General features: G+C 33.1%; 1 protein-coding gene across 1 annotated transcript; it reads right to left on the bottom strand.

The window, feature by feature from the left end:
* Positions 1 to 41,738: 41,738 nt before the first annotated feature.
* LOC141668477 (uncharacterized) lies at positions 41,739 to 47,126 on the bottom strand. Its single transcript, XM_074475374.1, has 7 exons — positions 46,985 to 47,126; positions 44,707 to 44,769; positions 44,533 to 44,612; positions 43,782 to 43,890; positions 43,528 to 43,687; positions 42,443 to 42,606; positions 41,739 to 42,360 (listed from the first exon to the last, which is right to left on the bottom strand). The coding sequence occupies exons 1-7, from the start codon at positions 46,985 to 46,987 to the stop codon at positions 42,031 to 42,033; spliced, it is 909 nt and encodes a 302-aa protein (XP_074331475.1). The 5' UTR covers positions 46,988 to 47,126; the 3' UTR covers positions 41,739 to 42,030.
* Positions 47,127 to 66,444: the final 19,318 nt, after the last annotated feature.

Below are 66,444 nucleotides of genomic sequence, written 5' to 3'. Positions count from 1 at the left end.
GGATGCAAAGGTAAGGCATTTAGTGCCATTGATAATGTCATGTCAAACAGGGTAATTCACTGCAAGACTACAAAGGAGATATGAGATGCTTTGGAGACAAGATGCCAGGGAACTGATATAATCAAGAAAAACAGGAGGACTATACTCACTCAAGAGTATGAGCACTTTGACTCAAAAAGTGATGAGTCATTAACTGACTTATATGACAGGTTTGTCAAACTCTTGAATGATCTGTCATTGGTGGACAAGGAATATGATCTTGATGATTCAAATCTAAAATTCCTTTTAGCTCTTCCTGAAAGTTGGGATTTGAAGGCTACTATTATAAGAGACAACTATGCTCTTGATGAAACTACTCTTGATGAAATTTATGGTATGCTCAAGACTTATGAACTTGAGATGGATCAAAGAAGATGGAGACACGGGAGAAAGTCAAGGACAGTTGCTCTTAAGGCTGAGCAGAAATTCCCCAAAGTGGTTGTCTCAAAGAAAGGCAAAAGAAAAGTTCTCATCACAAAGTCTGATTCAGAATCATCAAGTTCTGATGATGATGATTCAGAAACTGAAAGTTTACCTGAAACAGATGCTGATGAAGAGATGATGAAATTGTGTGCTCTTATGGTGAACGGTATCACAAAGATAGCCTACAGGAAATTCAGAAGGGGAAAGAAGTTTTTCAAGAAAGTTGGAAGTACTGATAAGAAAGGTTTCAGAAAATCTGAAGGCAAAGGTGCAAAGTCTGACAGATGAGACAACTCCAAAGTCAAATGCTACAATTGTGGTGAAAGAGGCCACATATCTCCAGACTGCAAGAAAGGAAAGAGTGACAAAGGCAAGGCACTTGTCACAAAGAAGAAAAGCTGGACAGACTCTTCAGATTCTGAAGATGAGGAGAACTATGCCTTGATGGCAAATGCGGATGGCAGCCCTGAAACTGCTGAATTAAAGGTACCTCAAACAACTTATGTCTTTCATACTGATGATATTACTGAGTTGAGATTATATCTTAAAACCATGTTTATTAGCTACAGAGATCAAACTTTAACATGTGAAAGATTAACTTCTGAAAATCTTGCTTATAAGATAAGGAATGATTATTTAGAAAAAGAGTTAGTTATGTTCCATCAAACTTAGAAAGAGAGAGATGATGCTTTTTATGTTAGAGATGAATTGCTAAAATTGAATAAATCTCTCAAAACTGAGTTAGAAAAAGAAAAAGAGATTATCAGGACTTGGACTAACTCTGGCAGAACAACTCAGAATTTATTAAGTAGTGGAAACTGGAAAGAGGGCTTAGGTTATGGAGATGACAAAAGTGAAAAAGGAACTGAACAAATTGAGCCAATTGTTGTTAAACAAACTGTTAAGCCAAAGGTAAATCCTGTTAAGTTTGTAGCTAAAACTGTAAAGTCTGATTCTGAAAAGGTGAAAGAATATGTGACAGAAGTTAAGGAGAAGTCAACTTCTGACAAATTAGAACAGGATAAACCAGCTGAAGTCAACATAGGCTTAATGACAAAGAAGCAGCTTAAGCATAAGCTGCAAGAAATAAGGAATGCCAACAAGGTTAAGACATCTAGGAAAAATAGGAATGGAAGGGAAGGTGTGAATAAAAGCAATAACTATATGCCTGTTCCTAATGCTCCTAGAAAGAAATGTTATAACTGTGGAAATTCTAACCATCTTGCTTCTTTTTGCAGGAAGAATAAGAATATAAACTCTTTACCTCCTAAGTCAGGAGTTAAGAGTCAGTCTGTTAGGTTTAAGCCACAAAATCCTTATTTTCATTGTGGTAGTTTATGGCATTCCATTTATACTTGTAAGAAATATCATAGTTTATACTATGATTATTATCAAATAAAACTTTCTTTGAAGAAAGTTGCTTTAATTCCTTCTAGTGTAAAGTCTGATGCAAAGTCTGATATAAGTTCTGATAAATAGCATGTTAGCATAAACTCTGATATTAAATCCGCTACAAATGCTAACAAACTTAAAAAGGCCAAAGGATCCAAGCAAGTCTGGGTCCTTAAAACTAACCATTAGTGGTCTTTGTGATTGCAGGGCAACATGATAAACATCCTAGTACTGGACAGTGGATGTTCAGGACATATGACTGGAAATAAAGCTCTTCTCTCAGACTTTGTGGAGAAAGCTGGCCTAGAAGTTTCTTATGGAGATGGCAACATGGGAAAAACTCTGGGATATGGCAATATTAATCTTGGGAATGTCATCATTGAAACAGTAGCTCTTGTCTCAGGACTTAAACACAATCTGCTGAGTGTGAGTCAAATCTGTGACAGAGGTTATCATATGGATTTCTTTGAAGAATACTGTGAAGTTGTAAGCAATTCTACAGGCAAAGTAGTTCTGAAAGGTTACAGGCATGGTAATATTTATGAAGCCATACTTTCAACAAGTTCTGATGGTTCTGCAATCTGTCTGTTGAGTAGAGCATCAATTGAAGAAAGCTGGAATTGGCAAAAAAGACTCTCTCATTTAAACTTCAACAACATAAATGAGCTTGTAAAGAAAGATCTTGTGAGAGAATTGCCAAAATCAGTATTTCCTCCTGATGGCCTTTTTGATTCATGTCAAAAGGCAAAAAAAGAAAATCTTCTTTCAAGAGCAAAACTGAGTCATTAATTCTTGAGACTTATCACCTACTGCATGTTGATCTATTTGGTCCAGTCAATGTCATGTCTATTGCATAGAAAAAATATGCTATGGTCATAGTGGATGAGTTCATTGGGTGTACTTCTTGCACAAGAAGAATGAAACTACATTTACTCTAACTGATCATGTCAGACAGCTAGATAAGTTGGTCAAAGATTTTGTTAAAATTATAAGAAGTGATAATGACACTGAGTTCAAGAATTCAATCATGGAAGAGTTCTGCAAAGAGCATGGAATCAAACAGGAATTTTCTGCACCTGGAACTCCACAGCAAAATGGAGTTGTAGAAAGAAAGAACATGACTCTCATTGAAGCTGCACGAACTCTGCTTGATGAAGCAAAGCTACCAACCTACTTTTGGGCTGAAGCTGTGCAGACTGCTTGTTTTACACAGATTGCAACACCCATAAACAAGCATGGAAAAACACCATATGAGATGGTGAAGAAAAAGAAGCCAAATCTGAAATACTTTCATGTATTTGGTTGCTAGTTTTTTGTTCGTAAGACTCAACCTGAACAGCTGTCAAAATTTGATCTAAAAGTTGATGAAAATTTTTTGTTGGATATCCACTTTCCACAAAAGCTTTCAGAGTTTACAATTTAAGAACAAGAGTTGTCATGAAATCTATCAATGTATCTTTTGATGACAAGAAGATTACTGGACTTGGAGGTTTCAATGATCACGATCAGCTGAGATTTGAAAATGAAGACCTAAATTCCGATTCTGTAAATTCTGATGACTTAAACTCTGAACCTGTAAGTAATGGTGTCATTGAATCTGTGGTAACAACTTCAAAGAAAAATGCACCTGTCCAGGGGGAGCAAGCTGAATATCCTACCACATCTCAAGACTCTCAAGAAGCATCAAGTGTTGATTCTTCTAGTTCTGATGAGCCAAATTCTGATAATTCTGGAAGCTCTGATACTTCAAATCCTGAAGGATCCAAGTCAAACTCTGAAGTCTCAGAGAGCATAACTACAGGGGGAGCATCAGAAAATGCTGATGAGGACAACATTGATCATGGGGGAGGATCCAGTTCTAGAAGTCAACTTCAATCTGCAAGGAAGTGGACCAAACCACATACACCTGACTTAATTATTGGAGATCCTGAAGCAGGTGTCAGAATTAGAACTGCAACATCAAATGAATGTATCTATCATTCTTTTCTATCTCAGACTGAACCAAAGAAAGTGGAAGAAGCTCTTCAAGATGCTGATTGGGTGCAAGCAATGCATGAAGAGTTAAATGAATTTGAAAGAAATAAAGTCTGGAACCCAGTGCCAAGACCAAAGAACATATCAGTTGTTGGCACAAAATGGGTGTTCAGAAACAAAACTGATAGTGATGGCATAATTACAAGGAATAAAGAAAGGATGGTTGCTAAAGGCTACTCTCAACAGGAGGGTATTGATTATGATGAAACATTTGCACCAGTTGCTAGATTAGAAGCCATGAGGATCTTTTTGCTAGATTAGAAGCCATGAGGTTTTTAAATGGATGTGAAAAGTGCTTTTCTTAATGGAGAATTGGAAGAAGAGGTCTATGTTGAACAACCTCCAGGCTTTGTAGATTCAAAATTTCCAAATCATGTCTACATGCTTGACAAAGCACTTTATGGCCTTAAGCAAGCTCCTAGAGCATGGTATGAGACTTTAGCTCAATTCCTTCTGAAAAGTGGATTTCACAGAGGTACAATTGATAAAACACTATTCTACCTCAACCATGGAAAGGACTTACTTTTGGTATAAATATAAGTTGATGATATCATATTTGGTTCTACAAATGCCAAACTCTGTGAGAGGTTTGCAAAGCTAATGCAGTCAAGGTATCAAATGAGTATGATGGAAGAACTCAACTATTTTCTGGGACTTCAAGTCAAGCAAAATGAAGAAGGTACTTTCATCTATCAATCCAAGTACACCAGAAACTTACTGAAGAAGTTTGGAATGCAAGATAGTTCAACAGCATCCACTCTCATGGCCACTGCAACCAAGTTAGATAAAGATAGTGGTTCATCAGTAGACATTACTAACTACAGAGGTATGATTGGCTCTTTACTCTATTTAACTGTAAGTAGACCTGATATCATGTATGATACTTGTCTTTGTGCAAGATTTCAGGCTGATCCAAGAGAACCTCACTTAATAGATGTGAAAAGAATTTTCAAGTACCTTAAAGGTACAACTGATCTGGGATTGTGGTATCCTAAAGAATCAGACTTTAAGCTAATAGGTTACTCAGATGCAGATTTTGCAGGATGCAAAGTAGACAGGAAAAGCACTAGTGGAAGCTGCCAATTTCTTGAAGGCTGATTGGTTTCTTGGTTTAGCAAGAAACAGAAGTCAATTTTCACATCAACTGCAGAAGCATAATATATTGCTGTAGGAAGCTGTTATGCACAGATTCTTTGGATGAAGAATCAGTTACTGGATTATGGGTTAGAATTCTCTAAAATCCCTATTTACTGTGATACTCAAAGTGCTATTGCTATGACAGGTAATCCAGTTCAACACTCAATGACAAAGCATATCAGCATTAGGTACCATTTCATAAGGGAACATGTGATGGAAGGTACAGTGGAATTGCATTTTGTTCCAACAGATCAACAACTAGAATATATCTTCGCAAAACCACTATGTGAAGCTATTTTTACAAGACTGGTAAATGAACTTGGAATGGTTTCAGGTTCTTTCTCTAAATCTGCTTAGTTTTTGTTCTAATGTATCAGACTTTATGATCAGTGTTTACAGATTGTTTTATCTTCATAAAATATGTTCTTTAATAGAAATTCATTAAATACTGATTGTTATCTGATGTGGATCTTTAAACTCTGATAGTGTTTTGAATGTTCTGTGACTATTCAATCCAATGAGGATAACTATGCTAGATGCTGACCTAGTAGTCTTTAACATACTAGAAATCCCATGTTCGAATTAGTTGTTTATGTGGAAACTCATTAACACAAGCAAATTCTGATTTTGAGCTTAGTCAAGTTTACTTTGTGTATCTTATTACTAAGTCACAAACTAGATTATTGCTTCTTATCTGTTAGATTCTGATGTCAGTAAATCTTAAGGATGAACTAAATGCTGTTAAGCCTCACTTATCAAAAGAAAAGAAAAGAAAAGAAAAGTCAGGTACTCCTTTGAGATCTAGAGTAAATATTTGGAAGGGAAGACCCAAGTGCATTGCTGGTATTAAGTAATATGCATTAGAAAAGCAAATAAATTTTCTTGGTGACTTTTCACATTCTCTGATTACTGGAGAAATACTTTGACAACAACATAAATTCTGATAAGCAGTCATGACTCACTTACATTGAGAAGCCACTGTAAAAAGGAATTTCAAAAGATGCATAAAATGAACACAAGCAGTTGAGGTGGACTCTTGCATAAATTTGTTCTATAGTAGACTTCATGATTGATGACAGATTTTAAGCACTTTTCTGAGTTATGCCTTATTTCTAAGATGTTCTGAAGTTTATCAGAATTTAATCTTTATTTGATATTCTGCTGAATGCACACACTTTCACTCCATATGAATGATGAAAATTACTGTGGTGATTAAGTTGTTTTTGACAAACAGTTAAGTGTCATTTGCATAATTTCTGAGGACAAGTTCTGATGGAAGTTCTGATGATTAAACTCTGAAGAATCAAGTCAGTATTTGTATGAAGAATCACAGAAAAAGATATTCACTTTTTGAGTACAGAAGCCATATTCTGATGACTGTTAAAATCTGATATAAGTTAAGTTCTGATATTAAATCCTGATGGAATCCTTGATGCTTATGTGGCATTTTTCATTACTTAACTTATTTGTGGTAAAATCTGAAACAGTCATATTTAAATCAAAATATATTTGGGTAAGATTAAAACAGTCATAATCATTATGTGTTAGTGGTTAACGTGTTTGTCCTGAAAAACTGCATGTGCACGGTAATTATTGCTTATTTTACGTGCCAATTAACTCATGTCTTAACTGTTTCTTGACTGTTCACATGTTACCAGGTGTAAAGTGTATCCCATGCTTCAAAAATATAACTGTTGTGTGGAGAGAGTATATATATGGGAGTTAAAAGATTTTCTAATCTTTTACTTACTTTTCTATTCTTAATCCCTTTTATTCTCTCTCTCTCTCTCTCTAATATTCTCTGAAGCGTTTTGTTTCAGGACTTTTATCAAACACCTTGCAAACACTATCTTTATTTCTTAATTTCTACAGAGATGGCACCAAAAGACTTAATTTTTAATGACGCTAAGTTTTTTCCTAATAACTACTCGTCTATTCTTAGCAAGACTAAAGCTTCATCGAAACTTCACTTTATTCAGGACATTCTTGCTAATTTTGATATTGGGTACGCTCTGACCCAACCTGACGCGATCTCTGGAATCCAAGTACTGGAGTTTTAGAGAAGTGGAATCTATGATGATGGAGGTGCTCAAGGGTCCCCAAGTATTATCTTTACAACATGGGAGGATGAGCATGTCGTAACATTGGCCATGGTTCGACAAGCACTGTAGTTGCCTGAGAACTGCGTTTATTCAACTGTTGAGGAGCCAGTTCTTCAAAATATGATGGCCAGCCTGGGGTATGAAAAGACATTGGCTAAGGTGGGTCAATTGAAGAGATCAAACATAAGGAGGGAATGGAGTTTCTTCTTTGATTGCATTACAAAGACCTTCGCCAACAAATGTTCGAATTTCGATGCAATCCCCATACTTAGTCAACAAATCGGGTATGCTCTCATTAATCAAACTGATTTTGATTATGCAAGTGTTGTTTTAGGTTTTATTGGGGATAGGATGACAGAAGATAGGAATACTATCTATTTTGCTAGATTCTGTCAGCTTATTTATAGTTTTTGTTGTGATGATAAGCCCCAATCTGCTAGTGAATCAATTCCATCATTTAGTCTAGCAAAAAGAGCTTTTAATGACTTATTATCTACTGATAATAAGAAGGTTGTGTTAAGACCCCTCCGAGTTCCTTTATCTGTCAAATAGGCATTAATAACCTATGATCCAGTTACATATACTGCATTATATCATGATGTCCAACCATCCGAACCTCAACCATCAGCACCTACCACCACTACCAAAACACCTCAAACTTCTCAACCACAACCAAAATCTACCATTATGACATATGTCAAACCATCAACTCAATCATCTCAACCTGAATCATCAGCACATACCATCAGATCTTCATCTTCCAGGCCAAAGAGGACAATGTATGTTCCTCAACCTGATAGTGATAGTGATGAGGAAACAATTGAAGCATGGGTTCATGCATCAGCACTTGTGATAGTTGGAGCTGAGAATGTTACTTCTCAGAAAAAAACTGCAGCTCAAAGTTCTGATACTTTGAAGAAGAAATCTGTAAGTTCTGAAGCTGCTAAAGCAACTCCTTCATTGGCAAGGAGATTAAAGAAAATGAAGGCTAGGAGGCATTTGGCTAAGGCTCCATCAGAAGATACTGAAGAAGCTAAGGAAAGGGAAGCCCTTCCAGCTCAAGCCAAAGAAACTGCTACTGATACAGTTGTAACCCCTCCCGTCTCACCTATTAAAGCTATAGATGATGCTAAAGAACACACTGAAAATTCTGAAATAGATATTCATAATTTGAATATACCAAATGTTCTTTATCTGGAAGCTCCATCTACAGAAGCTCATCAATTTTCTACTCATTTTCCAATTTTAAATGTTGAGATACCATCTACATCAACCACACCAGCTCTGGAGATAAATTCTGATGTTCAGAATTTAAATGAAGCTGTTCCTGAATCTCCAGTTGCTTCAAACACTGTTGTACTGTCAGAACATGATGAGTCTTCCTCAAGTTCTGAAGACAATATTTCTACTGAGACTCCAGTTCCTATACTAGGAAAGGAAGAATTGGTGAAGAAATTTGTTGAAAAGGAAGCACATATTCCTTGGGAGGATACTCACAGAGGTGTGGAGTGGACCAAGAAGTGGAATGACACTGATTTCATTCCAAGTTCTAACATTCTGACAGAGCATATTGCTAAAGCTGATGAGTTGCTCACAAATGCTGATTTAAAGACACAACTCAAGATCACTGCTCTATCTACCAAACATCTTCAAGGTCTACATTCTTCTACTCTTGAGAAGGTTGATACACTAAAGGAACATGCTAATAAGCTAGATCTATAGCTTAAGCTTGACAAGAACAGATATATCAGACCTACTCTTGAGAAAATTGAAGCCATTCAGAAGATTCAAGAGAAGCAACATGCCCAAATTGATGAGGTCCTGGCTAATCAAGTTTCTCAGAAAGCTCAATTGGAAGAAATCCAATCTTCAATTGAACTTCTTCTTTCTCTCTTACTTCCTGATGATGCCAAAAAGGGGGAGAAGGTAGTTAAGTCCAAATGCTCACCTACTGAAATACTGAAGAAAAATGATGATAAAGGTGATGACCAGGGAAACTCTGATAAGAGTAGAGGTCAAGGAAAAGTTCAAGGAAAATCTTCTACACAGAACAAGTCAAGTTCTAATGTTGTGAATGCTAAAAGACTGAAGTCAAGTTCTAATAAACAAAGTCTGATGACAAGTTTTGATATTCTGATTCAGTCAGGATCTAAGACTTTCAGAAGTTGTTACAAAATCTGAAGCTAATGGGGAAGCAGACTACTGTTTATTACAAAAATCCTAAAATCCAGACACTTGATGAGGAGATAGCTAGAAGATTATTTCTGAAACAAAATCCAGGGATGGATTTGGAAACTCTCAAGGAGGAAGAAGCTAGATTTGCTGCTGAGAAGACAAATCTTAAGTCTAAAGCTTCTGATAAAAAGAAACCTTCAAGGACTAAGGAAAAAGGTATTGTGATCAGGGAAAAGTCAAATTCTGAGACTTCAAAGTCCAAGACTAGATCACAAACTGAGATTAATCCTAAGTCAAAAGGGAAAGAAAAGGTTGGCGAACCTTTAAAGAATGAGAAAAAGATAAGTTCTTCCATTCCAGTCTATCAAACTACATTGCATGATGATGATTTGATAGAAGATGAAACTGTTCAAATTCTGAAAAGAAGAAAGGTAATTGAAGAATCTAAAACAACCTCTGACACTGCTCAAGTTGTTCAGAATGAAGAACAGCAAGCTACAGAAGAAATAACAAATTCTGATCAAGTTAATTTGGAAAAGATGACAATTGCTGATAAGAAGAAGCTATTATGGAAGAAAGCTACTCCAGTTGAACCAATATCCAATCTCTTGATGAATCAACTCGCAACATTTGGGTTGAGATCCAAGCAACCTAGAGATAAAGCTGGATTAGGTTCTGATGAAGAGAAAATACAAACATTAGTAGAAGTTACTTTAAGAGATCCTTTCATGTTGATAAATAAATCATATGAACAAATCAAACAAAAGCACCTTGACAAGGTGTTGTCTGCTCAAATCGTGATAGATGCTCATGATAAGGAAAATCTAAAGGAGAAATTGATTTTATTTCTCTATGATGGATTAACTTACAGACTAGCTGATACTGATGTGCTAAAGAAGTCTGTCAGAGAACTTTAACATATTCACTATCTTCTAGAAGTAAAATCTGATGTTACAAGAAGATGGTCAGAATACATTTTGAAGGTTATAAGAGATCTATTCAGAATCTCTGGTACAAAGACTTCTCAGTATATACCAATGATTACTTAAGGTGATGGAAGAAAAATTCCTATGCTGAAGAATTCTGCTAAGGTGGAAGTTATTCTGAAAGGAAAATGTTTATGTTATAATGAAAACTCTTCACATCCTAGAGTTATCAGACTTGGTGATGGACTTGAAAGAACATCAATTCAAGCTCTCAGAACAGCCATTTAGTTTTCAGATCTTAACAAACAGGAAATATCAGTACTTACCGGAATCAGTACTTACTGGAAGTCAGAACTTAAGGATATCAGTACTTAGATTATCAGAAGATAATATCAGAAGATGGATATCAGAACTTAAGTACTGGAGGACTAATAATTAAGGAAAAAAGCTGATTTACAGGAAAGAAGTTCGAGACTAATACAAAAAGAAGATATGCATGGAAAGAGCTAGAAGGCTTAAAGAATTATATAAGATATCTGATTGATATATTTTAGGAGACAGAATTATATTCCATATCAATTAGAAGTTATCTTGTAACTGTGTACTATATAAACATAGACATAGGTTTACACTATATGTGTTATCATTATCGAGAAGATCATACATTGTAACCTAGCAGCTCTCATGATATTTGTTCATCACTGAGAGAGAACAGTTCCATTTTAACAGAGTTTATTATATTGAATATATCTGTTTACTGTTACTTGTGTTTGAAATCGATTTGATTGTGTTGTGTATATGTTGTGTACTTGATGATTTTATTAACAAAACACCTTGGTAGATTTTACTTAGTGAAAAATGTAGCACTCGACGGATAAGGATTATAGTCCCGATAGATGACTCAATATAGTCCCGACGGATGATGATTTATTATCCATCGAGTGAGTAGCTTATGTAACAATAAGTCTGTAGCACATTTCTGCATACACATTGTTTAGATTCTGTAAATAGTACTCAAGTCATGTTGACTTTAACTAGATATGCAGAATAGGTTGATTAATTGTACATAGATGATGTCTTGTAATCCTGCATAAATGAAATGAAGTCAAGTGTCAGATTGCTACCCGACGGATAAACAACAATGCCATTCGACGGATGATCAACAAGACAACCCGACGGATGACCATGAACTCGACGGATGATCATGAACCCGACGGATAAAGAATTCAAGCATCTGTTGACAGTGACAACACACTCACATGCGTCAAGTGTATGCAAATGGAATGTGGAAGCCTATTCAACTGGGTTTTAGATAACAAAGAAGCATTGCCATTTCCATGCTATTATGAAGATATTCAAAGATGCTGGAATAGAGTAATAAAGTAGCATAGTATTAGACTTGATAGTTTTTATTTTATTATCTTGTCTTATTGCTTTGTAATCTTGGTGATATATAAACCAAGAAGCAGCAAATAGAATAACTAACTAAGCAACCAATAGAGAAACATTTGTAAGTTGTATTCTCAGTATTTCTCTGTATTCTTAGTTGTTCATTTGTAAGCAGCTGTGAGCTAATTGCTACACAGAGTTCTCTTGATATATTATATATCTCTGGTGGATACATTCAAATCCACCAGAAAGTTTTTAAAGACTTGTCTTTTTAATTACTTGTGTTTTGATTCATTTCAAGTTATTATTCCGCACTCTGCAAATCAATTCACACTGATATATATATTTAAGTTAGAACAATTTTATTTGTGAAAAAGTTTCAAGAATTCCATTCAACCCCCCTTCTGTAATTCTTGTTGCATTGTTAAGGGACTAACAATTGGTATCAGAGCAAGCTCTTGATAAACAAAGAGTTTAAAGATCAACAAAACAGCAAGATGAACAAGAAGGATGTTAGAGTCAAGATTCCTTTTCTGGATAAAGATAATTACCATCACTGGAAGGTAAAGATGCATCTTCATTTACTTTCTCAAGATGAGGCCTATGTAGATTGCATAGAAAGAGGCCCTCATGTACCAATGAGAGCTGCAACTGGAAATGAGCCATCTGTCCCCAAGCCAAGGCATGAATGGTCTGATCCTGACATTGAACAAGTCAGGAAAGATAAGAAGGCCATGAATATCCTGTTCAATGGAGTTGATGGTGATATATTTGACAACATCATCAATTGCAAAACTGCCAAGGATGTTTGGGATACAATAAAGATTATCTGTGATGGCACTGAGCAAGTTAGAGAAAACAAGATGCAGCTATTGATTCAGCAATATGAGCATTTTCATAGTGAAGAAAGTGAGTCTCTCACTGACATCTTTAGTAGGTTTCAAAAACTACTAAATGCTCTGAAGCTGCATGGAAGGGTCTATCAGACAAAAGACTCCAATCTGAAATTCCTTAGATCTCTTCCAAAGGAATAGAAACCAATGACAGTCTCATTAAGAAACTCTCAAGATTATAAGGAGTTTACTTTGGAGAGACTGTATGGAATCCTGAAGACTTATGAGCTTGAAATAGAGCAAGATGAGAGGATGGAGAGAGGAAAGAAGAAAGGAGGATCCATTGCATCAGTTGCTGAGTTAGAAAAAGAGAAGGAGATGAAGAGGGAAGCTGTTGAATCAACTTCAAAGGTCTGTGAAAACAAGGGCAAGGGGCTGGTAGCAGAAAATGAAGATTCTTTGAGCCAAGATGACATGGAGGATATTGATGAACATCTAGCATTTCTTTCCAGAAGATTTGCCAAGCTCAAGTTCAAGAAGAACTTTGGAGCAACCAAGCTAAATAAAACATGGTGGATAAATCAAAATTTAAGTGTTTCAAATGTGGCTTGGCAGGGCACTTTGCCAGTGAGTGTAAAAAGTCATATTACAACAAAAAGAAGTTTGAGTCTGTGGATTATAAACAGAAATACTTTGAGTTGCTCAAACAAAAGGAAAGGGCTTTCATTATACAGGAAAATGACTGGGCAGCAGATGGTCTGGATGAAGATGAAGATGTTAGCTATGTCAATCTAGCCCTAATGGCCAAGTCTGATGAAACAGAGACAAGTTCTTCAAGTAATCAAGTAATCACCACTAACCTTGCACATCTATCTAAAGCTGAGTGTAATGATGCTATAAATGACATGTCTACAAAATTATACCACTTGCGTGTTACACTTAAGTCTCTCACTAAAGAAAATGCTAAAATCAAAGAAAACAATTTGTTTTTAAGTGAGAGGAATAATGTGCTAGAGTCTCAGTTCATTGAATTTGAAAAATTAAGAATTGAGTGTAAAATTGCTAAGGATGAATTAACTGAGTCCTTGAAGAAAGAATAGATCTTGAAGAAGCAGCTTGAACGTGAACAAGAGGTGATTAAGGCATGGAAAACATCTAGGGATGTTCATGTTCTAATCACCAAAGTTCAAGGGATTGAGTCCTTTTGTGATGCAGCCTGGAAAAAGAACAAGGAGAAGCTGGAATCCAATCTGGAGGAAGGATTGCTAACAGATGTAGACTCGACGGATGATGAGGGTCATCCGTCGGATAGCAAAAAGGGTTATCCGTCGAGTGACATAAATCCTCATCCTTCGACTGTGAGCAAGCCTATGAGTAAAGCCAAGCTTGTCAAGTTAAATGAGAGATATGGATCAGTTTCCAAGAATTTTGTTCCAGGAGAATCTAGTCAAGTGAAGAAGGAAAAGAAGGCTAATGTTGGTCATATGACTGTCAAGCAATTGAGTGACAGACTTGAAAAGATTGAGGTTAAAACAGAGGCTAAAAAGAAAAATAATAGAAATGGTAAAGTAGGGATTAACAAACACAATAACTACACACCTGATAAATATGCTCCTAGAAAAATCTGTCAAGTGTGGTAGTGTAAATCATTTGTCTGTTAATTGCAAATCTGCCATGCCTACTTCCATATATGTGTCACCTCACTTTCCCAACATGAATGTCATGCCTCCTATGCCTATGAATGCTATGTCTACACATAATATGAATGCACAGTTTGCTAACATGCCATTTGCACCTAATCCTTATTATGCTGCATTTAGTATGCCACAAATGCCATTTTGCATGCCTTACTGGAATAACATGTTCACTAATAGCATCCCATTCCCTGTTAATCATAATATGCATGATAATTCTGTTGTAATGAATGGTTTCAAAGGTTGAACTCAAATGACTAAGGGTGAATCTGATATCCCCAAGTCAAATGAGATCAAACCTAAGAAACAGAAAAAGAAAGCTAACAAGGCAGGATCTAAGGAAACTTGGGTACCAAAATCAACTTGATTTGATTTTGATGTGTGCAGGGAAACAGAAAGAATCTATGGTACTTGGATAGTGGTTGTTCAAGACACATGACTGGTGATTCTACCCTGCTCACAGAGTTCAAGGAGAGAGCTGGCCCTAGTATTACTTTTGGAGATGACAGCAAGGGTTATACTGTGGGATATGACTTGATTTCAAAAGATAATGTCATCATTGAGGAACTCGCCTTAGTGGATGGTCTCAAGCATAATTTGCTGAGTATCAGCCAGCTTTGTGATAAAGGCAATTCAGTAACCTTCAACTCAGAAGCCTGTGTTATGACTAACAAGAGGAGCAACAAAGTGGTTCTCACTGGTGTGAGAAAAGGAAATGTGTACCTAGCTGACTTCAACTCATCAAATGCAGAATCTGTTACTTGTCTTCTCAGCAAAGCAAGTCAGGATGAAAGTTGGTTATGGCACAAGAAGCTATCCCATATAAACTTTAAGACCATGAATGAACTAGTAAAGAAAGAACTGGTTAGAGGCATTCCTCAAGTGGAGTTTTCTAAGGATGGATTGTGTGATGCTTGTCAAAAAGGAAATCATATCAAAGCATCATTCCGGAAGAAGCTTGACTCAATAATTGAAGAACCTTTGCAACTGTTACACATGGATTTGTTTGGACCAGTCAATGTGTTGTCCATTTCAAGGAAAAGATATTGCCTAGTAATTGTAGATGATTTCTAAAAGTTCTCTTGGACATATTTCCTAAAGTCTAAAGATGAGGCTAGTGAAATCATCATCAATCACACAAGGCAAGTCAATAATCATCCTGATTTCAAAGTGAGAAGAATCAGGAGTGATAATGGAACTGAGTTCAAGAATTCTGTCATGAGAGCATTTTGTGAAGAAAATGGAATTTTGCATGAATTTTCAGCAGCAAGAACTCCACAACAAAATGGAGTAGTGGAAAGGAAGAACATATCACTTATTGAAGCTGTCAGGACAATACTTGAAGAATCTAAATTGCCAACATATTTCTGGGCCGAAGCTGTAAATACTATATGCTACACTCTGAATATTTCTCTGATCAATCAAGCAAAATGCATGACTCCCTATCAATTGTTCAAGAATAAGAAGCCAACTCTAAATTTTCTTCATGTTTTTGGCTGCAAATGTTATATCTTGAGAAATCAAACTGATCAGAATAGGAAGTTTGATGTTAAAGCAGATGAAGGAATTTTTGTTGGATATGCTGTTGGTAAAGCATATAGAGTCTACAATCTAAGAACCAACATTATTGTGGAATCAATACATGTTGTGTTTGATGATAAAAATATTGAAGGACTGCAAGATGGAGACTACCATGAGAGCCTCAAATTTGACAATATGGAGATGGTTAGTGATGACAGTGATAATGAAAGTGATCAAGAAACAGTATCAAAGGATCATGCAAAAAAATCTACTACCAATGAAGCACAAAATTCAACATCTGTCGAGTTGCAAAATGCTTCATCCGTCGGGAGACAATCTGCCTTATCCGTCGGAAGGCAACCTACTTCATTCGTCGGTACTCAAAATTCACCATTCGTCGGGTTATCAAAAGGAGCAGGGAGTCAGGATAGATCACTTACAGAAAGCTCCCTTTTCTCAAATCAAAGATCCACTAACTCAGGGGGAGTTTCTAACAATCAAAACTCAATCACACATCAAGACAACAATGAGGCCTTTTCATCTAGAGCTAATCTACCTTAACAAATAAAATGGACAAAAGATCACCCCTTTGAGCTCATAATTGGCGATGTATCTTCTAGAGTTCAAACAAGGAGAGCAACTCAAGAAGAATGTCTGTACAACAGATTTCTTTCTAAGGAAGAACCAAAGAAGGTAGAAGAAGTTTTGTTGGATCCTGATTGGATCTTAGCTATGCAGGAGGAGCTAAACCAATTTGAGAGGAATAAGGTATGGAAGCTGGTGCCCAAGCCTAGAGGAAAGAATCCAATTGACACCAAATGGGTATTCAGATCAAGATAGATGAACATGGTATAGTAGTCAGGAACAAAGCTAGATTGGTTGCTAAGGGCTATTGTCAACAAGAAGGAATAGATTTTGATGAAACATTTGCTCCTGGTGCAAGACTTTAAGCCATCCGAATCTTCTTAGCCTATGCAGCCCATGCCAACTTCAAGGTCTATCAAATGGATGTTAAAAGTGCCTTTTCTGAATGGAGACTTGGGGGAGGAAGTCTATATTAGTCAGCCTCCTGGTTTTGAAGACCCAAATTTTCCAGAACATGTCTACTATCTTTTGAAAGCACTTTATGGACTGAAGCAAGCACCTAGAGCCTGGTATGACACTTTGTCAAAATTCCTTTTAGAAAATTACTTCACAAGAGGTACTGTAGATAAAACTTTATTCTTTAGAAAGGTTAATGGCTCTAGTATACTTGTTCAAATTTATGTAGATGACATTATTTTTGGCTCTACAGATGAAAAAATTTGCAAAAAGTTTTCCAAATTGATGCAGAGTAAGTATGAAATGAGTATGATGGGAGAACTAACTTACTTTCTTGATTTGCAAGTTAAGCAAGTTAGTGATGGAATATTTATTAGTCAATCTAAATACATTTATGATCTCTTAAAGAAGTTTGATCTAATGGATTGCACATCTGCAAAAACTCCCATGGCCACTACAACTAAGCTTGAATTAAACACTACTGAAAAGTATGTGGATATTTCAAGTTATAGGGGCATGGTTGGCTCACTTCTGTACTTAACAGCTAGTAGGCCAGATATAATGTATTCTACATGTTTATGTTCTAGATTTCAGGCTGATCCTAGAGAATCTCACTTAGTAGCTATTAAAAGAATTTTCAGATATCTCAAGGGAACACCAAAACTTGGCATTTGGTACCCTAAAGATTTTAGTTTTGATCTAACTGGTTATTCAGATGCAGATTATGCAGGTTGTAGAATTGATAAAAAAAGTATAACAGGAACTTGTCAATTTCTAGGAAATAAGCTTGTGTCCTGGTTCAGTAAAAAGCAAAATTCAGTTTCTACCTCTACAGCTGAAGCTGAATATATTGCTGCTGGCAGTTGCTGTGCACAGATTTTGTGGATGAAAAATCAATTGCTAGATTATGGTCTGCAAGTTGAGAGGATTCCTATTTTCTGTGATAACACAAGTGCAATTGCCATCACTGAAAATCCAGTATAACATTCAAGGACAAAGCACATAGACATCAAGTACCACTTTATAAGGGAACATGTAATGAATGATACCGTGGAACTACATTTTGTTCCAAGTGAAAAGCAGCTTACAGATATTTTTACCAAGCCACTGGATGAATCCACCTTCTCAAGGTTGGTAAGTGAGTTAGGTATGCTTAATTATTCTTAAATCCTTATGAGATAATTTGCAAGTTGTAATGCAGCCAGAAATTTAAATTGATTTTTCAGTCATGGATGAAATTTTGGCTAAGTTTAAATTTACATCTCGACGGATGATCTTTATCCATCGAGTTTGATCATCCGTCGGAATACTATTTGCTAATAAAAATCAATTATTTTTCTGGAATATTTTATAACTCGACGGATAACAGTTTATCCTCATCCGTCGAATTGTCTTAATCTTAGCCGTTAATTTCCTGAACATTATCCATCGAGTATACTTACAGTTTGTAAGCATAACACGACGGATAATTGATGGAATTTTTACAGTTTATTTTTAAACGGCTATTTTTGACAATTTTAATTGGCTACTTTATTTTACTTTATTATTTTTGGCAGTTATTTTTGAGATAGTATAAAAGCTTATTTCATTTCCATTGCTTTTCTTTTATCATTCTCAAATTATCTGTTCCAATTTTTTTCTCTTTCAAAGCACTTACTCTCTCTCTACAAGCTCTTATTCTCTAACAATGGCGCCTGTTGTCAAGATTATGTCTCAAACTGGGTTCATTTATGAGAAGAATAACTTCACAGCCTTAGTGAACAAGGGGATTCAGCATTCTGGTGACTACCACAAAATGATGGATTTTATGAAGAACTGCAAGCTTAGCTATGCCATGCTGGAATCACCCACCATCTTTTGTGAAGTTATTGAAGAGATGTGGACCACTGCTACATACAACTCAACTGATAAGACCATCACACTCACTATCAAAGGTAATGAATTATGTATTAATAGTGATGTTATTAAAGCATATTTCAAGATTCTTGATAATACTGTGACCTCACCACACACAGACACTGATATAGTTAATATGCTTAATTCCATTAACTATGCTCTTTCTACTTCTAAGTTGAGTGACATTAGGAGATTGGGTCTTAGGAACGAATGGAGTTTCATGTGTGATATAGTGACCAAGGTCTTTTCTGGTAAAATCAGTAATTTTGACTCTGTCAATATTTCCATGCTTAACATGCTCTACATGCTAGTTACAGATAAGTACTTTAATTTTAGTGACCTTGTTTTGTTCGAGTTGGGTTTTAAATTAGGAGAGTTAAATAAGAGGGGTAAAAGTATTTATTATGCTAGATTTTTCATGATGTTAGCTAACCACCTCTCTGAGGAAATTGTGCTTGAGAACTCAAATAACAAATTAGATTGTTGGGTTCAACAGAGAAGGATTATTGCAGATTTAAACAGGGCAAATCATCACAAGGAGGTGACACTCTTCTATTTCCCTGTAATGGAAGCACCTCAAGTAAGTGAGGTAAGTCCATATATCCCTACTATTCCAACCTCACAAATTTCTTTGAATACTACTGTAGAAATGGCAACTGTGTCAATGACCCAACAATTGCCTACCCGAGCTACCAAACCAACAAAGATTTCAAAATCCAAATCAAAGAAAGCCCCCTCTGGTATCTCTCAAAAGATGCCAGTTGCAAAATCCACCAAAACCAAAGAGGGGAGTGTGAAGGTGGGAAAGGTAGGTGAGGGACAGGGTGAACATAAAAGAAACCCTAAGGATAAGGATGGAAAGTTGAGTGGTTCCCAGTCTAGCCACACTGCAGTTTCCCAACAAACTGCAGTGCTTAAAAAGGATAAAAGCTCATTTCTAGTTGCATCCTCCCAAAAGGATGTAAATATTGAACAAAGCTCTCAACCAAGATCACAGGCCAAGAGGGTAAGGGATACTAGCTCACCCCAAACTTATGCCAGAAAGAAGAAATCCAAAACCCTTGGGGATGCACAAGGTACACACACTGTGCAAACTGGTGATAAAGAAACAGTCACTGCACCTTCACAAATTCAGCTTGATGTGGCTCCAATAAATGTGGAGTCACAGCCAAAATCTCTAGTGATAGAAGCACCTCAAACACCAAATTCTCCTACAAATTCTCTGGATGTGGATATGATCAACACATCAATTCCTAATTCCCCTTCTTTAACTTTGTTGGGGAAGCTAAAATATAATGCAAGTGAGCATCATCTTTTAGATAATTTGTTGGCTCACTTGTCAATTCTTTCAGGAACTGTTGAATCATCTGTGCCCAAAATATCATCAATCAGCACAGAGTCCACAATAGTTTCTATTCCAAGTTCATTCATTTCTACTCTCGATGGATATTGCTCATCCGTCGAGTAGTGATTGTATCCCGACGGATAAGCTTAACAGCAGTTATCCGTCGGATAGCAAAATCACTGACCCGATGACTACTACTCATTCGTCGAGTGTCTCTGCACAGTTTCAAACTTCATTTATTTCAAGTGCAGAAGACTTAGTGGTTGTACAGTCACTCTTAGGATTTAGGGAAGTGAGTGTTATGAGTGATAGTATGGGTTGCTCCCAGGAAAAAGGAGAGGAAAAGAGTAAAACTATGAAATCCATTTCTTCAGGATTGGCAAAAGAGAGTGAGAGGAGTCCCACCTTAGATGGTGAAGGTGAGGGTGTGAGGGTGGGGAGCCAGGGTGAGACCCTGATGCAACAAAAGAGAGAACAAGAGAGAAATGCAGGTACAGGAGCTATAAGGATGGATGTCATTGCTAGTGAGTTAATGAATGTCCAGGATGCAGACAAGGAGGGACTATCTCAGCAACCTCAAGCTGTTATAGATTCCACCTCCCTTGATGCTGAGGCATTTACTCACCCTATTCCAGCTTATCAACTTTTAGTTGAACAGGGCAATGACAATGCAGAAAGGATGCTCAATTTGGTGCACACCACACAATCTATGCTAAGAGTTAAGGATGTTATCACAGCTTTGCCCTCTACAGCTGGTGAGGTTGATTATGAGACTGGTGGTTCAGCAGATTTCTTTGAAGATGAAGGTGGAGATAGTGAAGAAGAGGCATTGGACATAGGGGGAGAAGTAGGTTCAAGTTCAAGATCAGGAATGCCATCATGGGCATTTTCAAAGCACTGTGATGAGCACTACTTCAAGACAATCCTGATTCAACTAATCAATCACACAAATACTGCTCTTCAAACCACTACAAATGCCAACATCAAGAAAATCCTTCAAGCGCATCTTGCTTCTCTGCAACTAAAACAGATTCAAGGCTATTAGGTCTCAATATGTTTGTAGAAGGGGGGTTGAATACAAACAATACCGTTTAATCGAATAAAATGCGGAATAAAAAAGTGAAACAAAATTTAAGTTAAATAAAACTATTATTAAACTTGAAAGGTGTTACAACAACAGTATCGTTTACAAGGGATTAATCTCAAATAAATTATTCCAAATCTAGAATAAATTTGACATGAACTTTTTCTATTTTTGTAATAAAAAGGATCAAATGCTAAATGCAATTTGAGATTAAGTTCTAGGGATTTTGATCCGCTAGATAGTTACACAAGAACAAGAAAAGGATTTCTAGTGGATTAGATTTAACAATAAATACTAGAAATAAATGATCAGTGAATTTGCAATAAGTTCTCTGCTGTTTTTTCTCTGTTCTGTGTTCTTCTGTGTTTTATATTCAATGCACTTCTTCTGTTGAAAATCAGCTTCAGTTTTTTTATATTAAATCAATCCTTGATTTAACTGGCAAGACAATCCTTTTAGCTTAGCATGACAATCCTTTTAACTGGTAGGACTTTTGGTAGGACTATCCATTGAACTGATAGAACTTTCGGCAAGACAATCTAAATGAACTAGCATGACTTTCGGTATGACTATTGATTGTTATACCGATTGTCTTGCTAATACAAAAGATAGTCTTGCTGGATTAAAACAGATTTTAATCAAATTATAATTATAAATTAATTAATCAATTAATTCAATTAATCAATAAATTAATCTTTGCAGATTTAATTTATTCTCTTAATTAAATTATATGACTTAATTAATTAATAGAGAATTAATACTAATCTTGAGCAGCAACCATTCTTCTGAAAATCAGTGTCAATTATAAATCAATTCCACCACTTCAATGCTGACACTCGATGTACTGTCTGGTTCACGAGTGACTAACTTTTGTGACATTTCTTCATGCCTTGACTTTGATACTCTTGATTTTCTTCAGACTAAATCCTTGTAATTAATTGATACCCTGACGAGATCTCTGTCACTTGATTAAATCCACAATCTTGATTTATATCACTGAGGCTTGATCAATTTCTTGAGCTTCTTCCAGTGAATTAAGTCCTCAAGTCTGTAGATGAACAATGTTACTTAATCCTTTGACATATGTTACTATGAGAGAGATCTCTGACGATAGAACCACTATTTACTTGTTACATCCTTATTTGAGTTGAGTTAAATCCTCGAATAAAGAAATAGGCTATGACATATGCCTTTCAATCTCCCCCTATTTGTTTGTTAGACAATAACAACAAATACCTAGAGGATAACTCAACTAACAAATAAGAAAAAGATATAAACAGTAATGCAAAGTAAATAGCAGAAAAGTTCTGGATTATATTTAACATTTTCCAGATTCCAAAAGAAATTTACAAGTGAATACAAGATAGATGTTCATCTAGACTGAACATATAACTCCATTAGTCTATCTTGATTCATAAAGCCCTAATCATATTACATTAAGTTTTGAGCTAATTGAATTTAGTTGTCTTCCCTTCCAAATTCACCTTCTTCCAAATCTTGAAACAATTCCTTGTCAAAGACACGATCCTTTTCAGAAGTGAAACTGGCTGGTCTGACTGGTTGAACTCCAACTGACTTTAGCTTATTCTTGAACTGATTGTACCTTTTAATATTCTTTTCACAATAAGCTTGAATCAGATCAGCTGCTTGAGTTTTCAACATGGATGAATATCCAGCAGTTCTTAAGTGATGTTCCATCCAGACAAGATGCTTAGTTGAGTAGTCTTTAAGAGATTGTGAATCGAGCTGGCAGATTTGAAGACAGTCAGACTTAAAGAATCTTACATGATGAGGATTGTTGACCACTTGAGGACTAACCCTGCTGGCAAACTCTTTGAGCCTTTCTCGAAGAACTTCATTCAATTCTGAGCTTCTTTTGACTTTGTTGAGAAGAACCCAAATCTCTGATAAAGAACGATTCTCAAATAGATGAAGTGATACCTTGAAAGATCCTTCGCTCTGACAATATACAAATATGCTCATTTTATTTAGAGATCTGTCAAAGGCAGCTGTGATCCTTGAGACTTCAGTCTTTATAGCATTCATGTACACGTCATTGTTTGGATTAGAGATCTCCAGCTTGTCCAGAAGATGTAGAAACTGCCTATCATTGTTTGTGCTCAGCTGAGGCATATCAAGTACTCTCCTAGCTTCATCCCATTTTTCACCAATCTTCAGTCTGACATCTCTTCTCCTTTCTTTAGCTTTAATGTCATGAAGATGTTTTTCAGGAGTTTCTGTTCGTTCAATGTTTTTCCTCATATCAATGATCTGGGATATCTTTTTGAGTTCAGCTTCTTTTCTTTTCAACTCTGACTGCTGCTGCTGAAACTCTTTCTTAAAAACAGGATCCACTGGAGCTTCCTCTTCCCATTCTCCAAAATCACTTTCCTCCTCAGCTTCAAAGAAACCATCTTTATCTTCCAAGACTGGTTCAGTGGGAACGTCAAAAATATCAAAGTCATCATGTTCTCCACTATAGTAGACATCATCAGCCTTCCCTGTGCCTCCAGCAGACGAATCTTTTTCTTTTCCCTTTTCACTTCTCCCTTTCTTCTCCCCCTTAGTTGAGGAATCCTCTACAGACTTTCCCTTAGACCCTCCATGACCTCCATCACCTCCAGAGCCTGAGCCTCCACCAGACGGCCCTTCAAAGAAAGTTCTTTATTCTTCATTAGGGCAGTGAGAATTTTTGAAATATCTTCAGCTGATAACGTTGGAGATGCCTGAATTGAGTTAAGCTTTGGTACAACAGAGGTCTTCAAATCTGATATTTCAGTCCTGATGAGAGTCAGCTGATTATTGACAGAGGTGGAAGAAGAAGACCGTTCAGCCACTTGTGCTTTGAATGATTGAGCCTCAGCCTGACTTTTTGCAAGTTGTTCTTTCAGTTCAGCAATTTGAGCTAACAGATTTTCAGTGTTTGTGTATGTGTGTGCGCTCATCTGAATATCTCTCCTGTTTGATTCACTCAACTCACGTGCTTGTGTATCTCTCAATATTATTGCTCGTGAGGAGTCTTCCTGATGCTGATCGTCTGTACCTGCAATTGAAATCACCCTAGTCTCTTCAAGAGAGGTCAGTGGTGGTGCAATGGGAATTCGCGAGTCCCGATCCTCAGTCAAACCTATCTTTTCATGTGAAATAGATGTCTGAATTACTTCAGGGATAGATTGACCGAGTTGCCCTCCACTTTCTCCAGATAAATCTGCGAGTGGAGAATCCCGTGAGGGAGCCAGAGGTGTTGGATCTGGGAGGGGAGAAAATGACTCTATTAAAGGTGGCTGAGAGTCAGATTTTCCCTCAGAAGCATGTGACTGCTCTTCTGCCGTAACTATGGCAGGCACTGTAACTGACTCAATGTGCACTTCTCGCTTCGTGTCCTGAGTATCATCTATTGGTCTGTATGATTCCATTGTGAGTAATGGTAGTGTGCTTGACTCAGTACAGGATGCCATGACCCTATGGGGAATTTCAATAGATTCATCATGTTGATAGAATGTCTCTAGTAACGGTTCACTGGCCATATCAAAGTCCATGTCCTGTTGGGAGGACAAGGATGGGCTTTCAGATGCCTCAGTAAATGTTCTTCTTTTCTTGGGAGGAGGCAGAGCTGAGGGTTCATTCACATCCACCAACATACTACTTCCTACTAACCTTCTAGGCAATATTTTAGACAGTGGGAGAGAGGTTGAGATAGGTTGTAACTCTGTGTTTGGCTCTATGACCTGGGATTGAAGCTGTGGTTCTACAACTTCATGGTCAGTCCTATCAACCACTAGGGGTCTTTCAACAGAAGTAGAAATAGTTTGAGTTTGAGGAATTATTACCTGCAGAGGAAGAGCATCTGATGTTTGAGCCTGGGTGGTTTGAACCACTGGAGGTTGAGCTTGCTGTTCATGACCGGGAAGATTGAAGATAGGTAAAGGAATGTAAGTGGCCATGAAAGCAGATACAAGTACTGGAACTTGCATAAATTTGAAGGTTGTGTCTTGGCGTGTGTAAATCTTTTTGCTTACTGGAGGGGGTTCAGTTACTGAAGAGTTAGCAAAAAGAGCTTTATGCTCAGGTGAGAGAAGATGTTCGGCTATGAGCATGAGAAAACGAGCGTAGTAGCACGAAACCCTACGATTTGTAGAATGATCACGTAAAGCAGTAGTGAGACGTCTCAGAAGAATGGATAAAAGTAGTTTGCCAAAATTGATCCTTTAATTGAAAACAACCGCAAGACCAATATACTGCAGAGTGGAAGTGATGTTGTGAAAGTTGGATTTAGTGTAGTTGGCAAACACTTTGGAAAGTGTATCGAAGAAAATATCCCATTCTAAAACCAAATTGGATTTAGACAAATTGGTTAAATTAATCACCCCCTGATAGTGAATAGCATGGAAAAAGTTTGAAATATCATTTTCAGAGGGTAAATTACAGAAATTGTCTATTGGAAAATTTAACGCTCGATTGACGACTGTTTCATCAACTACATATTGTGTGTTTGCCACGGTGAATGAAAAAGATTTAAAATCATCGGCCACAGTAGAGGTTGTATAAATCAGTCTGAGCAGATCGACATTTAAAAGCACATTTGATTTAATAGCAGAGCTAACAATCGAATGGTCATTTAAAAATCTAATACACGGCTTAAATTTTTACACATCACATTTTTCTGGATTAAAATAACCAACAAGATTATGCGAGACAATTTGGAAATTGAGAGTCATTTTAAAAAACAAATACAACAATACACACACTGTCAGAATTTTAAGAATTAAATTAAGAAAATTTGAATTAAAAATTAATTAATAATTTGAATTAATTCAATTATATCCAAAAAAAACTTAGAAACAAATGTGTCTTGACCACCAAAATCAGATATGCAACCAGATAGGTCAAACACACAACAGAACAGCAAATGAAATGAAAGATTGGATTTTGAAAAATATTTTTTTTAAAAAAAATGGCAGCACTTCTCTATGTATATACGCGTATGTATATATCTCAGAAGTGGAGTTTTGTGAAGCTGAGTAAACACTCGAGCAATGAAGTATCAATGGAGGTTTGTGATCGAATTGAGAGAGAGAAACAAAAGAGAGAAAAAACTGTTAGAATTTGAAAACTGAACTGAATTGATTTTACAAAACAAAACAAAAAATCGTTAAGTAGAACAACTGGTATGACAATCGAGGAAAGTCATACCGATTGTCTTCCCGATTGTCATACCAAGCAATTGAGAAAACAAAAATACTAATAATATAACTGGTATGACAATCTGATAGTCATATCGATTGTCATACCAGTACAAAATAAAAACAAATATTATCTGATATAAATTTTATTACCGGCAAGACTATTGATAGTCATACCGATTGTCTTGCCAGTTATAAAATTAAACTGAATTAAAATTAGACACATATATGTACTGGAATGACTTTCAGCAAGATAATTTCAATTATCTTGCCGATTGTCATTCTAGTATAAAATAAACTTATACACATAATTAATACTTACAGTTTCAGAATAAATTTACAAAAACAAAAGCAATATTTCATAAATAATTATATTTTATTCAAAAAATAGATTTCTGTTGAATTTTAGCAAATAAAATTCATAGAAAAATATTTTTAGAGAAAATAAAATATTCTGGGATATTAAAATTAACAAGTAGAATAAATAAATAAGATAAGATAATAAAACTTACATAGAAATAAGCAAGAAATTAGGGAAAATATGATAAAATAAATTTGCAAATGAATTTTTTTCATTTATGAAAAATTCATTTGTAAATTCATTCAAGAACAGATTTCAGATATGCACAAGTTTAATCACTAAAGCTATTCAACATACCCAATTTACCAACTAATTTGGTAAATGTGGATTCATCAAGAGGTTTAGAGAAAATATCTACTATTTGTTCTTCTCTTGGAACAAAAAATAGTTCAACAGTACTATTCATGACGTGCTCTCTAATAAAATGATACCTGATGTCAATGTGCTTGGTCCTTGTATGCTGCACCGGGTTGTTGGTGATGGATATTACACTTGTATTGTCATATAAAATAGGTATTATGTTCAATACAGAGCCATAGTCCCCGTAGCTGATTCCTAATCCACAAGATCTGAGCACAGCAGCTTCCAGCAGCAATATATTCAGCCTCGACGGTTGAATTGGAAACTGTTTGTTGTTTCTTGTTGTACCATGAGACTAGTCTGCTACCTAGGAATTGACAACACCCTGAGGTGCTTTTTCTATCAACAACACTTCCCGCGTAATCTGAATCTGTATATCCAACAAGGTTAAAACTAGATTCTTTAGGGTACCAAATACCTAGATTTGGTGTTCCCTTAAGATATCTCAAGATTCGTTTAACAGCAACGAGATGAATATCTCTAGGATCCGCTTGGAACCTTGCACATAAGCATGTAGCATACATAATATCTGGTCTACTTGCAGTAAGATAGAGTAACGAGCCAATCATACCTCTGTAGCTTGTGACATCTACCTTAATGGAGTTTTCACATGGTCCAAGCTTGACAGCTGTAGTTGACGGAGTCCTTGCTGATGCAGAATCCTCTAGATTGTACTTTTTGAGGAGTTCCTTGAGATACTTGGATTGAAAAATAAAAGTTCCATCTAACCTTTGATTTACTTGTAATCCAAGAAAGAACTTCAGCTCTCCCATCATGCTCATTTCAAATTTGCTGTGCATTAACTTAGCAAATCTCTTACAGAGATTATCATTAGTAGACCCAAATATTATATCATCCACATAGACTTGGACTAATATAGTATCATTCTTATGCTTTTTAGAAAAGAGAGTTTTGTCTATGACACCTCTAATAAAGCTATTTTCAATAAGAAATTCAGAGAGAGTGTCATACCATTTTCTCGGAGACTGTTTGAGTCCATAGATAGCCTTGAAAAGAAAGTAGACAAAATCAAAATGATCTGGATCTTCAAAACCAGGAGGTTGCTCTACATACACCTCTTCATCCAGCTTTCCATTCAGAAAGGCACTCTTGACATCCATTTGATAAACTTTAAAGTTAGAGAATGCTGCGAATGCCAGAAATATCCTGATGGCCTCTAGTCTAGCCACTGGAGCATAGGTTTCATCATAATCAATGCCTTCAGCTTGAGAGTACCCTTTAGCTACCAGTCTTGCTTTGTTTCTTGTAACCACACCATCTTCATCTAGTTTATTCCTGAATACCCACCGAGTACCAACAGCTTTCTTGTGTGTAGGTCTAGGTACCAGTTTCCAGACTTGTTGATGTTCAAACTGATTGAGTTCATCTTGCATAGCAATCACCCAATCTGGATCAGTCAGTGCTTCTTCAATCTTCTTAGGTTCCATCTCAGAAAGAAATCCTGAGAATAGACATTCATTTTGAGTAGCACGTCTAGTTCTAACTCCAACATCTGGATCACCAATAATCAACTCAAAAGGATGAGCTTTATTCCAGACAGTCTGTCTTGGAAGATTTGATCTTGATGATTCACCTCGAAACTCATTGGGATGTTGTGTCCTACTAGTTGATCCTTCAGCATCTCCCCCTGAGTTGTTGTCAGGTTGACTTGATGATTCTTCGTCAGTAGTAGTGGTATCTCCATTGTTGCCAATGTTTCCATCACCATTACCTTGAGTATCATCATGATTAACAGGTTCTTCACCAGCAACAACCTCAGGTTCTTGATCATGTTCTGATTCTGAATCTGACATATCATCAAACTTCAGTTTCTCAGAAGGATCTTCAGTTTGGATACTAGGGAGTTTAGTGTCATCAAATGTAATATTTAAACTTTCAGTTACTTTGTGTTGATCAATGATATACACCCTGTATGATCTTCTTCCATATCCAACAAAAATACCCTCATATGCCTTTGCCTCGAATTTACCACGACGATCATCTCCATCCTTGAACACGAAGCATCTGGCACCAAATACATGAAAGTATTTGATAGAAGGTTTCTGTTCATTCATAATCTCATAAGGAGTTTTCATGAAGTCTTTGTTGATTAGAGTTCGATTCTGAGTATAACATGCAGTATTGACAGCTTCAGCCCAAAAGTACATTGGAAGACCTGATTCACTTAACATCGTTCTTGCAGCTTCAATCAATGTACGATTCTTCCTTTCTACCACTCCATTTTACTGAGGGGTTCTAGGAGCTGAAAATTGTCTGGTAATCCCTTTGTCTGTACAGAATCCATTGAGAAGTGAATTCTTGAATTCTGTTCCATTATCTGACCTTATTGCTCTAACAGGGACATTAGAATCTAACTCGATCAACTTGATATGATCAATCACAACTTGTGGTGTTTCATCCTTAGAGTGAAGGAATAAAACCCACGTATACTGGGAATAGTCATCAACTATCACAAGACAGTAACACATCTTTGACATCGAAAGAACATTAACTGGTCCAAATAAATCCATGTGCAATAATTGCAGAACACCAGTTATGGAGGATGTGTCAGTGCCTTTGTGACTTGCTTTCTTTGACTTTCCTTTCTGGCAAGCCTCACACAGTCCTTCTGGGGAGAATTCCAGCTGAGGCAGACCTCTGACCAATTCTCTTTTGACAAGAGAATTCATTGTTTTGAAATTGAGATGGGAAAGTCTCTTGTGCCATAGCCAACTCTCATCTGACGATGCCTTTGAATAGAAACAATTGACTTCAGGATTGCTTCCAGAGTTCATGTCAGCTACGAACAGATTTCCTTTCCGGATTCCCATCAAGGAGGGTTTTTCATTTTTCTTATACAGAATCTGACACTTCGGCTTGTCGAATAAAACATTATAGCCGTTGTCACAGAACTGACTAATGCTAAGCAGATTGTGTTCAAGTCCTTGCACATCATACACATTTTCAATGATAACATTTCCAGCTAGCAAACAGCCATATCCCTCAGTTAAACCTTTGCTGTTATCTCCAAAGGTAACCACTGGGCCAGCTTTCTCAACCACATTTGATAGCAGGGCTCTATCTCCGGTCATATGTCTTGATGATCCGCTGTCAAGAATCCACACTATCGGTTGTACCTGTTTAATGCCCTGCAATACAAATGGATTAGACCTTCTTCGGAACCCAAGCTTGGTTGGGTCCGGCATACTTGTAAAATTGGCCTTTATCAGGCAAAACAACATTCTTAACTTTAATGTTCTCAACTTTCTCAATGACTGGACATTTGACCTTGTAAACAGCCTTGACAAATTTCTATTTAGGCTTAGGCACAAATGTCTCCTTTCTAGCTTTAGGAGGACTAGCAGTCTTAGACCTATCATGCTTCCTATTATTCATATGCTGACGAGGAGTAGTCTTAACATTAGAAACATGCTTACCATTAAAATAAGCATACATCAAATTAAAAGCACAAGACATACAATCAGGAACACCACATGCTTTATGAGAGGGATTAATAACAGGCAACTTATGCATGGTAAACATGGCATTTTTGTTATCCAACTCATATGTGTCTGAGTTAGTCTCAGTTGCTTTCACAACTTTGACTGGAACCTTTGACACACTTGACTTGGAAACAACTTTCTCATTAGCAAGATCTTCAGCACGGATTTCTTCTTGAATAATAAATGAGGTCTCATCAAATGGTTCAGCAATTGATTTTTTATAGAGGGGTTCATCAACACCCTTAAGCACATGTGGTACTTCCCTACCTTTAGCACAGACATGAGGAGGGGAGTTTATGCCTAATTCTCCAATAGCAACATTATAATCATAACCTACTCCAGATGTTTGATTAATAGCTTGCTTATTGTAGAACTCTTTAGCCTTAGAGCAAGAATTAAAGTAAGCTTTGACCTTAGTCTCAAGACCGGTGATCTTGTCTTTGAGAATAGTTTCGAGTTGTCTATAACAGTCAACTCTATTATCTAGAAAAGATACTTGTTCTTTTAATTTATCTTGATTAATGTGCACAAGTCTTAATTCATTGACCTCTTTCTCAAGGTCTTTGATTAGTTGATTTAACATTTCATTATCACGACGAGCACAATCTAAGGAACCTCCTAGATGATAAACTAATTCAGCATCAGTAAATTTTACCTCTTTTCTTGACAATGAGGTGTTTGCATCAATAGCCATGAGAGCAAGATTCCCAACTTCTTCATCTTCACTGTCAGTATCATCCCAGCTTCTTCCCTTTGTCAGGTAAGCCCTTTCAGATTTACTCTTCTGATTAGAATCATAAGAGTTCTTCCTAAATTATTTTGGCTTCCTGCATTCTGTGGTAAAGTGTCCCAACTCATTGCAGTTGAAGCATCGAATGGTGCTTCGATCAACCATCCATGTTTTGTACCCACCACTGCTGGTGTTAGAGGATGAAGATCCACCTTTCTGGAATCTGTTGTAGTTGGACTTGTACTTGAACTTGGGATTCCTCTTGAATCTGACATTAGAGAATCTTTTGACAATCAGGGCCATTGACTCATCTTCCAATTGCTTCAGTTCTTCCAAGGAATAAAAATCATCTCCTGATTGATTTGTAGTAGGAAAATCAAATTCTGCTACTATCACATTTTCTTCAGCCTTGGAAGACTGTACCATTTTTTCTGACTGTTGAGATTGTTGTTATTGTTGTGGTTGTTGTTGTTGTTCTTCAGCTACTAGAGCAGTAGATGTGCTGACCACTCTTCCTTTCCCGTAGACTTCCTTCTGCTGAATCTGCTCCAACTCATAGGTCTTTAACACACCATAGAGCCTTTCCAAAGAAATCTCACTCAGATCTTTTGCTTCTCTTATGGCAGTGATTCTATGTTCGAGATGAGTTGGCAGTGTTAAAAGGAACTTTTTGTTGACCTCCCTGATTGAATAGTATTTACCATTAATGTTCAGGTTGTTGATCAATGCATTGTACCTCTCAAACACTTCAGTGATTCCTTCTCCTGGATTGGATTTAAAGTATTCATACTCAGAGGTTAGGATTTCTAACTTGTTCTCCCTAACTTCCTCTGTGCCTTCATTAATCACCTCAATAGTTTCCCAGATGTGTTTGGAATCTTTACAGTTCATCACATGTCTATTCATCAAGGGATCAAGGAAATCTACTAAAATTAATTGAAGGCTAGCATCCGGGGAGGCTTCTTCTTTTTCAGCAGGAGAAAAATCCTCAGGATCTTTTACATAAGTTCTAGCTTTGGTAATCACCACATCATCTTCTATTACCTCTGGTTCAATAACCATCGGAATTTTTGGACCCTTCTTTAACACTTCCAGATATTTGGGATTTGCAACTTGTAAAAACAATAGCATCTTCTTCTTCCACATAACATAATTTTCTTTATCGAATAGTGGAATTTTAACGGTTCCAACTTTTTGTGTAGACATTATGATTTTTTTTTGAGTAAATAAAAATTCAAGGAGTGAAAGAATCACAAAAGTCTAGGATCTTGATTTGTTCGTTAATCAGAAGGCTCTGATACCAATTGTTAGGTCTCAATATGTTTGTAGAAGGGGGGTTGAATACAAACAATACCGTTTAATTGAATAAAATGCTGAATAAAAAAAGTGAAACAAAATTCAAGTCAAATAAAATTATTATTAAACTTGAAAGGTGTTACAACAACGGTATCGTTTACAAGGGATTAATCTCAAATAAATTATTCCAAATCTAGAATAAATTTGACATGAACTTTTTCTATTTTTGTAATAAAAAGGATCAAATGCTAAATGCAATTTGAGATTAAGTTCTTGGGATTTTGATCCGCTAGATAGTTACACAAGAACAAGAAAAGGATTTCTAGTGGATTAGATTTAACAATAAATACTAGAAATAAATGATCTGTGAATTTGCAATAAGTTCTCTGCTGTTTTTTCTCTGTTCTGTGTTCTTCTGTGTTTTATATTCAATGCACTGCTTCTGTTGAAAATCAGCTTCAGTTCTTTTATATTAAATCAATCCTTGATTTAACTGGCAAGATAATCCTTTTAGCTTAGCATGACAATCTTTTTAACTGGTAGGACTTTCGGTAGGACTATCCATTGAACTGATAGAACTTTCGGCAAGACAATCTAAATGAACTAGCATGACTTTCGGTATGACTATTGATTGTCATACCGATTGTCTTGCTAATACAAAAGATAGTCTTGCTGGATTAAAAAAGATTTTAATCAAATAATAATTCTGAATTAATTAATCAATTAATCAATAAATTAATCTTTGCAGATTTAATTTATTCTCTTAATTAAATTATATGACTTAATTAATTAATAGAGAATTAATACTAATCTTGAGCAACAACCATTCTTCTGAAAATCTTCTGAAAATCACTGTCAATTATGAATCAATTCCACCACTTCAATGTTGACACTCGATGTACTGTCCGGTTCATGAGTGACTAACTTCCGTGACGTTTCTTCATGCCTTGACTTTGATACTCATGATTTTCTTCAGACTAAATCCTTGTAATTAATTGATACCCTGACGAGATCTCTGTCACTTGATTAAATCTACAATCTTGATTTATATCAGTCAGGCTTGATCAATTTCTTGAGCTTCTTCCAGTGAATTAAGTCCTCAAGTCTGTAGACGAACAATGTTACTTAATCCTTTGACATATGTTACTATGAGAGATCTCTCTGACGATAGAACCATTATTTACTTGTTACATCCTTATTTGAGTTGAGTTAAATCCTCGAATAAATAAATAGGCTATGACATATGTCTTTCAAAGGCTTCCAACATGTTAGAGATGTTAACACCATCAAGGGTGACATTGATGAGATGAAGAAGGCCATTTCAGACAAAATAGATTCTAAACTTCCAGAAGTTATAATGCTTGACATCAAGAGGCAGCTCAGGAAAAAATTCTGATCTTGCCACAAAGATAGATGCCTTGGACACAAGGACGACAGCTATGGAAGCATCTCTAACAGCCATTCATCTGCATCAAGCTCAACAGACAGATTTACTTCAGAAAATGGTGGCTGCTCAAACTTCCTCATATTCTTAACTTGATGATAACAAAAAGGGGGAGAAAGGACCAAGTGAGGGGGAGAAGCTTCAAATTCAAATCAGTAAAGTAATTGTGCCCATAATTGCTTTCACCAAGCCACCAGTAACAAATAGTATAGATCTGATCAATGCAGCAACAATAATTTAAGAGAAGCTAAAAAGGAGCAGTTGAAGCCAATCAACTGGGAGAAAATTGATGAGGACATACAAAGGAAGTTTGGGCTAGTAAAGGAGCCAGTAAAATCAGCCATTCATCACTCTGAAGTCAAACAGATCTCTGTGAATGAAATGAGCATGAACTATCTGGAAAGAAGACAGCCGTCCTGCATCAAATATCCAAAGGATGAAATTATTCTGAAGCCAAGGGTGAACTATCCAAAATTATCATTAAATAAACCTTTGGATACAGTGTATGGGACACCTAAACCTGATGAGAAGAAGCTTCTGTCAAGGTCAATTGCCTTCTACAAGGATCCAGCTGATTCAGCTTTAAAAAGAAGAATTGCTAAAGTTTTCAGGAATGGGAAAGAAATTTGTGTGGTGGCTGGACATCCTCAATTTTCTCAAGCAAAGAGAGAAGAAAAGGAAAGATTGAAGCAGGAAAGGAAGCAAGCTATTCTAGATGCCAAAAAGGCTAAGCAAAAGAAAGAGCAAGCTGCTATCTTGTCCAAGCTACAAGCTGTGAAACCAACACAACAGATTCCTTCTCAGCCATCTGGAATTACTGAATCTCAAGATCCAAAGAAGCAAGTTGAATCAGAACAAAAGAAATCTCAGAGATACAAGGAATTGGCTAAAAGAACCAAAAGAAAATTGAACTTTATTGGTAAGGAATTGGAGGATCAGTTTCCCAAGGAATCCACTCCAACTACAACTCAAGCATCAAAACCCTATGTGGTATTTGAAGACATCAAGGTGGTGGATCCTTACAGGAACATTCATGGTGAACCTATTGTGCCTAAGTATGAACCAATAGACTGGGAGAGCCTACCAATTCCTGACTTCAATTTGTCAATCCTTAACAAGCCAACGAGAACAAAGTCAAGGGCAGTCAAGAAAGTGAAGTTGTCACCTCTCAAATCCAAATCTCTAGTCCAAGCTCAATCTAAAGTCAACAAGGGAGATTACATGTACTTGTGTGATATCAAGGAATTTTTTGATCTAAATCTCTATCTGGATGAACTAGAAGAAGTGAGAGAAATTGATGCATACAGAAATCTACCTGAAAGGTTAGTTTTCAAGTACAAGGGAGGAAAGGATATTCAATGGCCACTACACAGGATCCTTCAAGAAAGCCAAGCTATACTGATAAAGATGTATTCATCTTTCAAGAAGAACTTTGGGTTCAATGTAACTGCAAGAAGATTGGTTCTAAAGAAGATTGAAGAACTGAGGAGTATTAGAGCTAAAGATGCACTCCCAAAGACTCTAATTTTTCCTTACACAAGGAAAAGAGTGCATCTAAGGCCCTACTGGCTGATGGAGTTCATGGATGACAAAGGTGTTAAAAGATTTTTCAGATTAGAAGACCAATTGAGCATATCTAGCAATGAGACTCTCTTGGAGATGCAAGAAAAGTTAAATCTCTCATAATCTGATGAACTGGAATTCCACAGACAGCTCCAAAATCAGATAGATGAAAACAACAAAAAGCTTGTAAAGAGATCCAGACCTTCAAGGAACTAGATAAATCTGCTCAGGCTAGAGGAGCACCTTGAAAATGACTGTGAGCTAAACTTTGTACATTTTGTTAATTGAAGCACTTTACAGTTTTTTCTATCTACTTTCAAAGTTGTATTTTTAGGGTGTTTTGTTATCATCAAGTTTCTCTTAATTTATGGCTACAATTCCAGTAGACATAAATTGGGGGAGATTGTTGTGTATATGTTGTGTACTTGATGATTTCATTAACAAAACACCTTGGTAGATTTTACTTAGTAAAAAATGTAGCACTCAACGGATAAGGATTATAGTCCCGACGTATGACTCAATATAGTCCCGACGGATGATGATTTATTATTCATCGAGTGAGTAGCTTATGTAACAATAAGTCTGTAGCACATTTCTGCATACACGTTGTTTAGATTCTGTAAGTAGTACTCAAGTCATGTTGACTTTAACTAGATATGCAGAATAGGTTGATTAATTGTACATAGATGATGTCTTGTAATCCTGCATAAATGAAATGAAGTCAAGTTCCAGATTGCTACCCGACGGATAAACAACAATGTCATTCGACGGATGATCAACAAGACAACCCGACGGATGATCATGAACTCGATGGATGATCATGAACTCGACGGATGATCATGAACCCGACGGATAAAGAATTCAAACATCTGTTGACAGTGACAACACAGTCACATGCGTCAAGTGTATGCAAATGGAATGTGGAAGCCTATTCAACTGGGTTTTAGAGAACAAATAAGCATTGCCATTTCCATGCTATTATGAAGATATTCAAAGATACTGGAATAGAGTAATAAAGTAGCATAGTATTAGACTTGATAGTTTTTGTTTTATTATCTTGTCTTATTGCTTTGTAATCTTGGTGATATATAAACCAAGAAGCAGCAAATAGAATAACTAACTAAGCAACCAAGAGAGAAATATTTGTAAGTTGTATTCTCAGTATTTCTCTGTATTCTTAGTTGTTCATTTGTAAGCAGCTGTGAGCTAATTGTTACACAGAGTTCTCTTGATATATTATATATTTCTGGTGGTTACATTCAAATCCACCAGAAAGTTTTTAAAGACTTGTATTTTTAATTACATGTGTTTTGATTCATTTCAAGTTATTATTCCGCACTCTGCAAATCAATTCACACTGATATATATATATATATATATATATATATATATATATTTAAGTTAGAAAAATTTTTATTTGCGAAAAAGTTTCAAGAATTCCATTCAACCCCCCTTCTGTAATTCTTGTTGCATTGTTAAGGGACTAACAGATTGTATTATACACTGTATTCAACCCCCTTCTACAGTGTTGTGTGACCTAACATATTAAATTCAGTAAAATAACGATATTTACTTTTAATATGAAAAATAATTTTTATCAACATTAAGTTATATTAAATAAACTATGTTAAAAAAAATATTATCTTAAACTAATTAAAATATAAAAAATATTTGGTGCATAAGATTTTATATGATTGTAATCACAAAAATTATATTAGTAACAACTAACCTGTTAGATTTCTATAATAAGTAAAACAACTATTAGGATTAGAACTATACGGTGGAATTTCATACTTAGGCATGTGTTCGATTCTTTTAATTACATAATAATTGTATTTATTAATTATATATTTTTATTTGGTTCAATTTTTTAAAAGTATCAATTTAATATTTGGTAGTAATATTTTAATCATGATCCGTGTTTATGAGGTTATATTCCTTGCAAATACTAATTTGATCCGTATGTAATTATAATTATTACTTTTTTTTACTTTTTTAATCTCGATTTCATATATCGTACAGGTTATCAACTAGTATAATACAATGGGTTTGGAGTTTCTAAAGGACACAGTAGAAATTTTTCTATTATTGCGGCCTAAAATTACATTTCTCGAATATTTTTCAACGATAGTACGGATGTGAATATTAAGTCAAAATATAACTGCAGAAACAATTTCATGCAAATTCAAGTGATCTAGTATCGATTTTATAATGATTCTATTTTCTATATAATGGTAACGGTTGAGATTAAATGATTATTTTTTTTATATAACAAAATCATTCGAAAATTTGCTTACTTACTTATTTTTACATGATATTTATATCCGTACGGTTGAAATTTTAATTTGACTTTTAAAAAATTTGAATTTGAGATACACTAATAGAAAACTTTTCTATTGTAATCTTTAGATACTCTTTTTTTTACAAGTGAAATCAATAATTACTAAATTTGATCAGTACGTAATTATAATTAATATTTTCTTACCTTTTTTTATTGAATCGGTTTTAAAGTAGATGCAAATGAAGTACTTACACAAAAAGTAATATTTTTTTATTTTTTTCCCCTTTGTTGAACTTTCTATAGTTCAAACGTTTAATTATCTTGTCCTTCATCAAGACTTCAAATTGAGATTTCAATGACAGGAGTGGAAGATAGATTTTGATCACATTGTGTTTAGGTTAAACAATGCCCTAAAAAGTTGAAAAGCATGACCCAAGAAATAAAAACAGAAAGCAAAGCTAGCAAAAAAGACAAGGACTTTTTTGCAAATTTAACTCTATTTCTCCAGCATGCATGGTCCCAGTAATTAATTACTAAGTACTCTATAACAGTAATACCACATAAGAAAGTTTTTGACCCTGACAAAAGAAAAAAACAAGAACCGAAAAATAAAAAAAAAACTGTCACCCCGCCCCTCTATATACTTTTAACCTTTTAATCTCTCACTTTTATGCAGCAGGGGAAGAGGAGTCTATAGTGTTGTTTAACTTAATATGGCTAAATTTCAAAAGAACAATTTCAGATATCATGACATAACCACTTGTCAAAGTACGTACAAACAACCTCATTACAATTGTCTCCATAATTTAGAGCACCTCTCTTGCCTTTAATCACCCACTTTGGTGATTAAGGGAACCTCTTTTTCATATTTCACTTTCTTTTTTACTCTTCAAGTCAGTCCATGGGAACTGTTACTTGGTGCAGGAATGGTTAGTCAGCTTTTCTCTTCTTCAATTCTGTTCTGTGTGCATGTGATACTTCTTTCGGTTGAACAAGGATATATTGTATTCTAATATATATGTGTAATGTTTCTACATGCATAATGAGTTATTAAAAGTATAGTTCTGATTAGTTATATACTGTATGATTTATGTTTATGTAATGAGTATATAGAGCATGAAATGAAGCTAGCTTAGAGCAGACGACTTATAAATATGGGCCACGTTTGGTGGCCACAACAAGCATGTAACAAATTGGTCCACCTCCACAAGCATGTTCTGGCTAAACTTTTGAAAGGCCTTTCCCCTCATCTATACGCATGTTTGATAATTATTTTAAATACTTTTACAATTCGAAAATAAGCTTCGTTTTTGTGCTTGAGATATAAAAGTAATTTTAATAATGTATCTTATTAAAATATTTAAACTTTTACTAGAAAGGAAAATAAATAAAGAAATATTTTAAATTATTGATTTTTATACTTTAAAATAGATAGAAAAAGGTAAAGCATGACATGATCATGGAGACAGTATGCTTCTACAGAAAAGAAGCTAATCCTGGCATTTCGGTCATCAAATTTGATGTAAAAATAAAAATATTTGCTAAGAAAAAGCTGAGTAATTATTGTTTCAAATATGTTTTTATGGAGTACATATTTGAGGATATGTAATCATTGTTTCTGTATATACTTTACATAGGAGTATTTGTTATTAGGAATCATGATTAATACCTGATCTCAAGTAATTACTTTTCATTAATTAAATTTGCTTTTGTAACCTTGAAGCTTATACAAATTTATAACCTCAAAAAGGATCCAATTGGGGAAGGAAAGCTTTGGAAATCATGATCAAGAGATGCATGTTTACAGATAATTATCTGTAATCTGTATGTATATTTTCAAGTTTCTGCCGATGAACTAGCTAGTGTCAAACCTTTGGATATATAAAGTAGTCTTTGCCATGACATTAAGCAAACATCATAGATTTTTTTTGCTTTGCTGTATATATAAATGCATGTTAAATTAATATTAGTCTTCTCTTCTTTTAGTCCCTGCAATGATGTTGAGAAATCTTGGTCCAAAAGTCACTTTCAGAGAATTAGTGGAGAATCCACCGAACAACACAACTCTGTTTAAGTTTAATCAGCTAGCCGCCCCCTAATCTCCTTAAATACTGTTGTTTTCAAGTCCTTTTAATCTTTGAAATTTCAGATAATGAACGTTTGTCCCATATACAGATTTCGATTGAAATAATATTTAGATAAAAATTATATATACTATGTAAACAGTTTTTTAAAAAAATATTTTACTGTTAAACAACTTATTTAAACTATTTCAAAGTTTTTTTTAACTTCTTTAGAATTAGGAAAGATTAATATATGTAAAATTGTAGTTTCAATAATTTAATCATAAAAAATCCAACAAATACAAATCCAAAATTAGGGCACATATGCCCGATTTCTCAGTTCATCAACATGAAAGGAACTAAGAGATAGAGGCCTGTAAACCACAGAGTAACCAATCCAAATATGTTAAATTGATGTAAGGGTATCTAACTGATATAGACCTTTTATAATTAGAAGTGAAAGATCTCAAAAATCAAACACAATTTCAAGTGATCTACAGCTAGGGGTGCTAAACCGTCCAAATCCAAAAAGTTAACTCCGCTGGGTTCTGGAGGGTTTCAGAACTTCTTCTCCTAGAGTAAGCTTTAATTATAAATATGGCTAGTATCTGCTATGGACCCTGAACATAATTTGGCCAGGATTCTCGATAGTAAGTTTTATATTACTAAATTCCTACTATTTTTGATAAATTTTGAAATGTATCGAATTGAATGAAATATCCAAGAAAAGAAAAATGTATAGAATTGAATAGGCAGACGAACTACAAGAAAAAAGAATAAACCAGAATGTAGATGGTCCAAACACAAAGTCAATAATCTTTGACTGAAATAATGATACATACATCAAAGTTCAAACTGAAAATTTTCATTCATTTTGTAGGACCAAGAGGAATTTAGAAGATTTTTTGTGCAAAGTCCCTTTCACTGAAATTCCGTAAGCTTTAAGCATTCCCCAAAGCAGGATCATCAGGATCGGACCACTAATTGTAGATTATCATTAACCTGGACTGTAATCGTACTTAGGTTTAACTAGACAGTCTTAATCAGATGTTATTTGACACACACACACAGAGAATGCTATTGAACTTGCGAAAAAGATAGATCATGTAGATGCGGGTAAGGTAAGGTTTCCAAGAAAGTGTATATTGACTTGTGAATGTAAACATATCTAACAATGTTTGATCATATTCCAAATGAAGAATAAGTATTATCTAGGATACACTTTCGCATTCTACAAAATTTCACATAGCCGAAAGTTGGAGATAGTACTTATTACTTGTTGTAGTTGGTGGCTTCTCTTAGCTTGCATGCATGCGTTTGTAAGGATTAATGGCGCACTTGAATATGATTAATTTTGATTATGTGTAGACTAGAAAATGTTATAAACCCCCAAATTTTTATCACAATTTTTTTTAAAAGGTATGTTGAGTGTCCACAAATTAAAACCTGTTATTTATATACTCCTACCGATACCATAAAGTAGTTAAATTGTTGTAATAGTGAGGATGAAAAAAATGTAATAATCAATCAGTGTTTTATATTTAGAAGATAATTTATCTTTTTAAAAAATTATATTTCAATTTTTTTGGTTTTTAACTAGTGTTTTCAGAAAACTCTTACCAAACCAAAATATCAAAAACCTCATTTCTTTTCTAGAAAAAAATATCTGACTTCTAAAATTAAAAACTTAATTTTAGTTAATTAGTTAAACAAGCATACGATCTAAAATTACTACCGAGGGAATGAAAACAAGGATAAATATAATTAGCTATCAAAAAATTTATTGTTTCCTTGTTGGTAACAGTCAGGACTTGCTTCTGCAAACAGGAACGTAGAACAAATTATAGGAGGCAGATAAATTTGTTGGTCGATCCCATTTGTTATTTAAACTCAAAAATCAAAATTGATATATAAGCCAAACTGTTCAAGCAAGCAACGGGTAAATAGAAAGACTAATTTTACATGCTGGGAAAAGTAACAGGGTCAATTAAACTCTCAGTTTACTTTTTATTGACTGGTCGATTAATAACATTAAACAACATAACGGACTGCGTCACCCATGTTGATATTACATGCAGAAAACAGGTACATGGAGCCAAGCAAATTTTGGGGATATTATTCAACTCGGGATGTACATATCACCTCAGAAAGAATTTTACACAGCAACAAGGACAAGAACTCAGCTATACTCTGAAAATGCATATTGTCCTCGGACTTAAATTTTCCGCTTACAAGAGGAAGACGCACTCCTTGCCCATGATGATGGCTTATATCCTCCGACCAGTAAGTTGGATGCTGCGGCGGCATTTATTTTTCTTCTTTTGCCTGCTAACTCGAACTGTTTTGTAGTAAACGCGGATGTACTAGAAAATATTGATGAAGATGAAATCAATGCTCGTTTCTCCTTCTGGTTCTTGTGAAACTTTGAAGCAAATTTTACACGTGATGCAGCGGCAGAATCTTGTTCAGAGGGTGGAAGTAGCCGAATGCCAATTCCCATTTTCCTGGACGTTGCTTCTTCTTCAGCAACCCTTTTCTTTTGATTCTGTTTTTTGTAAAACATCAGGTGATAAAGAACTGAGCCTACTGGTGACAAAAACAATTCAAAAAAAAAGGAAACAGCATACCCTAAGTTTGGAGCGGAGTACTTTATTTAAAGCATAATCATCTGCATGCCTCGCATCAGATACCCGCTGAAGCCGTACAAGCACAGGCTCTGCTTCTTTTTTCTTCTTTATATCATTTTCCTGGTGCTCAAGACGATAAAAGGGGTCTGACAGCTTACCTTTCTCTATAAAAATTAAAAGTAGATATATATCAACATCATAAATTTCAATTAGTTGCTACTTCCTAGATGCATGAAGATATATTAAAATGTTAACTTCCCATAGCCATATCTATTCATATAAAAGACCCCCCACTATCACATAGAAAATCCACCATTCTACCACATATAAAAATGCTGAAGATTTTATTAGCTAAATAGTTTAGTTTGTTCTATGCTGAGTTGTGTCCTTGTTGGTTGAGATGAAATTTATTCCTCGCTTATTAGCTTTCCTACGTTATGCCTTAGTCATTTGTATTTTTTGATGGGTTAATACTTAATATAATACTTGGGCAAATTAGGAAAAAAAACATATCACTGCCATATATAAGCTTCACCACTTCTACATCCGTTTAAATAAGTATCAACACGAAAGGATGAACTCTTAGCTACATTTAATTTTGATGGTGATTCTAAGATATGAAGAAAAGATAAAATTTCTAAATTGTGTTTTTATTCAAAATAAAAAACAGCAGTAGTCATACAAGTTGGAAACCGTAGTGAGTACTTTAAAGGTTCTAACATTAAACTGGTTTGTGTTTGAACACATCACTCCTGCCTAGATGTCCATGCACATATATTAGAACCTAAATTTTGAGGTAATATGAGTTATCCGCAACTTGAGGAGGGCATATCAGGCAGCCCGCATGCATGACCCAATTTCTTAAACTTTTTAAGCAACAAATATAAAGGGTTTATTAGACTACAAAATCATGGTTTCCCACCACCTTTTCCTCATATATAGATGTGCACAAAACTGATAGGGCCTGAATTTTTTTTTTAAATAGCAGCAAAAATACCACAAATTCAATATATATGCTTGTGGTGTTGCCTTAGACATTAGACTAACCATCAGAAAATAAATTGGTAATTACCAATAAGCATTACCTTCATCCACTGGGAGTGCCAAGGTTTCAGCATCTTCGTGGTCATACTCCTCAATCTTCTGTTGTGCACCGCTAATAATTACATATTGGCAATTCTTTGGATCGGTCTGAATAACAATCTCATGTCTGCAGCATGCAGACTTCATGGTGAAACTCCATATCTAAAGAAAGCAAATAGGATGTCACCACTAATGATTATAAAACAACCAGGATGATTAATGGCTAAAGCATTTATAGTGATTACAATTAGCTAACCTTTGTGGAATGATAATTTCCAACTTGCTTTTTCTCTGCATTGAACCTTACACCCTTAGCAATCATGGAATTGCACCCACCACACCAGATATTGTAAGGCATCTCGAACCTACAATCGTAAATGATAACGATTTAGTCTTACGTTGTACACTACACAGCTCCTAATATAACAATTGTATCTTATTAGAACATTCAAGTGTTCTTGCTCAACAGGAAAGTCAAGTATAGGAACTCTGTGTGCTATAAACTTCACAAAAAAAGAAATCTTATAGACAGACCTAGATCACAAGAACCAAAAAAATTAATGCATTTGTAAATATATTAGTATCAAGTTACTACCACCAAAGATTTTCTCACAACTACAAGTTCATGCTGTACCATTGCTGCAAATTGTATCCCTTTCAACTGCTTAAAATTATATAGATGCCATTTTTAAATGGTTGTAAACTTTCAGACACCAAACAGTTCAAACATCGATAACTACTCTATAGGGTGAACATCTTTCATACGTCTACGGTAAATTGCACTAAAGTCCAAATTTATACAAGGTGGTGATATATATGCCAATATCAAATTTCTCCATAATAATTGTATTTTCATATATTAAAAAAATTCCAAACTGTGAGGAAACACAAAAAAAGCATGCACGATTGCTTCGAATTATACATCAAAACTTTCATGATAAAAACTAAGATACCATTAGTAATTTCCAGAAATAAGAAAGAAAACAAAAAGCAATCCACTTCTTTACCTTATAATCAAAATACCCTGGTCTAATTTCCTGGCTCTCTCCCTCAAGGCATGTTGACCATTGAACTTGTTCAGAGAACCCTGAAAAGGAATAATAATTTAAGATTCTATAGCATTGACTTTAAAAAGAAGGAAACACGGACACTCATAGAACTCAAATTCTTTGCAAACATACCTGATCTGGAGTCCATTCTGGCGGGTAGTAAAAATTGTCCGCTCTAGCAGCTGCAAGCGTAGACTGGAAAAAGAGAAACAAGTAAATTATAAGCATAGAAGTGGAAAGTAAAGAAGATCAATAGGACATTAACAAAGAGTGCTTGGAATAGTCCCTTCATGCAAAGATAAGAGTAAAACCATATCTAGTAGAAAGTTCGCAATTAAGCTGTTGATAATGTTATGGTGACGACAACTTCCCTTATGAGAGTGGAGTTCACAGTTCAAGTTTATTTTGGAAAGTAGTAATCAAAAACAAAACCAACATAGCACAAAAGAAAAGTTTAATTCCCGAAAATAATTCTGAGTACAGCATAAATTAATATTATGTCAATAGTTTACTAATATAAAAAACCAACTGAAATATTAGTTTCAACCACCAAATACAAATTGTTAGTAATGCGAACATTCAGATTTCAGAATGTAATCTAAACAGACTCTTCACGTTTAATACTAAAGGAGCAAGTTTACAGTAAACTGCATTGTTATCATGAAGACGACTAGTCGTCGACTACTCAGGCTCCGAGAATCTTGAAGACAGACTTGTTGATGACTAGTTGTCGTAAAGGTACTCGCGTCGGCGCCCAACTTGGGCCAATTGTCGACGACTAGTAATTATACTAATTTTGAGCTTACTATGCTCTTACTTTGATTTTAATTATAGAATTGACGTGTTTAGTATATTATATATTAAATCTAGTAGGTACATGTACAACAAACATTTTGTCAACTAGTTGGGCGACTTGTCAACTAGTCTTCTCGAAGGTCTTCGCACACGACGCTTATGGTAAACTGTATCATGCTTTTCCATGGATGGAGAGGTGGCATCACCAAATTGCTACAAGTTTTATTAAATCTATACATAGTCTACTTGTAGAAATATCTTTCCTGTTAAAATTGAGTTTCTAAAGAATAAACAGACCAGCTCAAGCTCTCAAACAATAACTCAAGGTAGTGACGGAGGCAGAGGGGTCCCGGCCCCCCCTCCGCTAAATTTCCTAATATCAGCATTAGACTATGCATTTTATAACAGTTTTGTTTACAGATCTGCTGGTTGAAAGCCGTGCCATATACCGCATAAACCAGGGTTAGGGTTCAAGTCCTGTGCTTGTGGTTTATCCTTTTTTCCAGCTCTTTACATCGTTTCTTGCAGTTTTTTTTAGTTTTCATCTTTTATGATTTTAAAATGCTTTTAAAATTCTAAACACTTCCAATCATTACTCTAGTAAATTTAACTGTTAATAACAATGTGGCAAGTGTTCAATTTACATTTTTTTTGTTTGTTTTTCAATTAATTTATTAACTAGAATTTAAAATAAATTTTTTATTTAAAAAATATAATATGACGGAGGTAGCGACGGAGGCAGAGGGCTCCCGGGCTAAATTTCCTAATATCAGCATTAGACTATGCATTTTATAACAGTTTTGTTTACAGATCTGCTGGTTGAAAGCCGTACCATATACCGCATAAACCAGGGTTAGGGTTCAAGTCCTGTGCTTGTGTTTTATCCTTTTTTTTTCCAGCTCTTTACATCGTTTCTTGCAGTTTTTTTTAGTTTTCATCTTTTATAATTTTAAAATGCTTTTAAAATTTTAAACACTTCCAATCATTACTCTAGTAAATTTAACTGTTAATAACAATGTGGCAAGTGTTCAATTTACATTTTTTTTGTTTGTTTTTCAATTAATTTATTAACTAGAATTTACAAATAAATTTTTTATTTAAAAAATATAATATGAAACCGCCCCCGGTAACTCTATCCAACTCACTCCTCGAATTAATTCCTCTTAATCCACCATCCAAACAAATTTGTATCCTTACAACCATACTTACAAAACATTCATTATTACTATGGTAATATGGTTCTATCATAGTAAGTCAAGTTGTTACAATCAAGCAAACGAAACATATCACCAATATATATAAAACAAGTAAACCGCAATAATCCCGAAAATAACTAACCGGTAGAACTAAGCAAATCTTTATGCAACTTCCGCGATTATTTTACAAATTTAGACAGATTTTATTGGATAAAAACTATCCAATTCATTATAAAGGGGGTCTTTAACTCTAACAAAAAAATAATAATTACGAATTGAAAAAGGTGAATTGAAGTACTAAGAACCCTAATTCTAAAATTGGGGACATGTATATATATATTAGAAACTGAATTGTTTACATGCTGCAAATACATTAATATATTTTAAGAGAGAATATTACTAGAATGAATCGGGCGTACCATTCTGTGGTGTTATCCGTTGATCAGATCAGCTAATCCAAAGTTCGTTCGCGCGTCTGTCTCTCTCTGTCTCTTTCTCGATCGATCTCTCTCGAGTCTCGACCAAACCTTCTGTTTTTTTATGGTATTTGTATAAGATAATTTAATATTTGACTTGTTTTAAATTAGAAGTTAGACTTAGAACCATTATATATATCTTTAAATTAAAATAGATATAAGAAATAATTAAATCAATTATTTAAATTATTTAAATAAAATATTGTAGTAAATTTTAAAATTAAACAATTGCATGTATTTCCTATAAATTACATTTTGCAATATAACTACATTAATTAAAATATGTTTGTAATAATTAGATGTGTTTAGAAATAATTTTAAACTTCATTTTGAATATATTAAATATTTAAGTATACAAATTTATTGAAAAATGGCTTAGATATTTTATTAATATTTTATTTTTAGTAATACAGTGATATAAAAGTAAAGATAAATTTACCAGTATCATATATAATACCTTCTTTATCCCACCTAATCAATTCTTTGCATTGACTAGCAACGAAAATTAAGAAAAAATGTAAATCAGTGAAAAATAAGTAAAGTGAATAAAGTCGCGGGACCGGGTAATATTTAATTCATAAAGTAAGTATAACGGAAAAAGTAGTGGATACGTTTAATTTTTACATTATAAAATTTTACTATTTTAGCAAACTCCATGAATGTAAAAAAATGAGAATAACATCCAAAAAAAGAACGATAAAAAATGAGAGGGAAAGAGGGAGTGTAATTTTAATCAAAATCATTAATACCCATCTGTGTATATATATATATAATATAAAATATTGTATGTGTTAATACAAATTGAGTATTAAGTTATCAACCATAAATTTATTCAAATTTCTTTTTCGTACATGGGCTCGCCTACAAGATCGGTTCTAGAGATTTGGGTAACCTATACGGATTCAAAAATTATGCCATGTATTATTTCACTTTAATTTTTTTATGCACTTGTGATTAAATTTTTTATGTACAGCTTGATGTTATTTTATTTCTTTGAATTCTAATTTTCTGAATATCATAAGTTCGATACAATGCATCATATAGGACGATTCATTTGAAGGGTTTCGAGCACATGAACGCAATGGAAACAGTAATTAAAAACGTGAAAAATCAGAATTTTCGAAAACCACCGCAGGATCCATGCGAAAACAGATATTTAATTCGTAGATCAGATTGTTTACTTTAAGAATCTTTACAAATTGTTTGAATAATGGAGATCCAAAGATTGTTCTATCAATACGCATCCCGCTTTCGCGATCTACGCTCTATCGATATTCACACGAATGCTTGAACTCAAGGATTGGATGTGTACTAGCACAAACTCGTTTCTTCTTGCTCTCTCCATCTTCTCTCTTGGTGGCTAGAATTTTAGAAAAAGTCTTTCACACAAAATCAGCCACACAAGAGATATTATATAGAGAGTAGAAAAAAGAATTATAACTCTTAACTAATTAGGAGTTATTATTAATTCGAAATTCCTATTTGTATAAAAAGTAAGTCACACTTAATTATTTAACAACTAAATTTCATAATTGATATTAGTAAATTCGAATATCATTATTTATATAATTAATTAAGTCATACTTAATTAATATTATAAATAATTTGAACTACTTTAATTTAATTTAAATCCAATTTACATTAAATAATCCTTCAAGTATTCTTTGTGTGTGACCCTATAGGTTATTATTACGTTGGCAACGAATTTTAAATCTAATATAAAATCGTAAACAATGAGCGGTATCTAGTAATACATCATTACTACCCAAGTAATAATAATAGAATCGGTGATCGATTAAACCTTTCGTGAATAATGTACAATATAATATAATCCTTTTAACCAAATATTATAGATTAAACTAGAGTCATGTAATGTGTCATCCTCATCAATGTTTAATCCAGGTTTCCTTGACCAATGAGTAGACTATCATATCAAATTAACATTTGAGTGTGGCCACGCATTTCATAGTCTAGCTCACACAAGAGGCCAATAATATCACTCCTAAAATTAGGAGGGTGAAATCCTTTCTAGATTATTCATATTTCTCATATGATTCATAATATCCCCGAAATACACTTTTATCATTACCCGGTCAAAGGTAACTTTTAATTTAATCAAAGTACATTAATTCTCGTATAAAAATATAATGATTTCAAGTCTAAGGACCATTACATCATTATCACAGTGAAAATTACTTATGACACAACATACATGTAGAATCTCACATTGGGTCTGTCCAGCACCATCTACATATACATATGCCCGTGTTTTTAACTTTAGTATCACTATACCTATAATCAATGAGATATGATCATCAGTCAACAAACACACCAGTCTTAATGCATTATTATTGTCCCTTAATAATAATACTTGACTAGGGACCTTTAGGAATATTTATACTATTCTCATAATCTCATTTCTAAGTCACGTACTTAGAGGTATAGAATTCATATCATATTCCAATGACATTTATTAATCTAACATTTATATCGCAGTAAATTAAGAATTAATAAATTATAAAAAGAACGATCGATAGAACATATATATTAATAATTCAAATGACTTAAACTAAAACATCATAGTGTTGTCTTTAAGGCACAAACACTAACAATCTCCCACTTGCACTAGAGCCAATCACCCATGTATCTAATACTCATGGAACTAGTATGACCATCATGCTTCTACTGCGACAAAGCCTTAGTCAGTGGGTTTGCAACATTATCATTACTATGCACTTTACATTTATATCTCTTTGATCATTAATCTCATTAATAAGGTGATATCGCCTAAGGACATGCCTAAACAGTCTCCTTGGCTGTTTCAAAATATCAATATATTCGGCTTCCATTATGGAATCATCAATGTTCTTGCTGTGAACTATTCCAGCTAACATCATTTATATTTAGACAAAATACAAAACAGACATAAACACGTAATCATCCTTGTATGTCCAAAAATTAGGTTTAGAAACTAGCATTAGTGTAACCCTTTACGACTAGTTCCCTATCTTCCAATACACCAAAAATAAATCTTTAGTCCTCTTTAAGTACTTAAGAATATTCTTGAAAATTATCTAGTGACCCTCACCTGGATTAGACTGGTATCTGCTTGTCATGCTCAAAGCATACGAAACATCAGGATAAATACATATCATTGTACACATTATAGATCCAATTGATAAAGCATCTGGAACTTTCTCAAACGGCCCTTATCATCTAATGATTTAGGGGGCAATTATCTTTTGAGATCACTATCCCATGAGATATCGAAATATATCATTTCTTTGTCTCCTGCATCCTAAAATGATGTAATATTTATCAATATATGTACTCCGACTAGGTCGATGAATCTCTTCAATCTATCTCTATGGATCTTGATCCCTAATATATAGGTAGCATCGCTTAAGTCTTTCATCGAAAAACTATTTCACAACCAAGTCTTAACATCCTGTAGAGAAGGTATGTTATTCTATATGTGTATTATGTCATCTACATATAATACTAGGAATGCCACATGGCTCCCACTAACCTTCTTGCAAACACATGGTTCATCTTCGTTTTGAATAAAGCCAAACATTTTGACCATTTTTATCAAAATGAATATGCATTCTCCTTAAGGTTTGCTTCAATCTATAAATAGATAGAAGCAACTTATAAACTATCTTAGCAAATTTTGGATCGACAAAACCCTCAAGTTGTATCATATATACATCATCTTTAAGGCTCACATATAAGAAAGCAGTTTTGACATCCATTTGCCAAATTTCATAGTCACATTAAGCAACTATTGCTAACAAAATCCTGATGGACTTGACCATAGTAACTAGTGAAAAAGTCTCATCATAGTCTATACCATAAATTTGTTTGAAATCTTTTGCCACTAGTCGTACCTTATAGGTCTGTACTTTACTATCCATGTCAGTTTTCTTATTGAAAACCCACTTGCACCCTTTAGGTTTTACCCCTTTGAGTGGATCAACTAAAGTCAATACTTTATTTTGATACATGGATTCCATCTTGGATTTCATGGCCTTCAGCCATCTCTCGGAGTCTGGACGGTTCATAGCATCTTGGTAGGTGAGAGGCTTTATCATTATCCGTAAGCATCACATCACCATTTTGAGTCAAAAGAAATTCATAATTTCTCCCAGACTCATGGTGAATCCTACTAGATCTACGAATAACCTGTGTATCTTGGACAAGATTACTTTCAAAATTTTGATGTACATCCTGATCTTATTCCAACTCTGGTTCAATGTTATCATGTGGTTATCAATCTTCATCGAGATGTATTATCCTCCCACTGATTTTCTTAGAAAGTAGTTCTCTCTCAAGAAATACAGCGGCCCGAGCAACAAACACTTTATTCTCGGAAGGATTATAAAAACTATACCCTAGTCTCATTTGGGTATCCCACAAAACAGCATATATCTAATTTTGGTCCAAGCTTGTCAGAGGCTAAAAGTTTTACAAACGCTTCACATCCCCAAATTTTGATAAATAGCATGCTATGACATTTATCACTCTATATCTCATACGGAGTATTTTGAATCGCTTTAGTCGGAACTAGGTTAAGTGTATATGTAGTTGTTTCTAGAGCATAACCCCAGAAACTGAATGGAAGATCCGATTGACTCATCATCGATCGCACTATGTCTAATAAGGTATGATTTCTCCTATCAGAATCTCTATTCCATTGAGGTGAAAGAAACTCTTGAAATTAAGGATTAAGTATTCTCCTCCACGATTTGATCGTAGAACTTTTATATTTTTCCTCTGTTTGCTTTTCTACTTCAGCCTTATATTCTTTGAACATTTCAAAAGAATCTGATTTGTTCTTCATAAGATATACATTTCCATGCCTACTAAAGTCAACAGTATATGTTATGAAGTAGTAAAAGCCACCCCTTTCCATCATACGCATTCGACCATATACATCATTATGTATAAGTCCTAATCGTTTGGTGGCCCTTTCACCTGATCAGGTAAAAGAAGCTTTAGGCCCATTTGATAAAAACTGAATGAATCAAATTTTGTTGGACGAGTGAGAAATTATTATTCCGTTCATTTGTTTGGATTTCCTAAAGTTATGGACGATGCCAGAATTGTCTGGACCAATTATTCAATTTTTGCTCTCTGAACCAGTCCAATGATGCCGAAGTTACATCAGGCTAGTTACATTCAATTTTTGTTCTTGTTTAAATGAGTGATTACTTGTAACTTATCACAAATATTTTCTTAATTATTTCTATTTATTTATATAAATTATATTTGATTATTTTGATCATGAAATTTACTCTTTTCTAATACTTTAAAAACATTATATATATCTTGCATAAATTTTCATGATGTTATTAAAAATATTATCCATATTGGTCCTCTTGAATCATATATTATGTAATGGTTCAGATTGATCAAACTGTGAATCATCATTACAAATTAACGGTTCAGAAATTTTATTCATTCAGAAATATTAATTATTCAGATTAAACGATTCAGATTTGTCAAATGAGCCCTTAATCATTTTGCCATTGAGACAAAGTTCGCATCTTCCGTATGATTCAAAATCAAGTTTATCCAAGTATCCATCTATATGTAACTCAGAAATGCGTTTCTCATTAATATGGCTTAACGACGATGCTAGAGGTAATATTTGATTTGAGTCATCTTGAAACATATAAATTGTTAATTAATTGTGCAACATTATAAGCCTTATCATCTCTTCTATATATAATAGTACAACAAGGGGATAATATTTTGAGATTAAAAAGTCTCATTGAAAAGACTAAACTACCTCTGTTTTTAATATTTATATAAAAGTTGTGTTTTGTGGGAATCGAACTCGAGTTGCTTCATTCTTCTATACAACCTCGTAGCACTACACCATATTGTCACATGTGTTTTTATTATACACATAATATGTAAGTGTGCTAAAAGAATATTTTATTTAACTTTACCCTAACTTTAAAGATAGCTACTTGAATTTCGCAAAAAAAATGATAGTTACTTAAATATTTGTACAATTAATTTTAAAGAACTGAATTCCAGATTTAAAGTTAGGCATAGTACATAAATGGATTATTATCTTATTTATTATTATTTTTTAGTTTGAAAATATATCTCATATATTTTTAACATATTTTTTATTATAAAAAGTAATTAAAATGTACATATATAATTTTTAAAGAAAATATTGATTATAGAATCGCTTATATATAAATAATCTAGATTGGTATTAAATATTTAGATAAGTTTGAATTATAATGAGTCAATAAATTTTAGTTTATTTTGAATTTGAAATTAGAATTTGGCCCATTGTTCAAAAAATACTCGAAATTTAAATTTGACTACATGACTAGCCGAAAAACATTGTCACATTCTACTTTTAGTAAATTTAAATTACAAGTTCGATGAGAATATCTTACCAGTGAAATTTTTTGATATCTTATATTAATATAAATTGATGTGTTTGAGGTATTTATAGGATCAAGTCAATTGATTATTTGTATTAAAATTACTAACTTCACTGGTAGCGTAATAGTGTTTTGGGACTTGTACCGGTTTTAAAAATATTTGAAATTTGATATGAGATCTCACGAGATTTGTAAAACTACGATGATATATTAAATCGATTTATTTTTCATTTTTCACTTAAAAAAACTAGCATTTTAAAAAGAATTATTTTAGATAAACAATATTTATTGATCAAGATAATATTGTACAAATATTTTGAATTATTTTAATATTTTGAATTATTCGAATAAAAGTTATATATCTATACAATATTGTAGCATTTGATTCAATATATTTTATACTATTTAAAATATATATATTGTTCAATGATTTGAAGAAATTAACCAGTTTAACTAATATTTATAAAACTTTATCAAATTGAAAAATATTTAATTTTAGGAGAATAGTATACAATATTATCAGATTATTATATGAAGAAATATTAGAGTTGTAATGAAAGAAACTTAAAAATAGTTTAAATAACAATATAATTACAATTTTTCCTTCAAATTCTTGAAAAAAAACATGAACATCAATAATAAGTCTTACAATATATAATTTATTTGTATGTTACATGATTGATACTCGGTCGCGTAAAAAACAGATATGGATTGTTTATCAGTGATAATGTGAATACCATATATAAATTATTGTAATTTATTTATTACATAATTTTAATTTTTGAATAATTATAAATACATGTTATTTAAGTAACCAATTATCTCACTAGATATTAATAATAATTATACATGTACATAAATCAGATATTTAGCATATAAATAATTGAAACCATCGTAATTTCCTAAGAAATATAACATACGATAATTCACATGCTAACATAGACACATATAACTTAATCTTATTTTGTTAAGAGTAGTGTCAAAAAAAACTAACATTTTTCCAAACATACATACATTAAATTTCAAAGACTAACATTTTTCATTAAAATCAACTTTTATATTAACAGTAGTGTAAATTTTATATTATTTTATATTATGATTGCAAGTAATTCTGAATTTAGTTATTCATTTTTTATCTTTTTAAATTGAGTAAGTTAATTATAAGTTAGTAGAGAACAAGTTATATAGACTAGTTATATAGTTTATTTAAATAAAATTCAAATTTTTTGGTCAATTCTATATTCAACATTTATGTTAATTTTTAACTTTTTCTTTGTAAATATACCAACGACATTCTACATATTAAGTTTATTTGTTTCATTTTAAATGTACACGACTACCCTATATAAAAGATGTGGTTTGTGGGAATCGAACTTGAGATATTTCATTTACCTATACAATCTCATACAACTGCACCATATTGTTATATGTGCTTTTTATCATACGCATAATATGTAAGTGTGTTAAGTGAATATTTTATTTAGTTTTTAAGATAGTTACTTGAATTCCGGAAAAAAAAGATAGTTACTTGAATATTTGTACAGTTAATTTTAAAGAATTGAATTCCACATATAAAGTTAGGCATAGTACATAAATGGATTATTATCTTTTTAATTAATCATTTTTTAGTTAAAAAATATATCTCATATATTTTTAACATATATTTTATTATAAAAAGTAATTAAAATGTACATATATAATTTTTAAATAAAATATTGAAAATAAAATCACTTATATATAAATAATCTTTATTGGTATTACATATTTAGATAAGTTCGAATTTTAATGAGTCAATACATTTTAGTTTATTTCGAATTTGAAATCAGAACTTGACTTATTATTCAAAAAATACTCGAAATTTGACTACACGATCCGACCGAAAGACATCGTCACATTCTGCGTTTAGTAAATTTAAATTACAAGCTCGGCAAGAATATCTTATCAATAATGTGAAATTTTTTAATATCTTATATTAATATAAATTAATGTGTTTGAGGTCTTTATAGGATCAAGTCAATTGATTATTTGTATTAAAATTACTAAATTCACCGGTAGCGCATTATTGTTTTTGAGACTTGTCCCGATTTTAAAAATATTCGAAATTTGATATGAGAGCTCACGTGATTTGTTAAAACTACAATGATATATTAAATTGATTTATTTTTTATTTTTCATTTTAAAAAAACTAGCTTTTTAAAAAGAATTCTTTTAGATAAGTAATATTCATTGATCAAGATAATATTGTACAAATATTTTGAATAATTTTAAAATTTTGAATTATTCAAATAAAAGTTATATTTATAATATATTGTAGCATTTGATTAAATGCATTTTATGCTATTTAAAGAAAAAATATATATTGTTCAATGATTTGAAGGAATTAACCAGTTCAACTGATATTTATAAATTTTATCGAATTGAAAAATATCCAATTTTAGGAGAATAGTATTGTAATGAAAGAAACTTAAAAATGGTTTAAATAACGTTATGATTACAATTTTTCCTTCAAATTCTTGAAAAAAAATCATGAATATCAATAATAAGTCTTTATAATATATAATATATTTTTATGTTATAACCATGAATGATACTCGGTTGTGTAAAATATAGATATGGATTGTTTCACTAATAATGTGAATACTATATATATATTATTGCAATCTATTTATTACATAATTTTAATTTTTGAATAATCCATATTATTTAAGTAATCAATTGTCACACTAGATGTTAATAATGATTATACATGTACACAAATCAGATATTTAGTATATAAATAATTAAAACCATCGTAATTTACTGAGAAATGTAATATACGATAATTTACATGTTGAGACACACACATATAACTTAATCTTACTCTGTTAACAGTAGTGTAAATAAAAAACTAACATTTTCCATACATACATATGTTGAATTTTAAAAACTAACATTTTTCATTAAAATCAACTTTTATATTAACAGTAGTGTAAATTTTATATTATTGTATATTATGATTGCAAGTCATTCTGATTTCAGTTATGCATTTTTTATCTTTTTAAATTAATTAAGTTAATTGTAAGTTAGTAGTGAACTCAGTAATAATATAGCCCACTACATATAGTTTATTTAAATAAAATTCAAAATTTTTTATCAACTATGTATACGACATATATGTTTATTTTTAGCTTTTTCTTTGTAAACATACTAATGACATTCTATAGATTAAGTTTAATCATTTCATTTTAAACGTACACTGACTACACTTTTTATATTCATTCATTAAATACAAATTATACAACACAAATAAGAATATATATATATATATATGTATATATGTTGCTTAATGAGCTATATTTGAAACATTGTGTAATTTGGTAATGTTTTGTATGAAAATAATACACATTGATAAATAATCAACTTGTATTTGATATACGTTAGACATTGTACAATATTTATAAATAAAAAAACAGCTAAAACATTATAATTGTATGATGCATAAGTAAACTCTAGAAAATGACTCGTGCCTTGCACGGGTTATTATGCTAGTTAAAATAGAATAAACAACTATTGTTTATTTAATTAAAATGAAAACCTTTCTTGTCCTGACAAGAAATTGATTTAATTTATCGTTAAAGACAGACACGTAATAACAATTTATCAAGTTCTCAATCTTGCCTTATGGGAAAAATTAGGTATCAAGTTCCTTCAACTAGAGCAACAACTTTTGCTCCAATTCTGACCCGATACCTGAAGTTTGACCATTGTTGGGCTTCTTCTTTAGATCTTCCAAACAAGCTCGACAATTTAACTTCCAATCATCTAGTTATTTCCACAGAAGTGACAATCATCTCCTTTAGCAACACCACTATCAAGCTTCAAAAGCCCTTTAGGATTGGACTTTGGTTTGGCACCGAATAAGATCAAATATTCAACTTGTCTGTCCACTTTCCTTTCCCATTTTCATTCCATGTGTACATCATCAATTTGGACATAATTCATGCCTTTACCGTGTTATTTTCAGCAGTTCTAAACATGCTTAACAACTCAGTGAGTGTTCTATCTATCCCATTCCTTTGTTATTAACAAACTAAGAATAGAAGTTCTTTAAAGATTGTTTGATCATATTAAGTTGAATCTCTAGACCATTCTTGAAACCCAAAATATCAAGGTACATATATTCGTCAATGGTTTGATTTCCAGGTAGTGAGGGAGTCACAACGGTCTCGCTTAAAACCCACAACCTTACAAGTTCAATGAACTCGCTTTTGACAAAATCGCCCCATGTCAGAAATAAAGAAATTTTTTATTTTATTCCGTGTTTCATAAACACGAGAATCTCATAATCGTTTGTTCATTTTAAAATCTTGAGTCGTTACAGATTTTATCTTGTTTAGAAAGCATGGCATGGGTGTCGTATCTAATACATACATCCTGAATCTAATTAAGCATGCATCTTTATAAACTACTCTACACATACATTCATCATATGCTCATATATATGTAAGGTGCAATAAATAAACGTGGTTGGTTATGGCTTTTTCCTATGTGATCTTCATAAAGCTAATGACAAAGATCTAGGTCAATCTAAGGTGAATAAAAAAATACAAGCTAACTATTACATGTCTTCTTTCTTGTATTGCTTCCTTGGATGGCCTCCATGTGAGATTACCCTTCCTTGATCTCTAAATCTTCATGTCTTCATGTACATTACAAGAATGAAATATAAAAACTAATCTAATGAACTTACAAGAAGAACTCGAGTTATATTCGAGATTTAATAATTACAAGATTAAACGACATACAAGCCGTATTTAAAAAAATAAAACCATTAACCTAAGGTCATAAGCCATAACCATCCACCATGCTCAATTAACACATAAGAACATGTTAAAACACATAATATGATCTTAACATATCATACCCATCATGATCTAATCATAAAAATCAAATATGGCAAAAATCAGAAAATTCGAAATTAAATCTGATATCATTAAATCGCAGATTACAGGGCCTAAACGACGTCAAACGCCTTACAGACCAGTCGATCATAGCTTTAGCTATCAGTTTCGTTCAGACGCTCGATTCCATATGAAATAGCGTATTCGTTCACCAAAATCGGACACCAGACCCAGATTTCAGCAAATCTGCTACATCTGATTCAGAATCGTATCAAATACGATTCTTATAATAAGAACAAACACAAAACATGTATATATCAGTATATATACAGATTATATAATCAGCATATGATTATACAACTCTCATGAATATCATATATCCAAAACATATACATACATACGCATATATAAACATAACAACATGCAAAATATACAAAATCGCGTACATAATAGTCATGGAATATTGTATACATGTTGTCATCATAAAACCAGTAAACACATTAACGAATTAAACACTTTTCGCAAGTAGCTTTGATGTCATTGAAGGGTTTCGAGCACATGAACGCAACGGAAATAGTAATTAAAAACATGACAAACCAGAATTTTCGAAACCCACCGCATGATCCATGCGAAAACATATATTTAATTCGTAGATCAGATTATTTACCTTAAGAAGCTTTACAAATTGGTTGAATAATGGAGATCCAAAGATTGTCCAATCACCACGCATCCTGCTCTCGCGATCTACGCTCCATCGGTATCCACACGAATACTTGAACTCAAGGATTGGATGCGTACTAGCACAAACTCGTTTTCTCTTACTCTCTCCATCTTCTCTCTTGGTGGCTAGAATTTTAGGAAAAGTCTTTCACACAAAATCAGCCACACAAAAGATATTATATAGAGAGTAGAAAAAGAATTATAACTTTTAACTAATTAGGAGTTATTATTAATTCGAAATTCATATTTGTATAATAATTATGTCACACTTAATTATTTAACAACTGAATTTCGTAATTGATATTAGTAAATTCGAATATCATTATTTATCTAGTTAATTAAGTCATACTTAATTAATATTATAAATAATTCGAACTACTTTAATTTAATATAAATCCAATTTAAATTAAATAATCTTTCAATCATTCTTTGTGTGTGACCCTATAGGTTATTATTACGTTGGCAACGAATTTTAAATCTAATATAAAATCGTAAACAATGAGCGATATCTAGTAATACATCATTGATACCCAGGTAATAATAATTGAATCGGTGATCGATTAAACCTTTCGTGAATAATGTACAATGTAATATATTCCCTTTAACCAAATATTATAGATTAAACTAGAGACAAGTAATGTGTCATCCTCATCAATGTTTAATCCAGGTTTCCTTGATCAATGAATAGACTATCATATCAAATCAACATTTGAGTGTGGCCACGCATTTCATAGTCTAGCTCACACAAGAGGCCAATAATATCACTCCTAAAATTAGGAGGGTCAAATTCTTTCTAGATCATTCATATTTCTCATACGATTCATAATATACCCGATATACACTTTTATCATTACCCGGTCAAAGGTAACTTTTAATGTAATCAAAGTACATTAATTCTCGTATTAAAATATAATGATTTCAAGTCTAAAGACCATTACATCATTATCACACTGAATTACTTATGATACAACATACATGTAGAATCTCATATTGGGTCTGTTCAGCACCATGTACATATACATATGCCTGTGTTTTTTACTTTAGTATCACAATACCTATGATCAATGAGATGTGATCATCAGTCAACAAACACACCAGTCTTAATACATTATTATTGTCCCTTAATAATAATACTTGACTAGGGACCTTTAGGAATATTTATATTATTCTCATAATCTCATTTCTAAGTCAAGTACTTAAAGGTATAGAATTCATATCATATTCCAAGGATATTTATTAATCTAACATTTATATCGCAGTAAATTAAGAATTAATAAATTATAAAAAGAATAATTAATAGTTATAAATATTAATTATCCAAATGTCTTAAACTAAAATATCATAGTGTTGTCTCTAGGGCACAAACACTAACATCATTATATGACCATCCATTATTCAGCCATTATTCATAACTTAAATCTATTAATTATCCAATATAATAGTGGACCGTCGTAAGAAACTTAGTTATGTGGATAAAGTCTCTACTAGCAGTTATGTATGTCCTTTCATGTATTAATCAATACATTCACAACTCTTGCTTTCAAATATACATACATATATTTTATATAGATCAAATCACTTTCGTCTCCTAATATATAATCGAGTAGGTGTGGCACCACAATGCCAATAGTAACAAATTATTTTAAAATTTGGTCAGAATTATAATACACAACATACTTTCTCCATTTTAATGGCCGACGAGACTTTCTGGAAAGCAATTCGAAATACTTTTACGCCATTAAAGTTAAAATATGTTATGCGGAGTATTAGTTCTAATTATTTAAATACAAAATATAACTTATTATGATAGAAAGTAGCGTAAAAAGTCGTGTGAGACACAGGCCTGTATTTATATCGAGATATAATCTTGAACGAATTTGCGCCTACTAAGAAATTAATTTTTGAATAAGGTAAATAATTATTTTAACTTTATTTTATAATAATACAACAATTATGTAATAATGAATAATAATTTTATATAAATTTAATTATATTTCGTAAAAATTTAAATAAATAAATATGCAATAAAAATGAAAATGAGATGACATAAAGGTAATCACTGTATTGTCTTGTTTTTTCTTTTCGTACAAACAGATAATTTAAGTGATTAAAGCTTATTTTTGTTGTAAAGTTCGATTCTCACTCATCCCGATAATTTTGAGATTAGATACTTAGTTTAAGGTATATAAACCTAATTACTAAAAAAACTAAAACTATATTAGTATAACAAAAAACTTGTAGTTTGTTTGTAGGAATATGCATCTGGTCACTTCGGGGTGAAGTGCTATTTAATCTCCAAACCCACCCCCACACCCCGAACATATATTCTATTCATTTCCAATCCTCACCCGAACGGGTAATCCCTAGGGATAATAATTTTTTATTTTAATATGTTTTCCTTTTAAAAAACAATCTACTAATTCGTATTATACAAAACATTAGTGATATCTCATATTTTTAAGATCAAAGCATATTAAAATTGATTTACAATATAAAGAAATGACAAATTAAAAACCAGAAAAATATTTTAAATTATAATTTTAAAAATTGATCCACAAAATTGTAGATTATTTTAAGAATTAAATAATATTTTTTTAATATTTTTTAAAATAATTAATTTAATATAATACATAAATATGTTAGTATATATATACACATATAACCGGGGTAGGGGAAATGAGGCGCAAAGACCCTAATCCTAGACTCCGCCCGATCCCCGAAATTTATAAAATCTTCCTCGTTCCCCAGCCCGTTCCCAAAAACTTCTCGGAATCCCCGACCCAAACAGGGCGGGGATCGATCGGGTCAGGAGGGTCGGCGTTAATGCTCATCCCTATTTGTGTTGTTGAGATTAAAAAAATGAAGAGTGAAAAAAATAGAGCAGATTCGTTGCTAATTCGTCTCACTTCTCAATTGTTAACACTTAGATTGACTTTGTGGATTTATACATATGAGATGAATGAACTAAATTGGAAAAATGGCGGGTAAATTAATAATCTGTAAAACATTTTAGAACTAATAAAAAACTGACATTCTCACTTTGAAGATAACAACAAATGAAGTACACTAAGAAAAATATCATGATAAAAAATAAATTTTTCAAAATGAGGGTGTAAAAATGAATTTTATTTATTTTAATAAAACTTTCAGCACTAATTTTCTTATTTTAGAAATATACTTAATAACAAATAATAAAATGCACTACATTTAATATATTATTTATATTAAATCATTTTTAGTATTTTATTTTTCTGTGTCACTGCCCGACTAATCCAAATTATTATTCTAAAACTCGAACGTTTTAGCCCAGATATCGATCGGGTACACATAATTGAGCTTATTCACGAGCTGATTTTACATTAGTCAAATAAAACTCGATTTTAAGTGTAGCTAGGATCAAACTCGTATCTACTCGGATTAAACATTGAGAAGTCTAAAATGAATAGAAGGTAAAAAAGAATTGAACCAACACAATTACCTCATTATTTAGGAGTCTTACAAAATTTACTCACTCATCTCGCTGTGTAATCTTTATATGCCCAATTTTGTACAAAATTAATATTTTTACCTCTGTAATGAATTATAATTAATATTTTTTCTGTTATCTAGAAGTATGTATACAATAATGATAAAAATAAGAGTAACATATATTGTTTCGGTTGGTTTCATCTTTAGAGTAATATGTGATTTTTTTATATGATACATATATATACCAAGGGCATCTCCAATCACATCTTTATATGTCATGTTACTTCATTTCTTACTCTATATATGAAGTTATGTGGCTCTAACGATGCATTACCCTATTTTTATAAATAAATGAAAGCATTGTGCAACTCCAAATTTGGAGTTACAGTGTAGATATGAAGATATTAATTTTATAATAAAGCCTCTCACTTTTCTATATCATGTATAACTCTATGTGTATTTTAAAATTATTTAATTATTATACATATTGATAAGGTAATTATTTAATTATTGTACATATTGATAAGGTAGATCTAGAGTAAAATTTGAAGGAATGATTGGAGATGAAATGGTAATATAAGTAAAATTGCACCAAAATGCACACCATTTTAAAAAATCCGCCTGAAATACCTATTGGCGGGATGTTCCGCCTTTTTTACCCACTGAATACGCATGTGGGGGATGCGAAATTAGTTTTTAAAATTTTAACAAAGAATGCGCATGTTCAACATGCGTATTCACTTTTTGTTTTTTGTGAATACATATGTTGAACATGCGTATTCTTTGTAAAATCAAAAGTGAATACGCATGTTCAACATACGTATTCTTTGTTAAAATTTAAATGGCTGAATACGCATCCCTGAAAAGCGTATTTCGTGGGTATTTTGGGCGGTTCGCGCGCATCTGGGCATTTTGGGCAGTTGAAGGTGGAAAGTGGTGTATTTTGGGCATTCTTTCAAAAAAAAGGTGAAATTTGAAGATAAAGTTATTTAAAAATAGAGGAATGCTTGGAGATTTCCTAATGAATTAGTTTTTAAAGTTAAATTTTTAATATATTTGATTTTTTTATCCGAGTACTCATTTCAAGTACTCCCGGATTAAACCGAATACTTTTGACTCGATAAGGACACAAGTCAAACTAAATAAAACGAAATTATGATTTTTGAAAACTTATCCAAAAAAAGTATAAAAAATGTTTAATTTTATAGAATATATTTATCATAACAATTACAACATAATTGATATATATAATTATATGTGTGTGTGTCTAACTACAAATTTTAAATAACAACTATATAATTGTATAAACTATCATTTTATTCACTCAAAAATTAAAATTAAAAAAGGAGAAAATTAATTTTTTTAACAAAAGTATTAAAATAAATCAAAATTCATTATAGCACCATGGTTCTCAGATAAAATTCAGTCATAGGTTACCAACACAATTTCAATACATTTTTTTGCTTAAATAACAAAGTGGTGACATTTTTGAAATTTTAGAATAAAACTATAAAAATTAAAAAAGTGGAGTCACGTAAATAATATAAACCAATATTTTATTCACTCAAAAGTTAAAATAATAAAAATAGAATTTGATAAAAGGAGAAGGTGTTACTTATCTGATAAAAATTTTGATTTGCACTCAAAAAATTATGTAGCATGATGGTTATGACATGAAATTTGTGAGTAGGAGGTAAAGGGGTTCGATTCTTATTGGATACACAAATTCTACTTATTTTTAACAAAAAATGTGTAAGGATGGCATTTTTATCATTTTTCAACATAAAAGGGCAGAATCGTGATTTCACATCTATTAAAATGGCTCTCGAAGATGGCCCAATGAATTAGTTTTGAAAATTAACTTTTTAATATATTTGATTTTTTTATACGAATAATCATTCCAAGTACTCCCGAATTAAAATGAATAATTTTGACTCGTTAAGCACACAAGTCAAACTGAATTAAACGAAAATATGATTTTTTTAAAAACAAATCCAAAAAAATTATAAAAATATTTAATTTTATAAAATAAATATATATATTATAAAAATTACAACATAATTGATAAGTGCGTGTGTGTTTGTCTAACTATAAAATTTAAATTGCAGCTATATAATTGTATAAAATATCAATTTATTTACTCATAAGTTAAAATTAAAAAGAAAAATTAAAATGTTTAAAATAAAATCAGAATTCAATATAACATCATAGTTCTAAGATAAAATTCAGTCACAAGTTCGATTCTTGATATCAATAAAATTTCAATATATTTTTTCTTATATAACAAAGTGGTGGCATTTTTGAAATTTTAGAATAAAACTAACATAAATAATATAAACTAACATTTTATTCACTCAAAAGTTAAAGTAATAAAAATAAAATTTGATAAAAAAGAGGGGATGGCCATCTAATAAAAATGTTAATTTACACTCAAAAAGTTATGTAGCATAATAATAGTGACATAAAATTTGTGAGTAGGAGGTAATGGGTTTGATTCCTATTGGATACACCAATTCTAATTATTTTTAAAAAAAAATTTGTAAGAATGGCATTTTTATAATTTTTCTAAATAAAAGGGCAAAATGGTGATTTCATAGACATTAAAATGGCTATTTTTACCCTTGGTTGACATGAGTCATGTTCTCTGACAATCATGTGTTAGGGAACGTTTATCCAACACACTATTTCCTGGCCGTTGACAACGACCAGGATTTTTAAAAATAAATTACCTGGTCCGCGCATAATATGTGCGGAAAGGAAAAAAGTTCTAGTTCTTCCGCGTAAAATATCTGCGAAAAGAGCAATTACCTTTTTACCCTTAATTTATTTTCGCGTAAAAAAAGCGCGGAAGGTCTAGAGAACTGAATAAACAGGTTTCGACAACCGTTTAACAATTATTGTTACAAATCAAAAGTAAAATTCAACATGGGGTGATTTGTAGGAGATTATAGGGGGATTTAGGACCGATTTTTGTTGTTCATCACTTCCACTTTGATTTCTCTACACCAATTGCATTAAGGCTCGTTTTATAATCATTTTTCTGCTTTTTTCAGGTTGTAGGGTTAGGGTTAGGGTTCTTGATGCAAATTATGCAATTGACGATTCATTGTATATTTAATCGATTACTTGTTCGATTACATATGTCATGAGGTTATTTGCATTTGATTTGTTGATAGTTGGTTGATTATACATATATTTTTTATTTGTATGCCTTATATTTTTGAATTAAAATTATGTATATTTGGTTGAATTCAGTTTATATATGAATTATGTATATGTGATTGAATGTGGAAGTTCTTTGTGTCGTAATCCTTGTTTGTAATATAGTAATGGTTGATTTCCCCAGTTATTTGATTTCCCCAATTATTTGTGGTCAACTCGGATTAAGCAACAATGGTTTAAAGTTATGTAATGTAGTAATGTCAAAAAAGTTTGCATATTTTAGCAGAATTGTTTTTTTATTTTGTTATATTTTTCGGCTTTATACATGATTGGATGTGTTATTGAAGTATCTAATGTTGAGTTGTATGTTTATTATTTCAGGATGGATAACATAATAACGGGTCCAGTTTGTCATACTGTTATCTTTGATAACTATTATCATGTGAGTTCGGATGTTTGGGAGGGCATGAGAGGGGTCCTTTGTAGTGTTATTGTGGGAACAGAAACATGCGTAATTGGGTGTTGTCTGATGCTCAGAAGGACTTGTTGCATAGCATTGGTTATGGTGTGTTTGCAAATCCGGTTGTGGTGTTGCAGAATGATGTGAGGCTTGTCACGGCACTTGTGGAGAGGTGACGTCCCGAGACCAACACCTTTTTCATAAGAAAAGGGGAGATGACAGTGACTCTCGAGGATATTGGCTATATCTTGGGTTTACCAATTGCTAGACGACCGATAGTTGGCGATATTCTAGAGATTA

The sequence above is a fragment of the Apium graveolens genome, chromosome 6, assembly GCF_009905375.1.
Source record: "Apium graveolens cultivar Ventura chromosome 6, ASM990537v1, whole genome shotgun sequence".
In the NCBI taxonomy this organism is placed as follows: Eukaryota; Viridiplantae; Streptophyta; class Magnoliopsida; order Apiales; family Apiaceae; genus Apium; species Apium graveolens.
The sequence above is the reverse complement of the archived record's forward strand: the minus strand, read 5'-3'. Positions and strand labels throughout refer to the sequence as shown.

Coding starts and splice junctions, on each gene's coding strand:
- LOC141668477 (XM_074475374.1), bottom strand. Junction 43,891..44,532: donor CAGGGTATTTTGATTATAAG/GTAAAGAAGTGG, acceptor TTACGATTGTAG/GTTCGAGATGCCTTACAATA. Junction 43,688..43,781: donor GAAATTATCATTCCACAAAG/GTTAGCTAATTG, acceptor TGCTTTCTTTAG/ATATGGAGTTTCACCATGAA.